This window comes from Cydia fagiglandana, chromosome 9, assembly GCF_963556715.1.
Source record: "Cydia fagiglandana chromosome 9, ilCydFagi1.1, whole genome shotgun sequence".
Classification (NCBI taxonomy): Eukaryota; Metazoa; Arthropoda; class Insecta; order Lepidoptera; family Tortricidae; genus Cydia; species Cydia fagiglandana.
Genome location: NC_085940.1, coordinates 2,604,627 through 2,676,715, shown reverse-complemented (window position 1 = coordinate 2,676,715; position 72,089 = coordinate 2,604,627). Strand labels below are relative to the sequence as shown.

The 72,089-nt window shown below is 41.9% G+C and overlaps 1 protein-coding gene across 1 annotated transcript; it reads left to right on the top strand.

Annotated features, from left to right (window-relative positions):
• Window positions 1-20,578: 20,578 nt before the first annotated feature.
• LOC134667209 (transcription initiation factor TFIID subunit 1) lies at window positions 20,579-68,162 on the top strand. The gene is made up of 36 exons (XM_063524536.1): window positions 20,579-20,917; window positions 21,276-21,343; window positions 24,117-24,352; window positions 25,834-25,960; window positions 26,530-26,711; window positions 28,606-28,777; window positions 29,270-29,446; window positions 31,228-31,352; window positions 32,033-32,101; window positions 34,056-34,231; window positions 35,114-35,273; window positions 35,955-36,189; window positions 37,291-37,476; window positions 38,326-38,498; window positions 39,526-39,646; window positions 40,570-40,727; window positions 41,693-41,888; window positions 42,498-42,761; window positions 44,559-44,692; window positions 44,978-45,146; window positions 45,922-46,033; window positions 46,870-47,069; window positions 50,663-50,747; window positions 50,940-51,076; window positions 52,033-52,218; window positions 53,648-53,884; window positions 55,038-55,182; window positions 56,272-56,402; window positions 57,053-57,215; window positions 57,529-57,671; window positions 58,689-58,857; window positions 60,926-60,982; window positions 61,673-61,759; window positions 63,256-63,386; window positions 66,879-66,980; window positions 67,879-68,162. The coding sequence occupies exons 1-36, from the start codon at window positions 20,698-20,700 to the stop codon at window positions 67,951-67,953; spliced, it is 5,508 nt and encodes a 1,835-aa protein (XP_063380606.1). The 5' UTR covers window positions 20,579-20,697; the 3' UTR covers window positions 67,954-68,162.
• The last annotated feature ends 3,927 nt before the right edge of the window (window positions 68,163-72,089 follow it).

Here is a 72,089-nt window from a genome sequence, read left to right as displayed (position 1 = left end):
GGAACGCGTACGTCGGGCTACGCCCGACACTTTTAGTATGAGGGCGCCGAAGGCGCCCGGCTTTGGAACGCGTATGTCGGGCTACGCCCGACTCTTTTAGTATGAGGGCGCCGAAGGCGCCCGGCTCAGGAACGCGTATGTCGGGCTACGCCCGATTCTTTTAGTGTGAGGGCGCCGAAGGCGCCCGGCTTTGGAACGCGTACGTCGGGCTACGCCCGACACTTTTAGTATGAGGGCGCCGAAGGCGCCCGGCTTTGGAACGCGTACGTCGGGCTACGCCCGACACGTTTAGTATGAGGGCGCCGAAGGCGCCCGGCTTTGCAACGCGTACGTCGGGCTCCGTCCGACTCTGTTAGTATGAGGGCGCCGAAGGCGCCCGGCTTTGGAACGCGTATGTCGGACTACGCCCGACTCTTTTAGTATGAGGGCGCCGAAGGCGCCCGGCTTTGGAACGCGTACGTCGGGCTACGCCCGACACTTTTAGTATGAGGGCGCCGAAGGCGCCCGGCTTTGGAACGCGTACGTCGGGCTCCGCCCGACTCTTTTAGTATGAGGGCGCCGAAGGCGCCCGGCTTTGGCACGCGTATGTCGGGCTACGCCCGACTCTTTTGGTATGAGGGCGCCGAAGGCGCCCGGCTTTGGAACGCGTACGTCGGGCTCCGCCCGACTCTTTTAGTATGAAGGCGCCGAAGGCGCCCGGCTCCGGAACGCGTACGTATCTTGTAAAAAAATTGACTGTTTCATACATTTTGGCTGATCAGGACTTCTATACCTATTCACGTTATTGGAACGCGTACGTCTGGCTATGCCCGACATTTTTAGTATGAGGGCGCCGAAGGCGCCCGGCTTTGGAACGCGTACGTCGGGCTCCGCCCGACTCTTTTAGTATGAGGGCGCCGAAGGCGCCCGGCTTTGGAACGCGTATGTCGGGCTACGCCCGACTCTTTTGGTATGAGGGCGCCGAAGGCGCCCGGCTTTGGAACGCGTACGTCGGGCTCCGCCCGACTCTTTTAGTATGAAGGCGCCGAAGGCGCCCGGCTCCGGAACGCGTACGTATCTTGTAAAAAAATTGACTGTTTCATACATTTTGGCTGATCAGGACTTCTATACCTATTCACGTTATTGGAACGCGTACGTCGGGCTACGCCCGACACTTTTAGTATAAGGGCGCCGAAGGCGCCCGGCTTTGCAACGCGTATGTCGGGCTACGCCCGACTCTTTTAGTATGAGGGCGCCGAAGGCGCCCGGCTTTGGAACGCGTACGTCGGGCTCCGTCCGACTCTTTTAGTATGAGGGCGCCGAAGGCGCCCGGCTTTGGAACGCGTATGTCGGGCTACGCCCGATACTTTTGGTATGAGGGCGCCGAAGGCGCCCGGCTTTGGAACGCGTACGTCGGGCTCCGCCCGACTCTTTTAGTATGTAGGCGCCGAAGGCGCCCGGCTCCGGAACGCGTACGTATCTTGTAAAAAAATTGACTGTTTCATACATTTTGGCTGATCAGGACTTCTATACCTATTCACGTTATAAAATGTTGCAGGACATTAAAAAAACACCATGTATAGCGGCCAAACAAATTTCTTTTGCAAAAACCTTCTTGTATCGCCGTAGTCGCGTAACACGCGGATAGAATCCAGAGCGCTTGTAGATTCATAGTTCGAATCACCTAACCGATAAACTAGTGGCTCTGTGAGCTGTAGACCTCGCGAGCAGAGCTTAAAACTGAGTAAATTAAATAAAAAATAAAATAAAAACAACAATTGATATGAAATTTAAGTGTAAAAAAATACAAAAAGTTATATCCCAGCATATAATTACTGGGGATCGAACCCAGACCTTCCATGCAAACAAAAAAGCGAACGTTTGCAAAATACACCATGATAGTTCTTACATGAGGTGACGAAATTTAGCTACTCATTCTCAAGTAAAAACTAAATATCTTAATACCTCCAAAACCAGCCAAATAAAATTTCTGAATTTTTGGCCATATAATCTGTAAACATGTCTTAAAAAGAATACACTCTTATGATACCAATACGACTATTTGTTTAAGCGCGAGCTATCACAACTCTTCCATTTTGAAAAATTTCCAAAAACCGTTTCGACAAATTTTTTTTATTGAGTCATAGAATTCGGTTACAAAATTTCACGAGAATCGGTCAAGAATTGCGACCTGTAGAGGAGAACATCCGGACATACAAAACTTAATATCTTAATACCTCCAAAACCAGCGAAATAAATTTTCTGAATTTTTTGACATTTAATCTGTAAACATGTTTCAAAAAGAATACTTTCTTATGATACCGATACTACTATTTGTATAAGCGAGAGCCATCACAACTTTTCCATTTTGAAAAATTTTCAAAAAATGGCTCGACAAAAAATTTTTATCGGTTTATAGAATTCGGTTACAAAATTTCACGAGAATCGGTTAAGAATTGCGACCTGTAGAGGAGAACATCCGGACATACAAAAGCAAAACGCCCGAGTCAAAACGTAGACCTTCGCTTCGCTTCGGTCAATTAATGTTTTATCTGGCGCATGCAAGCAAAGCCGGGTTCAAAAGCTAACAATATTTATATATTTGAAATGTGCTATTTGAGCTCTTTCCAATGATGTATAACACATCATCATTACTTAATTTTAGTTTTTTGGTTCGTGGCTTTATGACCTCTAGAGGGCGCAGTGTTCATTTTTTTGTGACGCCATATAGCCTATAACCAGCGGACGATTAAGACGATTCGAATGACACATCGTTTGTTAAATTATAATAAGTACTTTAGAAGTTATGAGGGAACAGATGAACATACATACATACATACCCACATACATACCGGTCAAAATCATAACCCTCCTTTTGCGTTGCCGTAGTCGGGTAATTACAAATTATCCATTGTTGATCAAGACGTGTGCTCAAGCGTGTCAAAACAATAATACGTCTACATCAATTAAACAGCTCATCCAACTGCGCCGAGAGCAATTTAACCCGCTACACGTCGATAATGGCGTAATCCGATTAGTGGAATTAGTTTCAAGTTTGCCGGCCTGGCCCTGGATTCTTGGCGCTTAGCGCGAATTCGCATGTAATATAAACTAGATGAAATAAGTTTCATAAGGAAGTAATTAAATATACACGGTGGCCAAAAAATAAGTGCATTCCCGTTGCCAGGGAGGTTTTGAGTCTATAGGAGACTATAGGACTAACCCCAAAATCGCGAAAAATTTATTACTCTCCCACAGGAAATGGACCAGCCAAAATGTATGAAACAGCCTATTTCACGATTTCGGGGTTGGTCCCATAGTGTAAGTTGCTCAGTGATCTCAAAACCTATGGCAACGGGAATGCACTTATTTTTTGGCCACTCTGTATGTAACTGTAAGTAATTAAAAAAACCGGGCAAATGCGAGTCGGACTCGCGCACGAAGGGTTCCGTACCTTTGTAGCAAAAAAAAAACCGGAAAAAAATGCAAAAAGAAAACGGTCACCCATCCAAGTACTGACCACGCCCGACGTTGCTTAACTTTGGTCAAAAATCACGTTTGCTGTATGGGAGCCCCACTTAAATCTTTATTTTATTCTGTTTTTACTATTTGTTGTTATAGCGGAATTTCAACTGTCTAGCTATCACGGTTCGTGAGATACAGCCTGGTGACAGACAGACGGACGGACGGACGGACAGCGAAGTCTTAGTAATAGGGTCCCGTTTTACCCTTTGGGTACGGAACCCTAATTATCTATATTTAGTGATAAAACAGTTTTTGAACTGAACATGAACTGAACACGGTAGGGACAGATTATTTTTGGGGCAAGATTTTTCTGAAATTTCCACACTAGTGTTCGTTTTACCCCGGTGTTCTCTTAATGGATGCGACCATCTTGTACAGTCACCTGCAATAACATGTTACTCTTCGAAGGCCGCAAAAATATGTGACACTCTCTTATAGCTCTACAAATAAGTTCGTGTCAGATATTTTTGCGGCCTTCGAAGTGTAACATATTATTGCAGGTGACTGTACACAAATCGCCTAGCCCCACGGCCCCTAAGTAAGCTCAACAAGGCTTGTGTTAAATGGGTACTGAAACGACGATACTTAAATATATAGGGTGACATAGGAAACATTTTCATAACTCAGGAACAAATCGTCGGGTGACAAGCAAAACTCCCTAAGTACTATCAAAAAATTAAAGTTACAATGGAGCATTCCATGAAATTGTCTACCGTTGTCCGTTCAAACGCGAAATTTCTGAAGATTTAAAGGTATAAGAGGTTCCTTTTCTATGACAAATGGTCAAAAATATGCACAGAAAAATAATTGCCAGCTTTAAATGCCGAGAAAAAAGTCGCAACACAGGAAATAAAATGCGTTTGTACGCGACAGCCCGTGGAATGCTCCAATGCACTTTATTACACTTGTAACACGGTTTATTGTCCAATATTCAATGATGTTAGTTAGTGACTTTTGCTTGTCACCCGACGAAATACTTATGATGAACACATCCCATGGATTTGAACCCGGGACCTGCTTCGTAGTCAGGATCACTACCGACTTGGCTGATACCGTTAAAACAATTCCCAAAGGGAGTGAAATAAAAGTCAAAGGCTCTACACGTGTTTGGATTCTTCACCTCAACGCTTCGAAAAACTTAACCAAAACATGTTACAAACCAAACCCATGCAGATCACGTCAGCGCGCACCATAGACTAGGAATCCTCTAGACGGAGTTTAGAGCAATTATTTCATGAAACCGATGCTGCCAAAAATACGGGGGTTCGTGGAACGAGGTGAGCGAGGTCCCGTGCCGTGATTGATCCGTTCAAAGACACGGACGTCACACAAAGACACTTTCGACTCGAAAATGGAGTAAAACTACCGTATTTGTGGCAGAGGGGCTACAGCTACTATGCTCAGTCTGGATGTCTTGTCTGTGGCGCGCACTTAGCTGGGGATTTCAAAAGAAATGCAAATCGTAATACTCGGAAGGGTTCCGGAACTTCTTTCGGAGCCAGCAGCGCGGTTAATGTGACTTGGAACTGATAATATGACGTTTGTAAGATTTTATAAGAATTTTCTCTAAGTTTGAATTATGTAAGCATCAGCAATTCACTATACAAACACTTGATACACCCTAGAAATGAAACAAAATTTATAATAGTAGTTTATGTGACTGCCACATAATGATAGGCATTAAAATACGAGCGTGCGTTTATAAAACGAGCTGAAAGCGAGTTTCATAACAACATCACACGAACACTTGAGGTCGTTTCTCAAAAAGTTGGCACCGCCACCTGTAAATAGGTTTATGTTAGAACTTTTTTTTCGTTATGTACTATTTTTATATATAAAAAATTAATACATATTTAGAGACTTTTTACACAGAGGCCTAATACTTTGAAAAAGATTTAATAAATATTGATTACAAAAAAAAATATTGTAACTACGTTTATCCGTTAACCTGCCGTGTCCCAACGCGAGGTACTGATGTTCCGAGCTATGAAAACTACACAAAATATTAACTTAATTTAACGGCATTACCGTATTTTATTAACATATATCCTTAACTTTTAAAGTATTACTATCGCATAACAATATTATACTTATATTTTAAGTTATTCGGCTTCAAAGTTTGTCCAAGGCAATTCTTAACAGTCACCTGGCGCGTCACGTTCACGACGATTGTATAACCCCCACCGCACCTTTCCCGTCTCACTCCGCACGAGCTGAAGCCGTCACTCATCAACCTGGTAGGACGAAGACGTGGTTATTGTGCTTCGCAAATAAAACACAAACGACAAAGTATCGGAAATTGGAGTTTGTAATGGGTAAGTACTCTTTATCCTGGAGTCGATATCTTGCTAATTATGTAACCTATCGCATTACTATCAAGATATGTAACGTAAACAATAGTTTAGTTTTATATGCCTAAGTATGGAGTTCATCAAGCTAATACATTTTGTGTATTCGCGATATAACTGCCATTTTCCCCATCACCTGCATATCGTCCACCTGGCTAAAACTGCCAGGTGGATGAGATTTTGCGGCAGGTTAATGTCACTGATACCACAACTAATACTCGTAACTATATAATCATATAGCGGTTATATCGCTTTTGTGTGTTAATTTAGGAATAAAAACTATCCTGTCTGTTAAAGCTGCATATTATTGAAGTTTTTGTACTTTTGTCTTAAGTCTCGTTAACCTGTCCAAAAAAGTCAGGTGAATGATGCAATGGCAGGTGAACGAAGAGTCATTCACCTGCCATATGACAGGTGATCGATAATTATTTAAAATCCACGTTACATATACTCAAACTAGATTTGTGACGTCCCACGGTAAAAGGTACCTTATGAGGGTTTTTAGTTTTAGACATATATTAAAATGTTTTGTAAAAAGTATAAGTATATGCAGATTAGTCGCGTTCTTGTCAAAACCCAGTTCTGATGATGGGATCTATGAAGAATCGAGGGAACTCCTCAAATCTTAAAGGCATACATATAGTGATTTTTGTGTTTTTATTTACAAATCAAGCATATACATTCACAAAAGTGACATTGGATGAAGTGGAACTGCTGATGAAGATCAGAACGAAACTCTTCAACGACGCATAGTTCACGTTTGGCGATTTGTCCTCTTCGTTATTGTAGTAAACGTACTTTAGATATAACGCGCGGCTGCGCCCGCGCCTAATTAGTCATTAAATAGCTACCACACTGTCCATACGTGTGTTTGACTCAGTCCTCCCGATTTACCGTTATAACAGTGGCGACGACAGTGCGAATTAGTAAAACGCGTGTTTTTTATAATGGCCAAGTTAGCAGTTGGTTCATTAACAGCCTTTAACCACGAAGTTCAAGAGTGGTTACTTTATAAAGATAGACTGGAACAATGGTTCCTAGCGAACGATATCGCGGAGGACGACAAAAAGAATAAGCGGCGGGCAATTCTCTTGAGTAACTTGGCCGAATCGACCTATAGACTTGTGCGCGATTTAGCTTTACCCTCCATAGTTGGCGATTTACCGTACGATAAAGTGATCGAGCTTTTGGATAACCATTTCAAGCCTAAGAAATGTGGATTTGCAGAGAGATTTAGGTTCCACAGTGCTACACAACGGCCGGGCGAGAAATTAACAGAGTGGGCTGCTCGTGTGCGTAGTTTAGCGGCATACTGCGGGTTTACTGCGAGCACTTTGGACGATTCTTTACGGGACCGGTTCGTCTTAGGAATGGCACCAGGGCCAGAGAGGGATAAGTTGTTCACGCGGAAGATGGACGAGCTGACGCTGAGCACAGCGTTAGACATAGCCGAGAACATTCGGTGTGCTCGTACCGGCTCGCAGCAGACTGCTTCACAGGCTTCACAAGCGGATACCTCGGGCCAGGAACCCTTACGGGTGTGTAAGGTACAAGCGACACCGGCACCTAAGCGCGGGATGGCAGCAGAGGCGCAGCAGCAAGCGCCCGGCGTGCGTCCATTAGCGGCATCAGGAGCGGCTAGCTGTTCGGCCTGTGGTTACACGAATCATAAAATTGAAACGTGTAAATTTACGCGTTATAAGTGTAAACAGTGCGGTAAGAAGGGACACCTGAAAAGGATGTGCCCCTCAAAAAACGTCGGTGGACAACATTTTATCGAGTGTTGCGCGGACGGCGATGATTGCGACTATTATGATGATGACGGTAAGCATAAACTTATTTGCAATATCCGAACATATCGAGGCGAACCAATGCGGGAATCTGTTTTAGTCAATGAGATAAAGATGGATTTTGAAATTGACACCGGCTCGGCTGTAACGGTCATTTCTGACAGGGTCTATAAGCGGCATTTTTCACAACTTGCCTTAAAACCGAGCGCCACCGTTTTGACTGTTTACAATGGAAGCCCGCTTACAATCCTAGGGGTCCTAACTTTGCCGATAACATACCGATCACAATGCCATAACATTGATGTTTTTGTAGTGCGAAACGGCGGGGCCCCCTTACTTGGTAGGGATTTTATTCGCCGATTCAATTTACAAGTCGCCCCGATCAATAAATGTGAAGATATTTTAGAGGAACTTACGTCACCTTATCCTAACTTATTTTCAGATAATCTAGGCTGTTGTAAACATATTACAATTAAATTAACTGTAAAACCTGACTCACAACCCATTTTTCGCAAAGCTAGACCGATACCGTTTGCCCTCCGCGAGCGGGTAGGTAAAGAAATCGATCGTCTAGTCGGGTTAGGTATTCTGGTGCCAGTTAAATCATCAGATTATGCCAGTCCGATAGTTCCAGTTTTAAAACATGACAATTCCATAAGACTTTGTGCAGATTATTCGGCCACTTTGAACAAGCATTTAATAGTAGAAAAATATCCACTTCCAAGAGTAGATGAATTATTTACTAAGTTGCACGGCGCGAAATATTTTTCAAAACTGGATCTCTCGCAAGCATATAATCAATTTCGTTTAAGTGAGTCTTCACAGATGTTAACTTGTATAAATACGCATAAAGGCTTGTTTAAATATACACGTTTAGTTTTTGGATTGTCCAGTGCGCCGGCGACGTTCCAAAGGTCAATGGAGACACTCCTGTCCGGTCTTGACGGGGTATTATTATTTTTAGATGACATTTTAGTCGTTAGTAAAAGTAAGGAGGAAAACTTAAAATTATTGCATAAGGTGTTCCGTAGGCTAGAGGAAGCAGGGTTAGTTCTACAAAAAGAAAAATGCACCTTATTTCAAGAAACCGTTTCCTACCTAGGGTTCGTCATAGACCGACATGGAATCCACAAATCCCCTGAAAAGGTTAAGTCGATATTAGAAGCTAAAGTTCCAACTAACTGTTCAGAGCTACAATCATTCTTAGGGATGGTTAACTATTATAGGGTGTTTATAAAGAACGCGTCTTCAATTCTAAGCCCATTGCATAATTTGTTAAAAAAAAATGTTACGTGGGAATGGACAGAGGAACATGACAATGCGGTTATTGCTATTAAAAAAGCGTTGACATCAGAAAATACCTTAGCTCATTTCAACCCTGACGCGAAATTAATTTTGACAGTTGATGCGTCACCAACGGGCCTCGGGGCGATCTTATCCCAAGTTGAAGAAAAAATAGAAAAACCCGTGGCATTTACATCGCGTTCCCTTACTTCGGCGGAAAAGAAATACAGCCAATTGCAAAAAGAAGCCACAAGTATAGTTTTTGCTGTACGGAAGTTCCACCAATATTTATTCGGTCGTGCGGAACCCTTCATCCTTAGAACGGACCACAAACCATTACTGTCCATTTTTAACCCGGATAAAGGGGTCCCTGAAATCACTGCGAACCGGTTACAACGTTACGCGATATTTCTGTCCGCTTACAATTTTAAAATTGAATATGTTTCTAGCGCTCATAACTCCGCAGATTATTTGAGTCGAGCGATTATTGAAACCCGCCGCGAGGACAATAGCACGATAGATAAGGCGGCATATATACATTTCGTGTGTGAAGGTCAGCAGTACTTCACTATAAAGGATATAAGCCAGGAATCTCGCAATGATGCTACTCTTTCATTAGTAATGGGGTATGTACAAAGTGGCTGGCCACATAAGGTCAGTCACCCTGTAATAAAACCTTATTATAGTTGTAGACACGAGTTATCGGTCGAGCAAGATTGCTTAATGAGGGGCCATAAAATTATTATTCCCGTTAGCTTGCATAAGCAAATTTTAAGTGAATTGCATAAGGGTCATTTCGGTGTAAATAAAATGAAGTCAGAAGCGCGGGAAAGGCTGTGGTGGCCCGGTCTGTCAGCTGATATTGAGCGCTGTGTAGCATCATGCGGCGTGTGCAGCACACTCCGCGCCGCCCCACCACGCGTCCCCCTGGTGCCCTGGCCTTATCCAACAGCTGCATGGCAACGAGTTCACGTGGATTTTTTAGGCCCGCTCAATAATATGGTGTTTTTAGTAATTGTAGACGCGTACTCGAAGTGGGTCGAATGTTTTAATGTTACTTCTGGTTATGGTTCGCGGGTGGTTATTGATAAGCTTTGCGAAGTGATGGCGCGGTTTGGACTATTTAATACAATTGTCTCAGATAACGGCACATCTTTCGTCTCATCGGAATTTAAAGAATTTTGCTCGCGTAATAAAATCGAACTAATTACTGCGCCGGCTTATAACCCGGCCAGCAATGGCCAAGCAGAAAGCTACGTAAAAATAATAAAAAAATCTATTAAATCCATAATTCTCTCAGGGACTAGCCCAAGAAATATAAATATTAAATTACAAGAATTTTTATTGCGTTACCGGAATTCTATTCACAGCACGACTAACAGATCTCCCGCTGAGGTTTTATTCGGACGTAAACTCAGATGTAGCCTGGATTTGCTAAAACCTGCCGTCTTATCGCCTACCGACCCAACACTCGATAAAGTAGTCAAAGACAAACAGTGCTTGCAGCGTGAATACTACTCTGGTAACCGTAATGTAGATTTTAAGATAGATGAGTCAGTGTTAGTGCAAAGTGTAATAAATAAAAAGACGTTCTGGGTACGCGGTGTTATTGTGAGGAAGATAGGCCAGACATTATTCTTAGTAAGAATTTCGAACTCTGATAAATTAGAAAAAAAACATGCCAATCAACTCCTCAAATATAGGGGGAGGGAGTGTACAGCGGATGATCTGGAGGAGCAGCCGACCAATCTACGCGCTCGAGAGCCGGATGAGGACGCAGATGACGCAATACCGGTCATCATTTTCGACGAGCATGTACCACCGGAGCACGCAGCTCAGCGCAGTGGCACGCTCAGTTCAGTCGAGCCAGGATCTGCGGCTGCGGTGCCTGGCCAGAGCATACCTGCGCCGGGGCCGCCACCACCGGCCGAGGCCACCGACGGCACTGATGCGTGCCTGTGGTCGGACTGCGACGAGAGCCCTGCCACGGCGGCACCACCCGGCGCAACGGATGGTTCCGTGGCCGGCCCAGCGGCGGTCGATGCCCCGGTTGAGGGCGAACCTCCCCGTGAAGGATATTTGAAGCGGAACAAAAACATTGTAGATTTTAGAAAGTATTTTTAGGTTAAGGTGGAGGGAATGTAGTAAACGTACTTTAGATATAACGCGCGGCTGCGCCCGCGCCTAATTAGTCATTAAATAGCTACCACACTGTCCATACGTGTGTTTGACTCAGTCCTCCCGATTTACCGTTATAACAGTTATGTTTGTTAAGCAAGATAAGTTTATAAGCTGCATTTTTGTCAATCGCGAGTTCTGATGATGGGATCCATGAGGAATCGAGGGAACTCCTCAAATCTTAAAGGCATGCGTATAGTGACTTTTGGATTTTCATCAGAAAATCAAGCATTTTTATTAAAAACTGTCGCATTTGATGAAGTGGAACTGCTGATGATGATTAGAACAGAACTCTTCAACGATGCATAGTACACGTTTGGCGATTTAGATTTTGACTTGGATTGGGACTGGGGCTGGGACCCGGACCCAGACTCGGGCCCGGAATCGGACCCGGACTGTGACTCGGACCTGGACCTAGACTCAAACCCGGAGTCGGACCTGGACCTGGATCCCGGCTCTTATCTGAACCTGAACCCGGACCTAACCTGACCTGACCTTGCACCAAACCTGAGTTCCACTAGGTACTGCGAGGGTTCAACATCAGCTCTATCTTGGGTACTGCGCTCCCAAGTGCTCATCAAGACGTGTCGAATGACCAAAACAGCATGTGTCTATGTTGCATCAAACCTGAGTTCCAGTAGGTACTGCGAGGGTTCAGCATCAGCTCTATCTTGGGTACTGCTTTCCCAAGTGCTCATCAAGACGTGTCGAATGACCAAAACAGCGTGTGTCTATGTTGCACCAAACCTGAGTTCCACTATGTACTGCGAGGGTTCAGCATCAGCTCTATCTTAGTAACCACTTTTCCAAGTTTTCATCAAGACGTGTTGGATGACCAAAACAGCGTGTGTCTATGTTGCACCAAACCTGAGTTCCACTAGGTGCTGCGAGGGTTCAGCATCAGCTCTATCTTGGGTACTGCTCTCCCAAGTCCTCATCAAGACGTGTCGAATGACCAAAACAGCGTGTGTCTATGTTGCACCAAACCTGAGTTCCACTAGGTACTGCGAGGGTTCAACATCAGCTCTATCTTGGGTACTGCTCTCCCAAGTCCTCATCAAGACGTGTCGAATGACCAAAACAGCGTGTGTCTATGTTGCACCAAACCTGAGTTCCACTAGGTACTGCGAGGGTTCAGCATCAGCTCTATCTTGGGTACTGCCCTCCCAAGTCCTTATCAAGACGTGTCGACTGACCAAAACAGCGTGTGTCTATGTTGCATCAAACCTGAGTTCCAGTAGGTACTGCGAGGGCTCAGCATCAGCTCTATCTTGGGTACTGCACTTCCAAGTGCTCATCAAGACGTGTTGGATGACCAAAACAGCGTGTGTCTATGTTGCACCAAACCTGAGTTCCACTAGGTACTGCCAGGGTGAATAGACAGCAAGATTGAATGTTTACTTATTCACAGAAACTTGTTGTTAAATTGGGAATCGAATCGAAGGTGAGATGGGTCAGAATCCAAAATTTTAATCATCGTGGTGGACAATAAGTTCCCTTTTTATTGAAGATGACACATTTTTCGATTATTTTTAGAAGGCATTGAAATGATGTGGTGGACAGGTGGATGACACTCATTACAGGTGAATGATGACAAGAAACCAGGTTAACGGCAACGGACACAGGTTAATGACGCCTCTCGATAACCTGTCAATATTTTCATTGGAATTTGTACTTATTTCTCGATAACCTGCTTCTACTATCGATAACCTGGAGACAAAATATCTTTCACCTGCCCTTGATATCATTCACCTGAATTTCAAACGCCTATATCTTCTAAACTAATTGAAGGAATTGCTTCCCTTCCACATTTTCTAATTGTTTAAGTTGCCTTTTAACGATCCCAATAAAAAAAAATGCGAAAATGCAAAATTTTTGAAAAACATAAATTTTAACCTGGCGGTGCCAACTTTTTGAGAAACGACCTTGATACACCCTAGAAATGAAACAAAATGTATAGTAGTAGTTTATGTGACTGCCACATAGTGATAGGCTGTACATTACGAGCGTGGGTTTATGAAACGAGCTGAAAGCGAGTTTCGTAACAACATCACACGAGCGTTTTAATGCCATAAAAGTTACATACACTATATCTACAGTCTATCATGTGTTCAGAAACCGCACTTAACGGAGGATTTCAAAAGGAATGCAAATTAAGTTCTTTCGGAGCCAGCAGCGCGAGTAATGAGACTTGGAACTGATAGTATGACGTTTTGTGAGATTTTATTAGAATTTTCTTTGAGTAATTTAAGATTGAAGATTGTGCATTTCAGAAATTCAGTTGCCTATTACTTTAAAATTATCTCGATCTAGGAAATCTAGAAAACTTATAGTTAAATTTTACAGTCATTTAAACAAATTTCCATGTTATCGTTAAGATACAAATTATTTATTTATATTAGTCTCTTATTTTGACTACCCGTTTAACTTATTGGTGCTCCTGACTGTATGTAAAACGAAGTTGATCTTAACATGCTTTTATGCTGCCTAAAATGCTGGATTTTCGCGTCCACTGGCCTGTTATTCTGAACCCTACCCGAGTCGAACTCGATTATACAAACCAATTTATTTGTAGGTACTTGCCCTCTATGTACAACAGTCACCAAAAACCATAGAAGTAGCATCCTATAGAAGTGGTGTGCGCGTGCCTCCGTGAGGGACAAAACATACGCAATGCGACAATATTATAATAATAATAATACAGCCTTTTATTCCATACTAAGAACATTACATTTTTCTTAATGATATTTGCTTATAAAATGTCCCTTAGTTCGGCGTGTCGGTTGACAAAGGCCTCCTCCAGCGATCTCCACTGTTGTCTGTCTTGTGTAACTCTTCTCCAATAGGGTCCTGCTGTAAGTTTTATTTCGTCTTCCCATCGTGCGACAATATTAAAAACACGTTTTAACATTCCTGACAATATACCAAAAACAATCTACGTAATTCGGTCGGGTTATTTGTTGCCCACCATAGCCCATACTAACAAAAAGGTGGGGAACAAACAAAAAGTGAGACTGTGACAAGGACAAGCAATAGTACCGCTTTCTCTGCTACTCCTACTGAAAGTTCTATAAGTGTATCTCGTTCGGTCATTTGGCCACTCCCCCGTGTCTTCTCTATGTTATTGTACCTCTATGCCAAAAACGGAGTAAGTAATAAAATACACAAATCCAAACTTTTTTTTGATGACCCAGGGGGAATCCTTTATGGATCCCACTGGCCCGGGAGAAGCTCAGTGGGTACTAAACCCCCTGGGGTGTTTGGACATTTTGGGGAATGTGGTCCATGGAAGTCAGCTTCATGTACTTTAGCGGCAGCAATTTTTTATAGAAATCTAAGATGTGATCGAAATGTACGAGTACAAACTTTTTGAGAAATGCTCAGGTAACCCCTACAGGAGACCATGCATTTCGCTTACACTTATTGGTGCGGGTGAGATGCCTGATGAGTTGACTCAAGGTTAGGTTGTCTTAATATTATATGAAAATCTTATCAAACGTTGGCCTTTAGGGTAGTCGCCTTATCTTTATACTCACTAGCAAAATTGGAACTACACGAACACTTCTTAGATGCTACTTTGCTCGTAGTTTTAGTATAATCATTACTTATTACTTAAGTACGTCATAATAGAATCTTGCTAGCATGCAGGTTCTCGCCTCTTTAATGTTCAAGTTTGTTCATAATTAATGGAATGTGCAGCGAAAAGAGGATTTACGAGAACACTAATTTAGTTAGAGCAGAGTGAAGCTTAATTTTGAATTAGTTCATCATCATCATCGGCTGGGCACAGGCTCATAAGTAAGCTTGGGCTAGAATAACCAAGCTGACCAAATGCAGATTGGGGACTTATGTATACAGGGTGAATCATGAGACGTGAGCAGGACTAATCCTACACACTCAGTAACTGATAATTGATCGATCACCGTAGTATTTAGGTGAAACAACCACACTTTTTCCTATTTTTTAACTTTTCGGTGAGGGCAAATTTAATTCTCTACAATCATGGTCACCCTACAAAACCTAATTAATAAACATAAAACCTCTTTTACCGTAATGACATTTTTTGATTACGAAGAAAATAAACTCAAACTTGGTGAGATACGAGTTTTCAAAGGTAACCAGACCGTGATGACAGTGATGACATTCAATTTGACACAGAATATCGGTAGTTTGGTATTCTAATTTTAGGGTATGTCGTAAATAAATTAATAACTTTTTTTGCAACATGACTACAAAATTAACGTTAACCTCACTAATACTGTTACGAAACAGTTGCTGATAATTTACGAAATGCGCAGTGTTAGTCCTGCTCACGTCTCCTGAATCACCCTGTATTAACATTTAGAGAATTTTATTAACAATTGTATGCATTTCCTAGCGATGTGTTCTTTTACATTAAGGTCTCATCGATTATTTGATTAATTGACCGAGTGTCAGCGAAGGTCTCCGTTTCAGCTTGGGCAATAATACTTTCATATGGTTGTTCTCCTCTGCAAGTCGCATTTTCTCAACCGATTCTTCAATTTTGTGAGCAGAATTGAATAAATATATTTTTTCGACGTTTTCCACTATTCAAAACCAACCTAACGAACAGAAAGAAAAACGCAGTTTATTGCCAATAGCATTTCATGCCACAAACGAAACATTTCAAACAATGCAGATAGAGCTTGTCTCTGGTGTACGCGTACTATTATTCCATTTTCAGAAACTAAGGCTTTCATTAAAGGCCACTTTATACGCAACGGTGACGTTATGTCGACCTTATTCAAAACTTAGCAAACCTTTGTCTAATGTTGTCCCTTTCTAACAAACACAAATGTCAACATGACGGATAAGGCCAAAAGAGTATCAAGGGCTTATCAAGCCCCCTCCAGATCCAGATTCTGTGCGTGAATCGCGCCGCGACTTCGCGGAGCGAACATTATGGCTCCTCTACACGATGGGCCAGCGCCGGCCACTCTAAGGGACACAGCCATGCGGTAGAATGAGATAGCAATATCACTTGCTCCCTCTAACGCATAAAGGCGTCCCTTGGAGTGGCCGGCTCTGGCCCATCGTGTAGAGGAGACATTACTCGCACAATTTCATAAACTCACTTATGTTTCATTATGTAGCAGTCACATAAACTACTATTAGCAAATTGATTTTTTCACTTGTTTCTCAGTGAAAGAAAAACAAAAGAATACAGGCAAATTGCAAGCTCTGAATGTGCCTTCAGGGTTACCGCTCCTCACAAAAAGGCGCCAGGATGAGTTTTCAAATATCTCCCGATCGATGGAATAGCGATTAGGGATATACAATGGACATTGGAGAGAAACAGTGTACAATGGAACATCTAAAAACGAAGGGTTTGAAATATCTTTCAATTCATTGGCATTTAAACTCTCGTGCCGTGAAACCATCCATTTTCGCTCTAGAGCAAAGAATAGGTATTACTACATTCTATTTTTACTAATTATATACCTAGGTATGTAGTAGCGCCTGGAGGGTAAATTTGCCCTTTAACACTAAAATGGTCAAATGACCAGTTGTGACCACTCTATTAAGAAAGCACAGGATTGTTATAATAAAAATATGAGTTTTACGTAAATTTGGAAATTATTATTAAATATAAGTAGGTATATTTAGGTATTACCTACTTAGAAATAATAAGTAGATCATACTCTCTACTTATTATTTCTGAGTGTAGATAGGTACATGATCTCGCGCTGATATAATATATGATGTAATTGGTATCTAATGTGTAATCCAATTTTGCATTGCATTAGGTAAATCTTCTAGTTGCGGTCTTTATTTATTTACGAGAGCACCCATAGGTACATATTACTTATTTATATAGGTTTATGTAGGTTTTTATGTTTAATTTCAGTGCGCCTTTCAGCCGTTGCCATGAGAGCCGCCGGTGGCCGACGAGCTATTGTAGTGGCTTCCTACGCTTGTAGATGTTTAGGCACTGGCCGCGTAGCCAAGATACCAATCGCTTACGCTCCGTAGCGATCGAAACGCAACTGTCACTGTCACACTAATATTGAAGAGTGATAGAGAGACATAATGCTTTTCGTTGTCGAAGCGATAGCGATTGTAACCTTGGCTAGGCCGGCTGGTCCCACAGCGAGCTAGTAAGCTATGAGCTATCGGCTATAAACACGAACAATAGATAAGCACTCCCGTGTAAATAAAAGAGACACGGCGATATTTATAGTTACTCGCCCAGCGGTGAGCTATAAATATCGCCGTGTTCGTGTCGCCGTGCCCACGCGCCTTTCGATAAATTTCCAAAGTCAGAATTGTTTTTATTTAAAAACAAATTATGAATAGCAGATCAGAATGTAACAATTAAACATACAAATTACTTTTAATGAAAGTAAACCCAAGAATAAGTAAAACTAACTGACTTAACAAGTAGAACTAAATTAAATAAAACAACCCTACTTTGGTAAAGCTTCGCAAGCAATTCTAATTCCCTAGGTCTGCCTAAAACTGAGACAACGATGTTTAGAGTTAGAGCGCCTATTCCCAATATTCCCATCTGTCCCTGCCGGGCATAGATGGGAATAGACGCTACATACAAATTATTCCCATTTGTGCCCGCCTCTTGTATGGTCGTGGTCACGTGGGGCGGGCACAGATGGGAATTCACCAAGACCATCCTATATACATATAGGCTGTGCCTGTAGGACATGCAAAGAATTAGACACCTTCTATATTATTACGTACTTTTATGTACTCGAAAAACAACACTTTTTTGGTAATCAGCAGGTACCTAGGTAGTGGCTATACCTACTCGAAATTCTGTGGATCGTTAGAAGACCACTTAATTAGCTTGCTACAGAAATTAAAAGCTGCCGAGGGCCTACCGCGAACACTGAAGTTCGCAAATTGTGGGCATCTTTCTCTGTCACTCTAATTACGACTTAATTGGAGTAAATGAGAGAGATCCCTCCATTTGCGAACTTCGGTGTTCGCGGTAGGCCCACTGATCGTTGCCATATCGTTCCAAATGTCGTACGGTACAAAACGGACTCCTTAAACAGCACACAATTAAGCGGCCGGCTAACTACTGAGAACCATTCCCTTTACCACAACGGAACTTGTGAGTTTAGACAGGATTATACGTGTGCGGGTACTTAAACTACCTATATGAAGTAGGTATATAACATAATATCCACTCCAAGGGACGCATGTACGCGTTAGAGGGAGCAAGTGATATTGCTATCTCATTCTACCGCATGACTGTGTCCCTTGGAATGGCCGGCGCTGGCCCATCGTGTAGATGAGCCATTAGAAATATATATATAATTTAGCCTATATACGTCCCACTGCTGGGCACAGGCCTCCTCTCAAGCACGAGAGGCCCATTAGAAATATGTACTTCAATATTTGCCGACATGGTAATACGGCGGTAATACGGTCATGGTTTATGTAATTGTATGATTTGAATAAAACGATGAATTGTAAATTTTAGATTTAAGCTAGTTATTAATTTCGTTTAGTTGTACCACTGTATATATATTGTACCTATGTAAATAAATTATTATAATATAAAAAAAAAACATAATATCTAGTGCTTCATACTTAAGAGAAAGGAGTTACGGCCCTTACGGATCTTCGATCCCTTGTCCAACGAGTTTCACTTATTAAATAAATAAATATTATAGAACAATTTTACACAGATCGACCTAGTCCCACAGTAAGCTCAATAAGGCTTGTGTTGTGGGTACTAGACGACCATATATATAATATACACATATGTATAAATACTTATAAACGTAGAAAACATCCATAACTCAGGAACAAATATTTGTGATGAACACACAAATAAATGCCCTTACCAGGATTCGAATCCTGGACCTCCTTTTTTTTTAGGGGTATTAAGTTTGCCGTATTTATTATCTTTCGTATCTTATTTATGTATCAGGTTAAAGTTTCCGCACTTATAAATAAATAACAGTAATAAATGTAATTAATTCTGAAATATAAAATAAATATATAGTTACCCAATTCGTTTTTCGACTAAAGAATGTCAGCTCTAATACCTAAAGAGAATAACGTGACCATACCCTCCATCGTCAGCTCTTTAAAAAGTTACAAACTTCGCGCCAGTTCGCGCTTCCGCCGTTCTATACGTCGGGCTGCCAAATATCCTCCATAGTCAGCTCTTTAAAAAGTTACAAACTTCGCGCCAGTTCGCGCTTCCGCCGTTTTATAAGTTGGGCTGCCAAATATCCTCCATAGTAAGCTCTTTACAAAGTTACAAACTTCGCGCCAGTTCGCGCTTCCGCCGTTCTATACGTTGGGCTGCCAAATACCCTCCATAGTCAGCTCCTTACAAAGTTACAAACTTCGCGCCAGTTCGCGCTTCCGCCGTTCTATACGTTGGGTTGCCAAATATCCTTCATAGTCAGCTCTTTACAAAGCTACAAACTTCGCGCCAGTTCGTGCTTCCGCCGTTCTATACATTGGGCTGCCAAATACCCTCCATAGTCAGCTCCTTACAAAGTTACAAACTTCGTGCCAGTTCGCGCTTCCGCTGTTCTATACGTTGGGTTGCCAAATATCCTTCATAGTCAGCTCTTTACAAAGTTACAAACTTCGCGCCAGTTCGCGCTTCCGCCGTTTTATACGTTGGGTTGCCAAATATCCTTCATAGTCAGCTCTTTAAAAAATTACAAACTTCGCGCCAGTTCGCCCTTCCGCCGTTTTATACGTTGGGCTGCCAAATATCCTCCATAGTCAGCTCTTTAAAAAATTACAAACTTCGCGACAGTTCGCGCTTCCGCCGTTTTATACGTTGGGCTGCCAAATATCCTCCATAGTAAGCTCTTTACCAAGTTACAAACTTCGCGCCAGTTCGCGTTTCCGCCGTTCTATACGTTGGGCTGCCAAATACCCTCCATAGTCAGCTCCTTACAAAGTTACAAACTTCGTGCCAGTTCGCGCTTCCGCCGTTCTATACGTTGGGTTGCCAAATATCCTTCATAGTCAGCTCTTTACAAAGTTACAAACTTCGCGCCAGTTCGCGCTTCCGCCGTTCTATACGTTGGGCTGCCAAATATCCTCCATAGTCAGCTCTTTACAAAGTTACAAACTTCGCGCCAGTTCGCGCTTCCGCCGTTCTATACGTTGGGCTGCCAAATATCCTCCATAGTCAGCTCTTTACAAAGTTACAAACTTCGCGCCAGTTCGCGCTTCCGCCGTTCTATACGTTGGGCTGCCAATACCCTCCATAGTTAGCTCTTTACAAAGATGTTACAAAGTTACAAACTTCGCGCCAATTCGGGCTTCCGCCATTTTATACGTTGGGTTGCCAAGTTAAAATAATTGTAATAATAGATTCGTAACGTGTTTATAATCATGCCTCAAACAGCATACGTCAGAACTGACGGATGATGACATGACCATTCATTTCATTCGTTCAATTTCGCTCGTCAAACGTCAAATCGCTATTCACTTTACTGATTTCAGTGGACGCAGTGAAGAGAACACTCATAAAATCATATTTATTTTGTTATGCCCTGTTATTTCCCACTATTTTCGTGTTTCATCTACAAAAGATGTGTATAAGTGTACTATAAATCGTTGTTCACGTAACCATGTGCGACAGCGACGATCCCGCCGACCAAGACCGCGGTGGCGTCGACTTGACCGGGTTCCTGTTTGGCAACATAGATGAATCCGGTCAGCTGGAAGACGATGGGTTGCTTGATGGGGACTCCAAACGCATGTTGTCGTCACTCAGTCGGCTGGGGCTTGGCTCTATGCTGTCTGAGGTGCTGGAGAATGAAGAGAAAGTGAAAGAGGAAGAGGAAAAAGGTTTGTGAATTATTTTGGAATGTTTCAATGAGAAACTAGAAACAGTCTCATATTAAGCTAGGTTTTTACTTGGACAGTCAGAGATGGGGTGGTGCTATTCTTTTCTGATGCCGGCACCATACGGCACTATGCTCATTACATGATATACATATAGGGGTGGTATTCCATCAGTCCAATATCTTGGTCCAATGTCATTGCCTCCCACTCTCTCATTAAGCAAAATGTGGGACAAAATACACATTGGACAAAGAAATTGGACACCCTTATATCATTGCACAGTCATTACTGAATTTAAAAAATGTGACTCATACTTCATTACTGATTGCAATTTTAATATTTGAATTTTTCTTGATTTCAGATTACACAATTAAAAGCCCTTCTGCCGTAGACTTTTTTGACATTGATGATGTTGCCGAGGATGCTCAAGTAAGACAAAATAACCAAAGCCATGCTTACGAAGCTGCAACATACTCATTACTAATACTTTCATCTGTTGTGAAACTCAATTCTAACTTATTTAGTTTGCCTAGCCTTCCATTAGCAGTACATTTGGAAACATGATGTACGGGTCATTCTAAGTTAAGAGGTATTAACGGTGTCCATGATACATATATTACATATTCATACTTTTCTTAAACTATTTAAATAAACTATGGTAATTTCCCTTAAAAAATTGCATTTCCTCTATAGACACTCAATTTCAATTAATTAATTAATTCAGTTCTGTCACAATTGCCCCTCAAACATGCAAAAGTCCCCTCCCCTGGCCTGTCCCTTTGCAGGTTTTACAATAAATCAGTAATTTTATCCAGATGTAATTCAAATTAATCCGTTAAATTTGGTATACTTCATAAATTAAAATAAATATTTATTGTAATGTTCTTAATAAAATCCTTTAAATTTTTCTTTTTCATAAAAAATATTTATGTTAAAGTTTGTCCCCCAAATTCTATGTCTCCTACCCTGGCTATTATGTAAATGTAAAAATATTGGGTTTATAATGTTAATAATTGAGATTTTAATCTCAATAACAATGCATTTGATTCAACACTAACAACCAACCCTGCGACAGTCATCTTTTGGTTCCATTTGTCAGTCATTTTGATCATTGACCCCTTTACTTGACAATGTTGTTTTATGAAAGTGGTATCTCCCCTGGTCAGTTTTATTTCAAAATTATTGATATAAATACTTAATTGTATTTGTATATTTACTATAGTTTATGCATAGATTGTATAAATACTTATTTTAATTATATAAATACTTTCACAATTATATGTGTTTTGACATGAAAAAGTCACTCCCCTGGCGTCTTTCCCCTGGCGCATAATTTCCCAAAATGTACAGTGGAGGTATGAATTCTTGTTTAAATGAATCATTACACTTTAATTTGCTGGAATTTGTAAGACGGCTGGTCAAAATTTCGATTTTGTTTATGTTTTTAAAGAGATCAGGGGAGAGACCCTTCTCTCTTCATTACATAGAAAAAGTACGGTCTCTCCCCTGGTGTCTTCTAAAATGGTAAAAAATTAAAAAAATGACTGATAAGCTTACAAATATACATAAAAGAGTTGTTTCAATAAAAATATTGTATAATTAGATCAAAATTTTAACATTTATGTTGTGCCACTTTTTCATACAAGCGATTACCTCTTAACTAAGAATGACCCGTACACAAACCTAATGGCCTATAAATTGTATAAGTATTACAGCAAGCAAAGCAATTAGATTTAAAGTTTTAGAGAGAGATTAAAAGTTTGACATACAAAAGTACTACTCACTATTTTTTTGTAAGTACCATAGACCTAGTATTACATAGATGAGCTATATGCGTGCCTCAGTGAGGGACAAAACATACGGACAAAAAATGCTTGATTGATTGACTGATTGATACGCAAAGCAACAATATTTAAAACACATTATAACATTCCTGACAACATACCAAAAACAATCTATGTAATTCAGCCGGGTTATTTGTTGCCCACCATAAACCATACTAAATTTTTGGTGGGGAACAAACTAAAAGTGAGACTGTGGCAAGGACAAGCAATAATACTGCTTTCTCTGCTACTCCTACTGAAATTTCCTTAAGTGCATCTCGTTCGGTCGTTTGGCCCCTCCCCCCGTGTCATCTCTATATTATTGTACCCCTATGTTTTGTACCTATAACAATTTTTAGCAATGAAAACTTGTAGTAGACATAGAGGAGTGCTATACCAATAGGCACACAGACCGCGCAATATTTTTTATATTTACAACAATGTTTTTTAATAAACATTGTACCCAGGCTTGGCATAAAGGGCTTTTTTTTATTTAAGCCTTTATTTTTCCTTAGAAGTTTTCTGTTAATATTGTTGTTTATTATACTATATTAAGGACCCCTTTTGGGTATAGGTCTCCTCCATATCTTTCCACCTTTCTCGGTCTTTTGCCTTGCCAATAGACAAATAATGGCTTTATTTATTACTATTATATGTCTGAGCCAAGTCTCATGTAATTTAAGCTTGTTTTAAAACGAGAGTGTTACAACCACAGGGACCGAATACCCGTAAAATATACCGGTTCTGTATATTCATACAAATTAACTACTATTTAATTTCGGTATCACGGTTGTTTATGTATATTATTGCATTTAATTTAGCTAATCAGATCAATCACTATCCTTACCTAAATACTATTGTGAATGCTATCAGATATTTTTGTATTTAGTTTTGTTTTTTAGTTATACCGGTAAGGCCCCTGGTTACAACAATAGGGTACTGGCATTTGGTGGTGGGTTTGTGTGATTTGTTAAATCCTAAGACTGGAACGGAAGTACATAATATCACAACCTCTCCCAACCACAGGCTGAAGACATTGGTTCAACTCCGGCTGCAACTACCAGGGGCTGGTCATTTTCTTTAGTGTAAGACATCTATGTCAGTTTACAGATTTTCCCCCTTATTCATAAACGTTTTTTATCGGCTTGTCAACTTTAGTAGACGTTTATGAATGGGGATTTGTTGTTAAATGTGACTGTCCTTGGGCATCATTTTCACTACTTTACCATCACCACATCGCACCTTCTATATCACCGCATGTTATCTAGATATCTACCACTATCCATTTCATCCTCATCTGCCACTAACAAACAGCTAATCGCTACACTAAATATCCTACAACTACAATTGTTCTAACATTGTGTTTGTGTTAACATTAGGAAGACACTAGTACTAATCGGGAAGCACCAGACACACACACACAGACAGAAGTTAAAGATGAGATGGATATTGACACGGCTGTGTCAGTAGATGTTAAGAGTGATTGTCCACAGAGCGAAGAGAATTGGAAGGACAAAGAGATTTTTCAGCAGGAGGAGCAGAGGGCGGGCGATGATGGATATGAGGGGGACATGGAGGGGGATGGGGGGCTTATGCCTCCGCCTTCGACTATTCCGTAAGTTTTTTTGTACCTCCATGCTACATAGACTTCATTAGTCAAGGTGGTGATAATTTATATTCTCTCGAATGTTTTATACTACTTTATTATTTAAATTTTAAATTATTTTATTATGATAGGTATGTACAGTTGACGTCAAAGATATGTTTACACTTTTTGCCTTATTACAAAGGAGTAAGGTACAAAAGTGTTAACATATTTTTGACGTCGATTGTACAGTCACCACACGGGAGTGTTATGCCACTTAGGGTTCTTGCTAAATTGGAAATCCTGTAGCGTGAATATTGAACAACAAATTTAGTTAGAACCCTAAATGGCGCAACAATCGCGGCGCGTGATTTAAAATAGACTATCACTACTATCTTGTTGTAAGTTAAATGAGGTTGTGATATAGTTTTGATATGTAAACACCATTGAAACATAATCATACAGTGGAGAGCAAAGGCTATAGGCACATTCTACAGAATCAAAAGATTAATTCACATAATATAAGATGTGAAATAAAATAAATTGGAAATTTAATATTCACATGTTTGTTTCAACATACATTATGAATATACATTGTTTTTAGGGTTCCGTACCCAAAGGGTAAAACGGGACCCTATTACTAAGACTTCGCTGTCCGTCCGTCCGTCCGTCTGTCACCAGGCTGTATCTCACGAACCGTGATAGCTAGACAGTTGAAATTTTCACAGATGATGTATTTCTGTTGCCGCTATAACAACAAATACTAAAAACAGAATAAAATAAAGATTTAAATGGGGCTCCCATACAACAAACGTGATTTTTGACCAAAGTTAAGCAACGTCGGGAGTGGTCAGTACTTGGATGAGTGACCGTTTTTTTGCCGTTTTTTGCATTATGGTACGGAACCCTTCGTGCGCGAGTCCGACTCGCACTTGCCCGGTTTTCTTCTACTTTCTCCTTCCCTCATTGCTAAGGTTCGCAAGTCGCAACCATGTAGATACATGTAGTTTGCCCCCAATTTGTACGGTTAAGCCATGTGGACTGCACGATCTAGATTGCCGCCAGCCCACCTCTTCACTTCTTTTTTTTTATATATTTATTTTACGTACCTATCCTCAGTGTTGGCCGAACGTTATATAATTGCAATTGACCAATAACCAGCACAAATTGAACCGTAAACGGTAACGGACGGAGCCCAGGCTCCCATGAGCCGTGATAGCGCGAGGATGAAGTTTACGTACCTATACCTACATGTTAATTAAGTATACCAGCGGTCGGCAACCTGCGGCCCGCGGGCCGCATGCGGCTCGTGAACCTGTCACTTGCGGCCCGAGTGCCGCATTGGCTATTTTGTATGTAATAGTGACAAACGACAATGTCTCATAAAGTCAAAGATATTAACAAAGTACGGCACGCGTCACCTCCGTTAACTACTATGTGGCCCTTGGCTGCTAAAAGGTTGCCGACCGCTGAAGTATACAATGATAATAATATTTTGAGATTTTTCTTAGGGACAGAACGTTACGGACCCAGACATCAGAAAATAAGAAACTGGAGACACCGCTGGCTGCAATGTTACCCTCGAAATATGCCAACACTGATGTCACTGAACTCTTCCCTGACTTTAGACCTGATAAAGTAAGTTACCATTTTGATAAAGGGGCTGTTCATAAATTACGTCATCAATTTTTGACGATTTTTGACCCCCCCCCCACCCTAAAATCATCCAAAAATCATGCTTCAAATGACCCCGTTTCCTCCTACGTCATGCTACCATCATCCGATGTCCAGACCCCCCCCCCCCCCAATTTAAAATGACGTAATTTATGAATAGCCCCAAAGTAACAAAATATGAAGAACATTAAGTATGAAGTGTATGAAGTCCCACAACAAGGTGAATTAACGTTCAACATCTCCGAATTGGTGAATGAAAACAGCGCTTTAAAATATTTTAATGCAGTTTCTTTGTTTGGAATATGACAGCGCGAGCGAGACAGCGGATTTGCATCCAATTTGAAGATCTAGGGGCCCACAGATTGCCAGTTCACCGGGCGATAACAGCCTGTCAGTTGAACGCAAAAGGTGACAATTCCAAACAACTGACAGACTGATATAGTCCGGCGAAACTGGTGATCTGTGGGCCCCTTTAAAAGCCGCATGCTTGACAGCTGAAATGAATCTGTTACTAATCCTCAAAAACTTTCCAGGTTCTTCTATTCTCGAGACTCTTTGGCCCAGGCAAATTATCAAGTCTACCTCAAATATGGCGCTACGTGAAGAAACGAAGGCGGCGCCGTCGTAGCGGCAGCACAAGTAGCGACACTCCCGCACAACCGCCTGAAAACTATGAACCTCAGTATGCGAGCGACGATGAGGATAAACTGCTTAGGTAATGTAGACCTTATCTACTTTCAATAAGGTTTAAAGTCTAGCAGCAATTATTCCTCAAAAATGGCGCTTAGTGAAGAAACGAAGACGGCGCCGTGGTAGCGGCAGCACTAGTAGCGATACACCCGCGCAACCGCCAGAAAACTATGAATCTCAGTATGCGAGCGACGATGAGGATAAACTGCTTAGGTAATGTAGACCTTATGTACTTTCAGTAAGGTTTAAAGTAAGTAGCAATTATTCCTCAAATATGGCGCTAAGTGAAGAAACGAAGGCGGCGCCGTCGTAGCGGCAGCACTAGTAGCGATACACCCGCGCAACCGCCAGAAAACTATGAACCTCAATACGCGAGCGATGATGAGGATAAACTGCTTAGGTAATGTAGACCTTATGTACTTTCAGTAAGGTTTAAAGTCAAGTAGCAATTATTCCTCAAAAATGGCGCTAAGTGAAGAAACGAAGGCGCCGCCGTCGTAGCGGCAGCACTAGTAGCGATACACCCGCGCAACCGCCAGAAAACTATGAATCTCAGTATGCGAGCGACGATGAGGATAAACTGCTTAGGTAATGTAGACCTTATCTACTTTCAATAAGGTTTAAAGTCTAGCAGCAATTATTCCTCAAAAATGGCGCTTAGTGAAGAAACGAAGACGGCGCCGTGGTAGCGGCAGCACTAGTAGCGATACACCCGCGCAACCGCCAGAAAACTATGAATCTCAGTATGCGAGCGACGATGAGGATAAACTGCTTAGGTAATGTAGACCTTATCTACTTTCAATAAGGTTTAAAGTCTAGCAGCAATTATTCCTCAAAAATGGCGCTTAGTGAAGAAACGAAGACGGCGCCGTGGTAGCGGCAGCACTAGTAGCGATACACCCGCGCAACCGCCAGAAAACTATGAATCTCAGTATGCGAGCGACGATGAGGATAAACTGCTTAGGTAATGTAGACCTTATGTACTTTCAGTAAGGTTTAAAGTAAGTAGCAATTATTCCTCAAATATGGCGCTAAGTGAAGAAACGAAGGCGGCGCCGTCGTAGCGGCAGCACTAGTAGCGATACACCCGCGCAACCGCCAGAAAACTATGAACCTCAATACGCGAGCGATGATGAGGATAAACTGCTTAGGTAATGTAGACCTTATGTACTTTCAGTAAGGTTTAAAGTCAAGTAGCAATTATTCCTCAAATATGGCGCTACGTGAAGAAACGAAGGCGGCGCCGTCGTAGCGGCAGCACTAGTAGCGATACACCCGCACAACCGCCAGAAAACTAATGAACCTCAGTATGCGAGCGACGATGAGGATAAACTGCTTAGGTAATGTAGACCTTATGTACTTTCAATAAGGTTTAAAGTCTAGCAGCAATTATTCCTCAAAAATGGCGCTTAGTGAAGAAACGAAGACGGCGTCGTCGTAGCGGCAGCACTAGTAGCGATACACCCGTGCAACCGCCAGAAAACTATGAACCTCAATACGCGAGCGATGATGAGGATAAACTCCTTAGGTAATATAGACCTTATCTCGATGCTGTAGGGTTTAAATTCAACTGCCAAGTCTGCGCGCAAGAAAACAAAACCATCTGCGTGAGAACAACGCAATACGCTAGCGACAATGAAAAGCTACGTAGATATACAGGCGATAGTAGACTTTATATCAGTGCAATTAGGTTTAAACTCAATAAACAGGATAAGCGAAGGCGCTTCATCGTGAACTTTTGTCGAAATGCATGGAGGTTGATATTGGGCTGTAGCCGCGCGCGTCTACCACTTTCACTATCGTTTGTCTTTATCTGTCATTTTGACTTATGTATTTGTAAGAAAGAGATAAAACAACTTAACAAAATCAGGCCCGTAAAGTTTTATGAATAAGGGGGTATATGTGTCATTTTCTTACAGACCAATGGAAGAGAACCAGCAAACAAACAACGATAGCAACAACGCTCAATCTGGCGACAAGTCTCAACGCCCGACGCCCGCGCATTGGCGTTTCGGGCCGGCCCAGGTGTGGTACGACATGCTGAACGTGCCTGAGACGGGAGATGGCTTCGATTACGGGTTTAAAGTCAAGGTATGTCTGTCTCACTCACTGGCGATCTTGTAGCATTGTCAGTTTCACTCGTCAATGAGTTGGTACGACGTAATGTACAGTCAACTGTAAAAATATGGGTGTAGACAACTTACTCAAAAATATGTCCCATAGTTCTTAATTCACTGACATAAGAGTTATGGGACATATTTTTGAGATGATTTGTACACCCATATTTTTACAGTTGACTGTACCTGAGACTAGAGAAGGCTTGGATAAGTTAAGGTAAGGCTACCTATAACTTGGGTTGCCCTTGTATACTTCCCATACGGAAGGAAGCATAAATATTGACAAAAGAACTATAGTTGCTGAAAGCTGTAAAAATTGCCGATAGATGGTATTATTAATTTAGAGTCATTACCAAAACCTCATGAAATACCTATACACATCTATCTACATATACAACACCTAAGCAACAACAACATACACAACAACAACCATATAAAATTGACCTAAAACTTTCCCTACTTCCAGGCCCAATCACCAGACCGCGAGACCGAACCAAAGGAGAGGTCAGAGGAAGAGACCAAAACCGAACAGGAGGCCGCTGACAGTCCCGACAGTGGTTTCCCCGAGGACTCATTTCTTATGGTGTCGCAGTTGCAGTGGGAGGATGACGTCATTTGGGATGGTAGCGAGATCAAACATAAGGTGCGTACGGTCTTGTCTCTCATTGGTTACCACCAACCATGGCATGGGTCGCCATGTAAGGTTGGGTTTTAATGGAGAATGCTCACGTTGAAGAAGAAAAGAGGCCGGAAGAGACTAAATCCGAACAGGAGACGCGATAGTCCCGATAGTGGGTTTCCTGAGGATTCCTTCCTTATGGTATCGCAGTTGCAATGGGAGGATGACGTCATTTGGGATGGTAGCGAGATCAAACATAAGGTATGTTCTTATTAGTATCGTATTGGTGGCAGGGTCGCCATGTAAGGTTAGGTGTTAATGATAAATGCTCGCGTTAAAGTCAAAATAAAGGACGAAAAAGACCAAAATTTAACAGAAAGTTGAAAAGAGTCTTCACCGTGGGTTTCCTGAGGACTCGTTCCTTATGGTGTCGCAGTTGCAGTGGGAGGATGACGTCATTTGGGATGGTAGCGAGATCAAACATAAGGTGCGTACGGTCTTGTCTCTCATTGGTGGCAGGGTCGCCATGTAAGGTTGGGTTTTAATGGAGAATGCTCACGTTGAAGAAGAAAAGAGGCCGGAAGAGACTAAATCCGAACAGGAGACGCGATAGTCCCGATAGTGGGTTTCCTGAGGATTCCTTCCTTATGGTATCGCAGTTGCAATGGGAGGATGACGTCATTTGGGATGGTAGCGAGATCAAACATAAGGTATGTTCTTATTAGTATCGTATTGGTGGCAGGGTCGCCATGTAAGGTTAGGTGTTAATGATAAATGCTCGCGTTAAAGTCAAAATAAAGGACGAAAAAGACCAAAATTTAACAGAAAGTTGAAAAGAGTCTTCACCGTGGGTTTCCTGAGGACTCGTTCCTTATGGTGTCGCAGTTGCAGTGGGAGGATGACGTCATTTGGGATGGTAGCGAGATCAAACATAAGGTGCGTACGGTCTTGTCTCTCATTGGTGGCAGGGTCGCCATGTAAGGTTGGGTTTTAATGGAAAATGCTCACATTGAAGTAGAAAAGAGGCCGGAAGAGACTAAATCCGAACAGGAGGCCGCCGATAGTCCCGATAGTGGGTTTCCTGAGGATTCCTTCCTTATGGTATCGCAGTTGCAATGGGAGGATGACGTCATTTGGGATGGTAGCGAGATCAAACATAAGGTATGTTCTTATTAGTATCGTATTGGTGGCAGGGTCGCCATGTAAGGCTAGGTGTTAATGATAAATGCTCGTGTTAAAGTCAAAATAAAAAGACCAAAAGTGAACAGAAATTTGAAAAGAGTCTTCACCGTGGGTTTCTTGAGGACTCGTTCCTTGTGGTATCACTGTCACAGTTGTAGTGGGAAGATGATGTCATTTGGGATGGTAGCGAGATTAAACATAAGGTGCGTACGGTCTTGTCTCTCATTGGTGGCAGGGTCGCCATGTAAGGTTGTGTTTTAACGGAGAATGCTCGATTTGAAGTAGAGGCCGGAAGAGACCAAAGCCGAACAGGAGGCCGCCCTCAGTCCCGACAGTGGGTTAGAACTGTTAGAAGTAGTCCTCAGTCCCGAAGTAGAACGGTAGTCATGAATGTCCACTTGTGTCTTGTCCTTTTCGAAAGTGTTCTTCGAGTCTGTTTTTAAAGAGTTTGCTGAGGGGGCACTCATCACTGATTCTGGCAAACTGTCACTCTGTCCACTCTAGGCGGTTAGATGGAGGTGTCGCCTAGGGTTGCTACTATACTCTGCGTCCGTGTATAAGTCTCAGAGGCTGCTGCGTGGTACATTATAATAATCAGTTGACGCCATGTTTTGTTTGTACAGGTTCTAGCCCGTTTGAACAGTAAGAGCAACGCAGCCGGCTGGGTGCCGACGTCGGTGAGCCGCACGGCGCAGCAGTTCTCGCACCCGCGGCCGCAGCCCGCGCCGCTCCCCACCAAACCCGCCACGTATGTTTACATTTACTTTTCTAGACGATCGCATTTGAATACTTTTTGGTAGACATGCAACTTAGCCCCAGTTGCACCAACCACATTTGCCAGGCTGATCAACATCACTCAACAGAAAACTATGAAAATTCCAAACAAACTTGTCTTTAAAAGACTACTCCGCAAGCATCTTCTGTCAGAAGAATTTAAATAATGTTCTCCATCTTTTATGTACCTAAGTAATATTTATTAGTTTATCTGTGTATATCATATAAATATTAGTATTTTATCATAATTTTGTAGGTTTATCTTATTATGTTTATATATAATATTTGACTTCTCGGTTACATTTCTCTTTATAAATTATGTATCTTCTGCACCAACATTTGTCTCTGTTTGACCCAATGGTTGACTGGTAGAGAATGGCTTTTGGCATTAAGTCCGCCATTTGTACATTTTTCTTGTGTTTGTGCAATAAAGTTTAAATAAATAAATAAAATAAATAAAATTCCCATACAATTAAATTTCAATCAATCAATAATAATTTATTTCGAACGAAGGATCCATATGTGTTAGTAACATAATTAATACTTAAAATCTAGCGAACACTTTAACGGTGACAGGCAGGAGGTATTTATTTCGATAATTACGTCTAACCTAATGTAAGCCGAAGTGATATCTATTATATATTCTTTTTTCAGTTCATCAACATCTACTACGAATCCTCAAACGTCTGCGTCAACCGAGGGCGAAGACAACACTTGGTACAGGTGCGTAAATTATATGTACAGTGTTTTTATGGCAAGATTAATAAGAGAGTATTTGACAAGTGAGTAGGTTTTTTAAAATTCCGAAAGTCTGACATCTTATCTTTATATTCATAAGCGAACTTGTTAATTATTTGCACTAGATATAAGTTTAAAAATGTAATGTATTAACTGTAACTAGGTATATAAATTTAATGTACCACTACATATTTAATCGCTCTTAACATAATGCGTAAACGTGGAGTCACGGGACAGGCTTAGCCTAGTGTGATCCACAAAATTGATATATTATGTATTTGCCTGATTTAAAAAATTAAATTTTGCTTTACAAGTCAAATGAGTCTTTATAGTTATTTTCAATTTATTATAATTTTACATTTGTGATTATTAAATGCCGTTATAAAGAAATAAAAAAATAGAAATGATATGAATTACTGGTTTACGTTTTTTTTAATAAGTTTCTGCTACTTTATTTCAGTCTACATCTTTATTTTATATGATTTCAATTATTTGCTTAGAGATAAATGACACTGAGCGAATTTGACGCAAGCGAGCCGCGTGTCAAGCTAATTATGTAATAACTTGTACCATATACTTGACGACCAGTCTGGCCTAAAGGGTAGTGACCTTTTTTTTTTTTTTTTGACGGAGTGGGAATGCATTTACGCACAGTGTGTGGGACTCGCCGCTCCTTATCCCTCTCTTAGCGAGAGGGAGGGAGAATTTGGCCCTACCCACTAAACCCACTCCGGCGTTTCACCCTCTTTGCCGTTCGTGAGGGCGCACTGGGATCGAGGTCATTCCACCACAGCGCCCTCCGGCAGCCCCGGCTTGTCGCCAGGGCACCCTCACAATGCAGGGGGGGACCAGAAACGCTTGATCCCCACCCCTACGACGTGTGTGGGGCCGATGCGATGCGGGTTCGGTACCCACTGGCCCCACTAGGGCTCGAGGCGAGCATACGCTCCTCGCCTTCGACCCTGCCGCCTGCGTCGGAGAGGAAGCGCGTCAGCCGCCGCTTCTCGCTCCCTCTCCGACTCCTCCTTCTGCGACATTACTTCTTCGCAGAAGGAGGCCACCGCTTCCCATTTCCTCTCGCTACCCAGCATCGCCGCTATTATGCTGTGTAGCGAGAGATCCGCCACCCTCGTCGCTGCCCTGAGGGAAGCTCTTTCCACGGCCCAGCGATTACACTCTTCCAGAGTGTGCTGAGCCGTATCATCCGCCGCGCCACATTCGTGGCACTGAGGCCCCGGCTCCCTCTGTATTTTGTGCAGGTAGTGTCCGAAACAGCCGTGTCCGGACACCACCTGCGTCACCCTAAAGGTCAGGGCCCCCCTGCCCCGATCCACCCACTCGTCCATTACCGGGAGAATAGCCCCTATGGTTCGGGTTCCATAGTGGCTATCCTCCAAGGCCTCCCGCCACCTCTCTCGTAGGCGCTCCGCGGCTCCCCGCATCACCCTTTCAACCTCCTCCGCGCCTGGGAGCTCCCCACGCCCCCTGGCTTCCGCCCTCAGCCGGTACCTGTCCGCCAGCACCCCCGCTTCCAGCTCCCAAGGCGGGGTGCCGGCAAGGAGGCATGCTGCTGCGTGAGAGGTGGTGCGGTAGGCCCTCACCATCCTCTGGGCCACCACCCTAAAGGGGGGGGGGGGGTAGTGACCCTGCCTATGAAATAGAAATAGAAATGTTTATTTGCCAGAATACGTTATGAAGCCGATGGTCCCGGGTTCGAATCCTGGCAAGGGCATTTATTTGTATGATACAGATATTTGTTCCCGAATCGTGGTTGTTTTCTATATACATATGTAAGTATTTATATATTATATATATCGTTGTCTGAGTACCCACAACACAAGCCTTCTTGAGCTTACCGTGGGGCTTAGGGCAATTTGTGTAAAAATGTCCTATAATATTATTTTTTAAAATTAAATATACCAAACAATCTTTATTACAGTATATTCCCCGTCGAGAATGAAGAACTAGTGTATGGTACCTGGGAAGACGAAGTTATCTGGGACGCCGAAAACATGTCTAAAATACCGAAACCGAAAATTCTTACGTTGGACCCTAACGATGAGAACATTATACTGGGAATACCGGACGATGTAGACCCGTCCAAGATTACTAGAGGTAACTTTGATACCAGGGATGTTGCGGATGCAGATTTTTAGACATCCGCGGATGGGGATGCGGATATTTAAAGGCTCACATCGGCGGATGTGGATATGTCAAAATTAGGTTAGCAAGAATATAGGTGCGTTATATTTAATAAACAGTAACTCGACCGACCTTTCTGTATCTAGACGATTTCGTTATAGGTAATGCCGAAATTACCTGGCACTTACGCCATGGCTAAGACATTCCTGTACCGACTTGTTCGACATCCACATCCTCATGAGCTCCGCATCGATATTATGCGGATGCGGATTTTCAAAATAATGCGGAAGTTCCGCGGTTGCGGTTGCGGATGCGGATATTCGCAACATCCCTGTTTGAGACATTATAAATGCGGAGTAACTCTATCTTTTACCTTTTCACGTTCAAACCGCCGAATTAATTTAGTTGAAATTCAACCTTCTGACAAGGTTTTTGGGAGGAAGGACATAATGCAATTCATAATTTCATGCAGGTTTTTTGGAACAAATTCCAAGGCCCTCTTTCTTACTTACTCGTAATGCATGTTATAAGATGTAATGTTTTGAAAAGATGTGTCCTGCCGAGTTTGTTGCCGGTCCCATATTGGGATACCTTCCTCTAACTGAGGGGGGATTTAAATCTTCTCGAGGCAGAGGTGTAGGGTTGGAGCCGGTGAAGTTCATAAGCGCATTGTACATGCGCATGCCTACTTGAATAATAAACTATCTTTATCTTGGTTCAATAGCGAATTTTTCTTTACAGAACTGTACATATTTCTGATAAAATATTTTTTATAATATGTCAAAGACATTTAAGCGGACACTTTTCTAAAACTATCCAGTTCTATTGCGACTGTTAACCCTGTTCTATTGGCAGAACGCGGTCCACAACCCAAAGTGAAGATCCCGCACCCCCACGTGAAGAAGTCTAAGATCCTACTAGGCAAGGCGGGTGTCATTAACGTGTTGCAAGAAGATGCACCACCGCCACCGCCCAAATCCCCCGATCGGGATCCCTTCAACATCTCCAATGATGTGTAAGTTATTTTATTTATTTAGAAATTTAATTCAGGTAACAAGGCCCATATTACAAATACCTTACAGACTAACATATATATGTATCTTATAAACTTAAAGGCCTGTGCACACCAGCTTGCGTGTGCGTGACGTGCACGTGCGCGTGCGGTAAAATGTTGGAGCCGTACACGCACACGTCACGCAAGCGGTGTGTCGTCTCTCATAAAGATCTGTATACTACAACGCTGCACGCACAAGTGCACGTCACGCACACGCAGCCGGTGTGAACAGGCCTTAAAACTAAACACTATTTAGTCGACAAAATGGCGTGGCTCCGTTGCATCGGCTGCTCTTGTGTCGGATTCGGAAGTTTGCCCCGGAACCTCCGAACCACGACACCTTTCGGCCAGAAGTCGGCGCACTCGATATATCGTCACTACTTTGAACACGCACTCTAACGCATTGAAAATAGAGGCGTGTTCAGATATTTGTGAGCACCTTGGCCGCTCCGATATTTCTGATGGCGACTGTACATCGCTCATGTTAAACACGTCTAAATATGCTTTTAACTTAATATGACAAAAGGTGTATTCAGTTAATTCCAAATACTCTAGAATGTTGGGTGATTCCGACAATAAACTGTAGTATTATGGAATTTCTAGAACAATTTGAATTGCCTCACATATATTATTTTGTTCCAGCTTCTACCAGCCTAAATCCCAAAACCCCCGCCTCAAAGTCGGTGGCGGCCAACTCATCCAACACAGTACTCCCGTCGTGGAACTGCGAGCGCCCTTCATACAGACGCATATGGGTCCAGCGCGGCTCCGGGCCTTCCACCGACCCGCGCTCAGGAAACTGTCGTACGGACAGCTGGCCAACCACGGCCCGCATCCCGTGCAGCCCCTGATTAAACATATCAGGAAGAAGGCTAAGGTATACTTTACAGGCACATATATACAGTCAACAGCAGAAGTTACTAAGCGGGCGAGGTGTTCAAAATGACACAGTTCATTCAACACAGTACTCCCGACGTGGAACTGCGAGCGCCCTTCATACAGACGCATATGGGCCCAGCGCGGCTCCGGGCGTTCCACCGACCCGCGCTCAGGAAACTGTCTTACGGACAGCTGGCCAACCCCGGCCCGCATCCCGTGCAACCCCTGATCAAACATATAAGGAAGAAGGCTAAGGTATACCTTACTTACAGGCATATATATACAGTAAGCAGCAGAATCTGCTAAGCGGTCCAGGTGTTCAAAATGACACAGTTCATTCAACACAGTACTCCCGTCGTGGAACTGCGAGCGCCCTTCATACAGACGCATATGGGTCCAGCGCGGCTGCGGGCCTTCCACCGGCCGGCGCTCAGGAAACTGTCGTACGGACAGCTGGCCAACCCCGGCCCGCATCCCGTGCAGCCCCTGATCAAACATATTAGGATGAAGGCTAAGGTATACCTTACAGGCACAGATACATATCTGTCTATCTTCCCCTTTGACCGCTAGCTAAACTGTGGAATGAACTGTCGCCTGCGGTATTTCCAGACTTAATTCTATGAATATCTTAATTATTTTGATTAAATGCTCTTCCAGGGTTTTTTCCACCTGTTCCGATTGAATTGAACTAGATTCATATTCAATTGTTTTCCATTAACTTTCCACAATTTTTCACACGAAATCTACTATCCCTTACTTACTTACTTAGCTAGCGCGATGACCCAATATGAGTTTTGGCCTCCAACACTCTTGTGTTCACGCCACTGCTCGGTCCAGAGCGGTATCCCGCCAGCTTTCGCCGACGCCGAGCTCACGGAGATCTGCCTCCACTCTATCTACTATTTAGTCCTCCTTTTTTGCCACAGATCTTTGACTCTTAAGAGGCCCACAGATTACCAGTTCGCCGGACGATATTAGCTTGTCAGTTGTTCGGAGCTGTCGAATTTTGCTTTTAACTGACAGGCCGATATCGTCCGGCGGACTGATAATCAGTGGGCCCCTTTAAACCGTTTGCTTTAACATGGTATCGTTGTTACAGCAACGCGAAGCGGAACGCTTAGCCTCAGGAGGCGGAGACGTGTTCTTCATGAGGACACCCGAAGACCTGAGCGGTCGCGACGGAGAGATGGTGCTGGTCGAGTTTTGTGAGGAACACCCACCGCTGATCAGCCAAGTGGGGATGTGCACCAAGATCAAGAACTATTACAAACGCAGCGCCACCAAGGTATGAACAGACAGCAACACTCTTGACTGTCCAACAGTGGACCTTATGCCTTTTTATTTACAAGCTTTTTAGGGTTCCGTACCCAAAGGGTAAAACGGGACCCTATTACTAAGACTTCACTGTCCGTCCGTCCGTCCGTCCGTCTGTCACCAGGCTGTATCTCACGAACCGTGATAGCTAGACAGTTGAAATTTTCACAGATGATGTATTTCTGTTGCCGCTATAACAACAAATACTAAAAACAGAATAAAATAAAGATTTAAATGGGGCTCCCATACAACAAACGTGATTTTTGACCAAAGTTAAGCAACGTCGGGAGTGGTCAGTACTTGGATGGGTGACCGTATTTTTTTTTTGCTTTAATTTTGTTTTTTTTGCAATATGGTACGGAACCCTTCGTGCGCGAGTCCGACTCGCACTTGCCCGGTTTATTTATTTAGTTTCACCTGTCCCGTTGTCTTTCTGTAATCAAATCTTGCAAGTTAAATTTGATCCACTTCCCGGTTTCCGATTGAGCTGAAATTTTGCATGCATGATGTATAAATCGGATGACAATGTAATATTATGGTACCTACCATCGAGCTGATCTGACGATGGAGACAGGAGGTACCCATAGGAACTGTGACGAAACAACGCAACGTAATTGTGTTAGGGGTTTTTAGAATTGTTTCGGTGAGTATTAGTTGTCTGTCGTATGAAAAGTACAGTCAACGATAACAGCTGTCAACGATAACAGCAGCGATGATATTGACGTCAATATCATCATTAATTTGGTTATGCATGACTTATCTGTATGAGAAGGTATCTATATAAATAAATCTCAAGGCTAACCAATAATCTTAACTTCAGGACAGCGGCCCGAAACCCTTGAAATACGGTGAAGTGGCGTACGCGCACACATCGCCCTTCCTCGGTATACTACCCCCCGGCGCCACCCAGCCCGTCGTTGAAAACAACATGTATAGAGCGCCTATATACGAACACAACGTACCACCTTCAGACTTCCTCGTCATACGAACAAGGTATATAAATTCATTAGTTTATTTTCGCCTTTATTGTCAAGGCGTTAGAGTGTGTGTTCAGATATTTATGAGCACCTCGGCCGCTCCGATATATGTGATGGCCAGTGATCGGACAAATCATCGCAAAACCATCAATAGTAGTTTCAAGGGATCAAAATGATATATTTCCGTCAAGGGCGTACATTGAATCCTGAATGAAGTGATGGATTATACAATAGAATCCTGAACGTAGTTAGTTTTATTTTATAAAATTGTTAATGTTATTATTTTTGCTTCTATGTAAATTCAATGTTGACGCTTGTGGCCACATTTGCTGAATAAATGGTGATATTTGTAGTGTCCACAGGACAAATTGTCCGATCTCTGCTGATGGCGTAGCACGGTCGCGTTTTTATCCCTTGTCACCATATTTGTCACTTTCTAACAAGTATGTAAGTGCGAAAGGGACGCGCATAGTGATAGTCGATAAAAATGGAACCGTGCTGCGCCCGCTGATGGCGATTGTAACATACTGTATTATAGACAAGCTAACCCAGGCATTTTTTTTCTTTCCCTCAAACTTCCAAATCGAAAACTTCACCTGATATTAGCTCCCTGATAGTACCCGGTAACCCGGTGCACCCAACCCGTCGCAAAGAGCGCCTATATATGAACACAACATACCACCTTTGAACTTCCTAATCATACCCAAGAGGTTTGGGTTTCATTCGTTACCTTTCGTAGGCTCATAGTACCCTGGTAGTTTGCTTAGGCCCACTTGCACCATTCCACTAACCCGGGATTAACCGGTTAAACCTGGAGTTGCCATGGTTAACAGTACAATTTGTCACTAGGTTAACGGTTTAACCGCTTAACCCCGGGTTAGTGGGATGGTGCAAGTGGGGCTTACTGACATTAATTAGTTTATATTTAAACCCCAATGCGAAAGAGGAATTTCATTGTGAGGGTTTTTTCTCCAGCATCATAAATTTAAGACAGATATATATTATTTATTTATGGTTTATAATTAAGGTGCTATTTTTTGCAGACAAGCCTACTACATACGTGAAATCGACGCATTATACGTGGCAGGACAGGAATGTCCACTTTACGAGGTGCCTGGACCCAACTCGAAAAGGGCCAACAACTTTGTTAGAGATTTCCTACAGGTATGTATTATTCATACGTGATTTTTATAGACTATGTGTTTTCTTGATTGTCAGATTAAAAGTAATTATTTATTAACATTTTTGTAACATAATGAAAACACTAAAAACTTATAAATAAAAAAAAAACCTAAGTCGTAGTCGCTCGTTTAATGTGTTTTCTTAGACCTTAAATATTTATAGGTAAAATATGCTGCTGAAACATTACGAAACTCTGTTATTTGAAATTAATCTAAATGTACGGTTCCATAATAATTTAACGAATATACTAACATATATCCCGGTTTTCGCTGCGCATCGTCACCGCGAATGGTTATCAGCACCTAAATTTCATTAAAATGCGAGGCCTACGCTCCGAGAAATGTTGCGCGTAGTGACAGAAATACATGACTTGAACCGTAAAATTATTACAGTATTACACCCACGAGAGCTTAAATCACTACACCTTATAAAACAAAGTCCTCCGCCGCGTCTGTCTGTTTGTGTTATGTATGTTTGTGATAAACTCGAAAAATACTGAACGGATTTTCACGCGGTTTTCACCTATCAATATGTATAGTAATTCTTGAGGAAGGTATAGGTGTATATTTTGTTAAGGTTTTGTGTAACCCGTGCGAAGCCAGGGCGGGTCGCTAGTTTGATTATAATCAAACTAGCGACCACCTATTTCTTGTTGTTATTCTGTCCCATAACCCAGGAGACAATAGTTACATAGTTTCTTAGAAGAGCTGCTGTACCATATACTAGAAACGTGCTTAGTATATGTCCCATTGTGGATAGGCCTTACAACTACCAAAAAAATCAAGTTTGGTTCATTTAAATACGAAATAACTAGTATTTTAAGAGTGACCCAGGAGACCGTAACCATGGCAACTGGTGACAAGAAAAATATTTCTTTATGATTTTTATGAAACATTGGTTTTCAGGTTTACATCTATCGCCTATTCTGGAAATCCCGTGACAATCCACGCCGTATCAAAATGGATGATATCAAGAGAGCTTTCCCATCTCACTCTGAAAGCTCAATAAGAAAACGTCTGAAGCTTTGCGCTGATTTCAAGCGTACTGGATTAGATTCGAATTGGTGAGTACTGCCATTTTAGTCTGTAACCACTATAAAAAATATTTATATCGACTGATGAATTTGTAACTACATACTATTTGGCACAACCGAGGGTAATTTTTTAGAAAACCTACTATTTTAGACCGCGGCACGCATACAAAAGGTTAATACAAAACTAGTGTATTATAATTTGACGACTGGTCTGGCCTAGTGGGTAGTGACCCTGCCTGTGAAGCCGATGGTCCTGGGTTCGAATCCCGGTAAGGGCATTTTATTTGTGTGATGACACAGATATTTGTTCCTGAGTCATGGATGTTTTCTATGTATTTAATTATTTGTATATTATATATATCGTTGTCTGACTACCCACAACACAAGCCTTCTAGAGCTTACCGTGGGACTTAGTCAATTTGAATAATAATATAAATATTTGTTTTTGGTAATGTTATGCAAGTGTTTTTATATTGTACTTTTATACTCGCATCGTAAGGGGTCATCCATTAATTACATCACACGTTTAGGGGGAGGGAGGGGGTCAAGAAAATGTGACATATTGTGACATGGGGGAGGGGGGAGACACAAACTTTGTGACGTCACTTTAACTTCATCAGTAACCGAAAATTTATTTAAATTATTTTATTCGCTGTACATTTAAATAACAAGTTTTTAAAACGATAATCGTTTTTATTCGTTTAATTTTCTTTCCTAAGCAGTTTTGGGTTATAAAATTACTAATATTTATATCGTCAAAAATATTTTGATAAAATATTAATAATACTTAGGTACTTACTTAATTCGATTTGGCGATTTCGTAGAAAAAATGTGACGTCACCCTAGGGGGGAGGGGTTTGCCAAATGTGACCAGGTGTAACAAGGAGGGGGGGAGGGGTCAAAAAACCTAGAAATTCGTGTGACGTAATTAATGGATGACCCCTAAGACCCTAACAAGACCCATGATAAACAAAGAATATAATTAATACACCCAGGTGGGTAATAAAACCCGAATTTCGTCTGCCGTCCGAAGAGGAGATCCGCGCAATGGTGTCCCCCGAGCAATGCTGCGCTTACTTCAGCATGGCGTCGGCCGAACAGCGGCTGAAAGACGCGGGCTACGGAGAGAAGTTCATCTTCACCCCGCAGGAGGATGATGATGAGGAGCTGCAGTTGAAGATGGACGATGAGGTAATATTAACGCCTCGGCCATAAAATGCACACACATAACATTAACGCGTCGACCACAGATTGATTAACGCATCGGCCACAAAATGCCCAATCATAACATTAACGCCTTGGCCACAAAATGTATAATCATAACATTAACGCGTCGGCCACAAAATGCACAGTCATTACATTAACGCTTCGGCCACAAAATGCACACTCATAACATTAACGCTTCGGCCACAAAATGCACACTCATAGTCATAACATTAACCCGTCGGTCACAAAATGCACACTTATAACATTAACTCGTCGGTCACAAAATTCACACTTATAACAATAACCCGTCGGCTACAAAACATTAAAGCCTCGGCCACAAAATGCACACTCTTAAAGAATTCGCTAAATTTGTATGTATGAAAAGTTTCATAGGAAAGCGCTGGGGCGCGCCGGCTGACGTTGATCAGTCTGTCAAATGTGGTTGGTGCAACTGGCCCTAAGTCTTTTAACAATAATGCTTCGGCCACAGAATGCTTAGGTACTTACAACATCAACGCATCGGCCACAAAATGCACACTTATTTAACACATATTTCAGTTTATTATTTCCCTAATCCATAAATTTTTCCCACAGGTGAAAGTGGCCCCCTGGAACACGACGCGCGCCTACATCCAGGCCATGCGCGGCAAGTGCCTGCTGCAGCTCACCGGCCCCGCCGACCCCACCGGCTGCGGCGAGGGCTTCTCCTACGTGCGCGTGCCCAATAAGCCCACTCAGCAGCCCACTGACGAGGCCCAGCCGAAGAGGACTGTTACTGGCACTGATGCGGATTTGAGGAGGCTTAGCTTGAATAATGCTAAGGCGTTGTTGAGGAAATTTGGCGTGCCTGAGGAAGAGGTTTGTATAAAGATTGGGTATATAGTGCTTTTAATGTTTACTTAGCGGACAAAGTGCGATGGTCTATGTGCGCGTGCCTAATAAGCCCACTCAGCAGCATACTGACGAGGCCCAGCCGAAGAGAACTGTTACTGGAACGGACGCGGCTTTGAGGAGGCTTAGCTTGAATAATGCTAAGGCGCTGTTGAGGAAGTTTGGCGTGCCTGAGGAGGAGTTTTGTATAAAGTTTGGGTATATAGTGCTTTTAATGTTAACTTAGCGGACCAAGTGCGACGTCCTATGTGCGTGTGCCTAATAAGCCCACCCAGCAGCCTACTGACGAGGCCCAGCCGAAGAGGACTGTCACTGGCACTGATGCGGATTTGAGGAGGCTTAGCTTGAACAATGCTAAGGCGTTGTTGAGGAAGTTTGGCGTACCTGAGGAGGAGGTTTGTACAATGTTTGGGTATATAGTGCTTTTAATGTTAACTTAGCGGACCAAATGCTATGGCCTATGTGTGCGTGCCTAATAAGCCCACTCAGCAGCATATTGACGAGGCCGAGCCGAAGAGAACTGTTACTGGAACGGACGCGGATTTGAGGAGGCTTAGCTTGAATTGAATAATGCTAAGGCGCTGTTGAGGAAATTTGGAGTTCCTGAGGAGGAGGTTTGTTGAAACAACTTATTAGGGTATATAGTGCTATAAATGTCAACTGATCGGACCACATGCGATGATCTATGTGCGCGTGCCTAATAAGCCCACTCAGCAGCCTACTGACGAGGCCCAGCCGAAGAGGACTGTCACTGGCACTGATGCGGATTTGAGGAGGCTTAGCTTGAATAATGCTAAGGCGCTGTTGAGGAAGTTTGGCGTGCCTGAGGAGGAGGTTTGTGTAAATATTGGGTATATAGTGCTTTTAATGTTTACTTAGCGGACCAAGTGCGATGGTCTATGTGCGCGTGCCTAATAAGCCCACTCAGCAGCATACTGACGAGGCCCAGCCGAAGAGGACTGTCACTGGCACTGATGCGGATTTGAGGAGGCTTAGCTTGAATAATGCTAAGGCGCTGTTGAGGAAGTTTGGCGTGCCTGAGGAGGAGGTTTGTATAAAGTTTGGGTATATAGTGCTATAAATGTCAACTGATCGGACCTAGTGCAATGGCCTACGTGCGTGTGCCCAATAAGCCGACTCAGCAGCCTACTGACGAGGCCCAGCCGAAGAGAACTGTCAGTGGCACTGATGCGGATTTGAGGAGGCTTAGCTTGAATAATGCTAAGGCGCTGTTGAGGAAGTTTGGCGTGCCTGAGGAGGAGGTTTGTACAATGTTAGGGTATATAGTGCTATAAATGTCAACTGATCGGACCAAGTGCGATGGCTTACTTGCGCGTGCCCAATAAGCCCACTCAGCAGCCTACTGATGAAGCTCAGCCTAAGAGGACTGTCACTGGCACTGATGCGGATTTAAGAAGGCTTAGCTTGAATAATGCTAAGGCGCTGTTGAGGAAATTTGGAGTTCCTGAGGAGGAGGTTTGTTGAAACAACTTATTAGGGATTAGGGAATATAGTGCTATAATTGTCGTCTTATCGGACCGAGCCGAAAATAATTGTGACTAAGACTAATAATTGTGATTGTGATTGTGAGAAGATGGTTTAGCGTAAACTATGGAAAAAAATCTTCTGAGGACGTACTACGCTATGAAAGGTATCATGGCCACAATATTTTTTAATGGCAATTTGAACTGATTTGCCTGTTGTTTGTTTAAATTAATTTGTAAAGCCGTTTTGGTTATAACAAAGTTTTCTGTTTTTCGATAGATCAAGAAACTGTCTCGATGGGAAGTCATAGATGTCGTCAGAACGCTATCGACCGAGAAGGCGAAGGCGGGCGAAGAAGGCATGACCAAGTTTTCCCGAGGCAACCGCTTCTCAATCGCCGAACATCAAGAAAGGTAAGACCTTATACCGTTACGTTTATGACGCCATCAAATCTAAAAAGCCGTAGACAACATCCCATAAATGGGTATAAAACCAGTATATTATTATTTAACTCTGTTTGCTGATCTGATATCGCGTGGGCGCGAAATGTGGGGTTCGAAAATAGTCACGACTACAAAATATTAACGAGTTCCAAGGTTTTAAATTTGGAGTAAATTGTGATTGTCAATGCGGACTTGATATCAAGTCTAGAAGGCTCAACGGGTACAATTAAACTGGAATATTATCATTTATTACAGATACAAAGAGGAATGCCAGCGTATATTCGAGCTTCAAAACCGGGTGCTGGCGAGCGCGGAGGTGCTTAGTACGGACGAGGCCGAGAGTTCTGTCAGTGAAGAGTCTGACATGGAAGAGATGGGCAAGAATCTCGAAAACATGCTGGCTAATAAGAAAACTACGGAACAGGTTGGTCCCTTCTTACATTACTTTTTAAACAAAGAAGCATGTAGTCGGATGGTAATAAAAACCGTGTGTTGGCGAGCGCCGAGGTGCTTAGTACGGACGAGGCCGAGAGTTCTGTCAGTGAAGAGTCAGACATGGAAGAGATGGGCAAGAATCTCGAAAACATGCTGGCTAATAAGAAAACTACGGAACAGGTTGGTCCCTTCTTACATTGCTTTTTAAACAAAAAAGAAGCATGTAGTCGGATGGTAATAAAAACCGTGTGTTGGCGAGCGCCGAGGTGTTTAGTACGGACGAGGCCGAAAGTTCTGTCAGTGAAGAGTCAAATATGGAAGAGATGGGCAAGAATCTCGAAAACATGCTGGCTAATAAGAAAACTACGGAGCAGGTTGGTCAGTTTTTTATTTCACATCGATAGGAAAAAATCGTAAGGCCTGTGAACGCTTGCAACACTAGAGAATTCAGGAGCCGTATTCTATAAGAAATATTACTGTTCACTACTATTTATATTTAATTACTCCCGTGTGAGATAATATTCTTCCGTGCTGACCTGCTATCATGTTTGAGAAGAATTGCGCATGATATTTTTGATTATGGCCATAATATTATCAATCTGCAAAAAAGTACACTAACGCGTAGCTCAATTGCTTCGTAAAACTAGACCAATAAACTGAATATAAGGCCTTCATAGGGTTCAAAACCATGACCTCTGGTTTGGTGCCCCCACGCCTTACCGCCAGGCCAAGCGCTCACTAAAAACTTAATATTTATCTTGCAGTTATCTATGGAAAGAGAGGAGGCCGAAAGAGCTGAACTGAGGAAGATGATTCTCGGCCAAGACAAGAAACCGCAGATCAACCAGCAGGATCAGCAGCAGACTTCCAGTCAAGGTATAGTTTTTATAAGATCATCGTGAAGAAAATCGACTATCAGATACGACAGTGTATTAGTAGCTCTTTCGTCGCTTCTAACCAATGGTGGATTTGCAGTCTTTGCCGCCCTAGACCCAAGTCCCTGTAGCCGCCCCTTTCTCAGCACCCATCATATTGACTATATTTTGAAATATTTTATGTTAGGTATCATCAGCGAATTTTTTGTCACAATTTGCTGCCCTAGGCCCGGGCCTGGGCCTTGGGGCAGGCGTGGCTCACTCCGCGATTTCGTCGCTTTGCTACAGGTAGCTAAAAGTACACCCGTTCGACCCCAATTTTGGGGTTTGCCATAAGCCGCGCGTGGCGCTGTCGCCACCTAGCGGCCATATCTGTGCTGATCGTGACAGACGCGTTTTGTTAGAGAGTGAGTCTTCTGTACCTAGTACTATTATTTATTCTGTGCTTAGGGCAAATTCGCCACTGCTTCTAACTCAAAATCACCAGAGTGCATCTCCCAGACTACCACCTGACAGAAATAACGTACAAAAATCATAAATTGCACTGAGAAACATGGTCATCATTGGTTCAATTCGACACTTAATCGTAGCATATATTTAAAAAAACACATGATAAAATAAAAGAGCAATAACAAGATATTTTGAAAATAAGAAAACTGTAAAAAACGTTTAGATATATTCCCATGACACCATTAACTTTGTAATTACATTTTTGTATTTTTTTAGCGATAAGACCACCTGTTGTTTACCTCTGATGTATTTCTGTATTATTTTGTATTGTTTTCTTTTATTAAGGTGTGCAATAAAAAGTATTTGTATTATATGTATATTTCCCAGGTCGAGTCCTCCGCATAGTCCGCACATTCCGCAACGCGTCAGGCCAGCGCTACACCCGCGTCGAGTTTGTACGGAAGGCCGCCGTTATAGAGGCCTACACCAAAATCCGGTCGACTAAAGACGACGCTTTCATCCGACAGTTCGCTACTATGGACGAAACTCAGAAGGAAGAGATGAAGAGAGAAAAAAGGAGGATTCAGGTAGGAAACTATATATTCCTTAAATAGTTCTCTCAGAGACGAGGAGGCTTTTGACTATATCTGTAAGAACAACGCCAATGCTACACCTAATTAGTGAGTTTTGGTATTTTTTTTAATGTATAAGTGTGTGACCAGGCCGCGTAGCCAAGATGCCAATCGCTTACGCTCCGTAGCGATCGAAACGCAACTGTCACTGTCGCGCTAATATGGAAGAGTGATAGAGAGACAATGCTTTTCGATGTCGAAGCGATAGCGATTGTAACCTTGGCTAGGCCGGCTGACGATATAATCCGAGCAACTACCCTTAACATACACGTGTTACTTGCACAGTGCACAAAAAACTGTAAATATACTTTTTCATTTGGCGTCATTAAATTAATTGTTGAGCCATTTAGGTTTTACTGCCCGATTCCAACTTTAAGATACGTCAAATATTACGTCTAAATACGATATAGATTAAATATGTCAGTGTCAAAAGTGACATTTTTGTTTGAAGAAACGTCATATTTGACACTGACATCGTCACTTTGAAAAAATCTCGTACACTGCTACTCAAAGTTGAAAGGCAGTAACTCTGTATGCATCCCATAACTAACTAACTGTCAAAGTATTAGATTCCATCATTGAGTCAATTACACCATACTTAGCTGAGATTTTCAACAGATGCATTGATGCTGGAATTTTTCCAGATATTATGAAACATAGCAAAATTATCCCTCTGTTTAAATCAGGAACGAGAACAGATCCCACGAACTTTAGACCGATTTCAATACTACCGGCATTAAGCAAAGTGTTCGAGAAACTTATTCTGAATCAACTATTGTCACATTTCAACAGAAACAAACTGCTTGATAGCAATCAATTTGGTTTCACCAAAGGTCGATCGACTACTGACGCCGGTGCGGTACTTCTAAAACACATCTTTGATGCTTGGGAAAAAGCTCAAGATGCTGTTGGAATTTTCTGTGATCTGTCAAAGGCATTTGATTGCGTTGATCACGAAAATTTAAAGAGAAAATTAAGCCGCTATGGTATAAAAGCTAGTGCCCTAGACCTGGTCTCATCGTACCTTTCGTATAGAACTCAGCGAGTAGTTATTAATGGAACTCAATCGGCGGGGTCCCCGGTAGCCCTCGGAGTGCCTCAAGGTTCAATTCTTGGTCCCTTCCTGTTTTTGGTATACATTAATGACTTACCAAAAGTTGTGCAAGATAGACATGATATAGTGTTATTTGCAGATGACACTTCCCTTATATTTAAAGTGGACAGAAAGGAAAATAGCTTCGAGAGCATTAATGACGCGCTATCTACCATTGTAAACTGGTTTACGGCAAACAATTTGCTTTTGAACGCCAAGAAAACCAAATGCATCAAGTTTACGCTACCTAACGTCAAGCAGGTAAATAACAGCAAGATTAAAATAAAAGGTGATACGCTGGAATTTGAGGACCGAACTGTTTTCCTGGGAGTCACTCTAGACTCCAAACTGCAATGGCATGCACATATAGGCACTCTAGCCGGAAAACTTAGTTCAGCAGCCTATGCAGTGAGGAGAATCAAACAGCTGACAAACGTAGAGACGGCCAGGCTGGTATACTTTAGTTACTTCCATAGTGTTATGTCTTATGGAATTCTGTTGTGGGGAAAAGCGGCAGATATTCAGACAATATTTGTGCTGCAAAAACGAGCTGTACGTTCCATCTATGGACTGGGCGCTCGAGTATCCCTAAGAGAGAAATTCAAAGAAGTTAACGTTCTTACCGTTGCATCTCAATACATACTAGAGAATATTATGTATGTTCGGAAAAACATCCACGAATTCAAGGTTAACAGTGATATCCATAACTATAACACTAGAAACAAACATAAACTTGCTGTGCCCGCCCACCGCCTCCGTAAGGTTAGTACGTCTTTCGTCGGGAACTGTACACGTTTTTATAACAAAGTCCCCACTGATGTAGCGAATTTACCACTTCACAAATTTAAGTCGCACATTAAGCACTCCTTGTTACGTAAGGCGTACTACACTGTAAATGATTTTATAAACGATAGAGATGCTTTTAAGCCGGTAGCTTGATTTCATTAGTATAATAAGAATTAAATAAATATTGTTTTTTTTTTTTTACATTGTGAATTAAATATGCTAGTGTCCAGTAGAATTGACACATGAGACAATGATGTTCTCGCTTGATTATATTGTTTAATTTAATTTTAGTTTTGGACACTTGGAGACCTTATACATCTCTAAGTACATATTTATTTATTTGATTATTATTTTTGATTGTACATACTTACCTATATTTTTAATGTTTCTGACACTTAGAGACCTTTACATCTCTAAGTCAACTTAGGCTAGTAATTATGTGAAGCTATATTACTGTCTTTTTATGTAACATATGAGCACAAAATGCCGTGTCTTACAGCTACATGTTATTACTATTTTAATATTAATATAGGCCGGTAGCTTGAACATGTCATGCTCGCTTAAAAGTCTTTGCTTACGGTGGCGTTGTTGATCGGGTCACCACTTTCCCGAATGAAGGTTGAGGGAGGCGATGGCTGAGATACGCGTCATACTCGTGAACGGGTGCTGTTTGTGGAGACTGGTCTGTTAAGCTAACACGAGCTATTATACTTAGTAACTTTTATTAATTAATTACAGTGAGACGCCTCATTCTGTTCTCGTATGTTGTTTCTTTTCTTTTAATGAATGTATTAATTATACAGGATATTGACTCTTGGAGACCCTATACATCTCTAAGGATAACTTGATAAACTATATAATCTTATAGTTCTGACACCTAGAGACATTTACACCTCTAAATATTATAGATTTTTTTTGTGTGTGTTTTTTTATCTGTATTTTGTATGTAATTCGACATTAAGAGACCATATACATCTCTTAGTAATTGTAATACGTTAGATTGAATTGTTAGTTTTATTTTATAAAATTGTTGATGTTATTATTTTTGCTTTTATGTAAATTCAATGTTGACGTGTAAAAGTGCCCTTGTGGCCTATTTGCTGAATAAATGTTGATGTTGATGTTGATGTTGACTACGTAGATACGACATTTTTGAAGTGAAAACTTCTTTAGCGGCGCTGAGCACTTTTTGAGGTGGGGAAAAAATGATAAACTCGAGACAGCATAACGCGTAACGGGCTGACGTCTTGTGCGACGGACAATGTTATTCACCAAAGAACTTTAGTCATAACGTATCATAATCAGATCAATTATTTAAAACTGGGCTTTTATATTGGTGTCGTCTTGGGTCGTCCCATTCGTTTTTCGTCAAGTTCTTAAATTAGTCCTATTCTGCTTTCGTCACGCATTCTACATTGAAAGCCACCGACGATTGTGACGAATGTAGAATTTGACGAAAAACGAATGGGACGACCCAAGACGATACCTTTATATTGAGCAATAAAGCTCAATGTGCTAACCTTGTGCGGGCTGAAATACGAGGATCTCACAGTTACATTCTACTTTATTCTATCTACTTTATTTATGGATCATCATTATAAGTATGTGACCGTGTAACATATATAACATGTATTATTGCAATGACTACTAATAAAACATATTATTTCAGGAACAACTGAGACGTATCAAACGAAATCAGGAGAGAGAAAGACTGGCGGGCAATGTCACTACGCCAGGCGTATTCAATACTGACAGTGAGTAAATCAAAATCAAGATTTATTTATTTGTACACATAGGTTGAAATTATTGGACAATAAAACGTGTTACAAGTGTAATAAAGTGCATTGTTACTTTCATTTTTTGATAGTACTTAGTGACTTTTGCTTGTCACCCGACGATATGTCCTTGCCAAATTTTTATATAATCTTTGTTTTGTGTCGTAACAGGCATGAGTATGTCATCATCAAACGACTTGGGATCAGCGTCTCCTGGACTCATACCTTTGGGCCAGATCAAACAGGAACCGGACCTGCACACCCCATCACGACGGCGCGCTAAGCTGAAACCGGACTTGAAGCTTAAGGTAATGATTATACAATCCACAACCCACGTGATTGGTCAAAATTATTAACACTTGCACCATTCCACTAACTCGGGGTTAACCGGTTAAACCTGGAGTTGCCATGGATACAAATACAATTTGAAACTAAGTTAACTGTTTAACCGCTTAACCCCGGGTTAGTGGGATGGTGCAAGTGGGCCTAAACTGAAAATCGTAATTCAAGACCCAAAAAAGTAAAACAATGTTGCCACTGCAATAATTTGTTAGTAAAATAACAAATTCCTTTTTTACAAATAAACACGCTAAGATAATTTATTTATTGGTAATTTCACTCCTTTAAAAAAGTACTTTTATTTACTTATTTTTACATAAATACAAGACGCGCTAGTAAAAAGTGGCAACATTGTCTTACTTATTTGGTCTTGAACTACGATTTCCAATTTAAATGTTGTACTTGCTTTGACGGCCGGTGGTAGATAGTCTATTCGGAAATGTATTCAATTCGTGAAATGTATTGGGTGGAATGTATATATATGTATATTTATGAATGTATCTTTCTCTTTCCGCACCGAATCTAGATGACACTGCATCATAGGTTTAAGGTGACTGGATTGTCAAACGTAAGCGCTAGTTATAGCATAATACATGCGGCTGGTTATTATTTGCATCATTCCATTAACCCGGGGTTAACCGCTTAAACCTGGAGTTACCATATGCTTACCAGTACAATTTGACACTGGGTTAACGTTTTGGATGCCAATGACCTATATATCCGCACCGCAGGTTCAACGCCTAAGACTGTGATTAATCAGTCACAGACCACAGAGCAACATAGACCTACGTGCATATGCATAAAGTTCAAAATCAGTTTTGACACTTCGGTCCGCGTGACAGCTTTTTAACCACTGGTTTAATGGAATGGTGCAAGTGACCCTTAGTATTTCTTTCTAAATATGTTTAACCATTTTTTATTTCAGTGCGGTGCGTGCGGCCAAGTGGGGCACATGCGTACGAACAAAGCGTGCCCTCTGTACACCGGGTCCATGGGAGGGGGACCCTCCTCCCCCCCGGAAACGGACGTCGAGCCCATTCCGGAACCGGATGAAGAAGACACCGGATACGTGGACGGGGTCAAACTCACCCTGCCTACTAAGGTTATGAAGGTAAGCACAGATACTGTGCAAAAGTGTCCATAACGCTCGTAGCTTCGGCGTTACCACATTGGACAGCTTTTGTCAGCAACGACTTTAAAAAGCCTCAGCAGTATTCGAACAATGAGATACGTCAAATACTAGATATTGAAACGATATGGGTATGTCAAAATTACCGTTTCTTCCATAGACCTAGGATTCGCTTGCGCTTGACAGACAGCTTAAGTGTGCGAAAGGGAAGCCATCACGTATATGAACATCCCATAAGTGCGAAAGAGTCAGACTACCAATGAGAAAACGTAACCACTTTTGAGTTTGACGACGGCCGCGGACGGCCAAGAGCGTATCACGGTAATTTTCAAATTGAAAAATATACACGGATTAGGACGAAAAGTATTAAATAAAGTAATTCAGTGAAGATGGTGTCTTGTAGTGTGCCGGATTGCAGTGTCACAGGGCCAAATAATCCAAGCAAATACTCATTTCAGAGGATTTATGATATTCCGAGCGAAATTTTCATCGCGATATTTTGTCAAATTAACAGCGTAAAAAGTGTAAGAAGCCGGTTTATACAGTTCATTATAAGTTTTTCTTCCGTTCCGTGCTAATATTTTATCATATTGGTCAATAATTTAGAATATTTTGTGTAAAAACATAAACTGTTAGTTTACGCTAGGGCTTGACAAAATGTTCATATGACAGTATCGATAACTTGTCGGTATATTAATAGCTATTTAATTATTTCTTCACAAGACATCATTAAGATATTATCTTTTATAACCGACTTCAAATAATAACGATTGTTATACTTTTTTGAAGGTGTTCATGTTTAGCGTGTCATGATAACTTCACTTTCCAACACAGTAAGAGTTACATTAAGATAAGTCTGCAACGATTTTTATGGCAAACGCAGTGCAAGTGTTATTTATACGTCATAATGTCATAGAATTTTAGTGTTTAAAATAACACATTTGAAAAAGAAGTCGATAAAGCAATCAAACATCGACAGATTATTAATATGTTGTAACATGACATCACTATTTTTGATCTCACATAGACAATTTACGCACACACTTGCATTTCATTTTTGGTCACACTTTTGAAGATTGAGAGTTGTTCTTTGTCATATAATTCTTTGGTTTCTTCAAACAAAAACGTCACTTTTGACACTGACATATCCAATCCATATCGTTTCAATATCTAGTATTTGATACGTCAGATCTCATTGTACGTTTGTACAACGTTTTACAGCACATGTGGCTCTTTAAGTTTTCGACATAGGCACGTATTGTGCTAATTACTGACTTAGGGCGGTAAAGTAGCACCATATGTACTGTAAAAGTGCTTGTAGGATTTGATTTTTGGATCTTACGAGGGTTTATTAGAATCACTGAACCTGTGTCTATTTATCGGTTGATTAATGTTTTATGTTTGTCCTCAGCAAACCGCCGACGAGCTGAAACGTCGCGGCAGCGGGCGCCGCAGCGAGGGCCGGCCGGGCGGCCGCAAGCAGCGCCGCGGCACGCTCAGCGACTCCTGCGACTACTTCGTGAAGAGACCAGCAGAACGGAGACGGACTGACCCACTGGTCACTTTATCGTCGCTTCTGGAGGATGTGCTGAGTCACATGCGGCATCTACCTGATGTCCAACCCTTCTTGTTACCCGTCAATCCTAAGGTTAGTTAAAATTTTAAAGACCACTGGATATCCCTCAATTTACTACAGAATATTCAAACTTTATTGGGTAACACAATATCGAGTCTTGCGACTACTTCGTCAAACGACCGGCCCAGCGACGAAGAACTGACCCATTGGTCACTCTGTCATCGCTTCTGGAGGATGTGCTGAGTCACATGCGGCATCTACCTGATGTACAGCCGTTCTTGTTACCTGTTAATCCTAAGGTAAGTTCATGGTATAATAATATACTCCGCCTGGTACTCTCTTCCCGTCTTTTCTAGGTCACCTGACTGACACAAGCCTACGTCATCATGCGACAGCGCTATATGATAATATGCGATAGCGCTATGTATAACGGCCATGTTATTGTGACGTAGGCTTGTGTCACTCTGGGAAGAGAAGACCATGTGTTATTAGACTATGGGTAAGTTTAAGGTAGTCTAGGACCTATGCTGTAAACTAGGTAATCTTGAACACTTTATACCATTGACATAGATATCTAGGGACTGGCTTTACGGGCAATAATAGTGAGGCATGACAGGGGCCAGTACAGCGGTGACACCGCTACAATGTGATTGGTTGATGAGTTTGCATCACGCGCGCGATTGGTTGACGAGTTCGCATCACGCGCGCTATTGGTCGCAACTAGTTGCGATAAACTGCACGATTGGCTGGAATTCGTGAGTAACACCGCTGAACTAGTACCATTTTTAGGGTTCCGTACCCAAAGGGTAAAACGGGACCCTATTACTAAGACTTCTCTGTCCGTCCGTCCGTCCGTCTGTCCGTCTGTCTGTCACCAGGCTGTATCTCACGAACCGTGATAGCTAGACAGTTGAAATTTTCACAGATGATGTATTTTTGTTGCCGCTATAACAACAAATACTAAAAACAAAATAAAACAAACGTGATTTTTGACCAAAGTTAAGCAACGTCGGGCGTGGTCAGTACTTGGATGGGTGACCGTTTTGTTTTTGCTTTTTTTTCCTTTTTTTTTGCATTATGGTACGGAACCCTTCGTGTGCCAGTCCGACTCGCACTTGCCCGATTTATTAGTGCCCCATTAGCCCGTCCTCAGATATTATACGTCAATGCTTTATACAAGTTTCATTGAATAAGTACACAAGTATTAATGTTTTTTTTTTTCTAGTTGGTAGCAGACTATTACCACATCGTATCTCGCCCGATGGACCTGCAGACGATCCGTGACAATCTTCGGCAGAAGCACTACCACAGCCGAGAGGATTTCCTCGCCGATGTCAACCAGATCGTCGAGAATTCGACCTTGTACAATGGTAACACGACTCATTTTACGTGTCCTGTCTGCATACTACTACGAGTACCGTGACAGCCTTGTAGCCTAAACACTAATTTCAAAACCCCGCTGTGATTATATGATATGTTATATCATAATATACCGGTATACAGTATCTCGAACCGACTAAAAATTCCAATAAATAAAAACTCGCAATTTTATTGTACTAGTCGATACAGTTAATGTTAATGATAACATTTCTCCAAGAAACATTAGGTCTAACACTCGTCTGTCGTACAAAATATCCATAAAATCTAATATTTAGTACTCAAGATTTTTTTAGACAAGCAAAATTGAAGAAAAAAAGAAAAGTTCTTTGAATGCAGTTTTGTTGAATGTCTCCTTTAAGTAAAATGAGCCACCTTAAGGATTTAAGGTAGTTTCCTTCCAGGGCCCGACTTATCTTTCCACCCTGTATAAAGACAACTACATTATCATCATCATAATGTTAGCCATGTTGCCCACTGCTGAGCATAGGCCTCTCTTCGTGTACGCCTTTCCTGAGCTAATCTCAAACAGAAGTGTCCCGGGATCATCCGAATGTCCCCCACCCAACAGGCTAACGGACGTCAGGCACTCCTTTCATCCAAAAGCGGCCACCAGTCTAACACTGTCGGCCACCTGCCATCATTCTGCCCGCCGTCACGTCCCGCTCAATTCCATTTTAGCTATAGACCGACCGCTTAAATGAGCCCTCGCCTGCGCGGTACGGGGGCCACCCCGCCCCTTAGCCCCCCTCCCCCCCTAGTCCTCAGGACTCATTTAAGTGGTCGGTCTATATGTCGGCGGCCGATCGTAAGATCAGGCAGATCGTAATGTTCCTGTGTAATGTTTTGACGATAGTCACATTAAACCAATATATAGAAAGGATAGGTTCGTTAGGTTGCTTCAGATGCCCGAAAGGCAAACTGCCCAGAAATAGGAGCCCCGCGTAGCGGGGCTCCGTCGACTCAGGGAACGAGTCAAAGATTTTTAAGTTTCAAGATATGTCTAGGAATTTCACGATATGCCTGATCTTACGATCGGCCGCCGACATATACACTACTACAACTATATTTATTTATTGTAGGTGCGACAAGTAGTCTGACAGTGGCGGCGCAACGGATGCTGCAAAGATGCGTAGAGAAACTGGCTGAGAAAGAGGAGCAGCTGATGAAATTGGAAAAACAAATCAATCCGCTGCTGGACGATAATGATCAGGTAATATTAAACAATTAAATGTCTCATTTCAAACATAGACAGAGAGAATCATACTATCTTTATCTTACACTAGTACTAGCACCCAAAAGAAAAGGATGAGTATAGTATTTTTTGTCCTTATTTACTGACAAAGACGTTTGTCAGATTATATTTGTCTTGGCGATTCTGAAACTGTAAAATCAACGCCTGTTAATGACTACTCCGTTTGGTTATATCCTCTAAGGTTATAATAGTTATTTGTTTTACAAGGGGGCAAAGTTGTTGTTTAACCGTTCGTGCTAATATTGATACCCGAGCAAGCGAAAGATTCTAAAATTGAACCACGAGCGTAGCGAGTGGTTCGAAAAATGGAATCTTGAGCGTTGCGAGGGTTTCAAAGCACGAGGGTTAAACAAAATTTGCCCCCGAGTGAAACACTAAATTTTTTACCACACCAACCCAAAGCAAATACCTAATAAATGTAAAATATCAAACAAAATCAAATCCAAATGAATGTTATTAAATATTTATCATCCAAAAACATTATTTAAAAGTCAATTCTACCAGCATAAGAAAACAACTCAAAATTTGCATTTGATTACTTTGCCTCACATGTGAAAATAATGCAACTTTGCTATCAGTTTTCTAATAATAATGTTGTGTTGTTGTAGGTGGCATTGTCGTTCATTCTCGAAAACTTGTTGACCACGAAACTGAAGGTGATGCCAGAGGCCTGGCCGTTCCTCAAACCAGTCAACAAGAAGCAAGTTAAGGACTACTATAACGTCATTAAGAAACCCATCGATATGGAGACTATGGGCAAGAAGATACAAGGTTAGTAGTCGAATTTAAACTGTTGTGAGACATATTACTAACATGCGATATAAGACATCTTTAAATTTTCGACATCTAATTGTCGCACTAGTGCGGTAAAGTAGCACCACATGCACTGTAATAATGATTGACGATACAAGTGCGGAAAAGAGGAAATTCGAAACGAGTTGCGAATTACCTATTCGAACGTATATCGTACAACGTTTTACAGTACATATAGCCCTTTAAACTTTTGACATCGCACGAAAAGTGCTATTTTACGCACTAGTGCGAGAAAATAGGACCATATGCACTGTAAAGTGTGTTTCCACAGCTCACAAGTACCACAGCCGTGCGGAGTTCCTGCGCGACATCCAACTTATTGTAGATAACTGCAAGGCCTACAACGGACTCAACTCGCAGTTCACGAGGCAGGCCGAGGCCATTCTCAAGGTCACCCAGGAGGCGCTTGAACAGGTCGGTATATCTATAGGTACTGTTGTTATTACCACTAACTTACCCAAAGGGTGTCTTGGCCTCCAACACAACTGCTCGCCACTGATCCCGGTCCTGAGCCGTTTCTCGCCAGTTCTCAACCAGAGCTCGCGCAGATCAGCGTCCACCACATCCGCCCATCGATACCTAGGTCGACCGACCGGGCGGCGTCCTATCGGTTTTCCTCAAACGCTCTTTTCACCGCCCGATCACCTCCCATTCGCTCAAGATGGCCGAGCCACCGAAGCCTTTGTGCCTTTGTCACACCAATGATGTTTGGCAACGCAGAGACCCGATGACAGTTGGAGAATCCGAAAAAATGCCGAAGTAGATCGGTTGTTATTGAAATGAAATAAAATATATCTTCTCTCTTCTGTCCATCCTGTTACCCCCTGCTGGGGTGTAGGGCTCGAATCTTTTTCTTCCCCTGACTCCGGTCCTGGGCAGCTTGGGTAGCCTCCCACCCCATCCCCAATTGAATACACCCAGCTCTTGCTCCACAGAACAGCGCCAAGTAGTATAATTTTTTATTTGTAATAAACGGGTTTACGTAAAAGATATTATTCTATAGACAGTATCTCCACTTTCAGCCTATTACAGGCATACAAATCAAACATATTTACAACACTTATATCTATATTTACATTATTGCTCCATTGTTTCTATTATATAAAGAATAATCAATCAATCGATTCCCTGTCACCTTTAAAATCAGTTTGTTGGTCAAAGAGTTTCTTTGGCCATCTTCCGACTGCATCATTAAAAACTGCGGAAGTATGTAATATCATAATATCAACTCAATCAAACGCGGGGCAGTTGTTAAAATCGAATTTAAATCAAAAGAAACACTATACAGATATATGGAATGAAGCAAAGTAAACATGTCTAAAAAACGTAGGTATTTTCTGTGCTTAGTATAATTTCCGTTGATGTATTTTTTTCAAAAGTTTATTTAAAATTTCTTAGTATGAAAATAGAAACGCTCAATTTTCTCAACAGTTTGGTGAAAACGTGAGTCAACTGGAGGCGAACATAGCTCGAGTACAGCAGAAGATGTTAGAAGAAGCCGAACAGTCCGACGAGCCTGAGGAACCGCCTCCCCCAAGCGACGAAAAACGCGGCCGCGGACGCCCGAGGAAGTACAAACCACCCAGGACATCCGCCGACGGTAACCATATGTCTTTATCTAACCCGAATAGAACGAGTGTGACAAAAGATGTTAGAAGAAGCTGAGGAACCGCCTCCATCCAGCGACGAGAAACGCGGCCGCGGACGCCCGAGGAAGTACAAACCACCCAGGACATCCGCCGACGGTAACTATATGTCTTTATCTAACCCGAATAGAACGAGTGTAACAAAAGATGTTATAAGAACCTGAGGAACCGCCTCCATCCAGCGACGAGAAACGCGGCCGCGGACGCCCGAGGAAGTACAAACCACCCAGGACATCCGCCGACGGTAATCATATGTCTTTATCTAACCCGAATAGAACGAGTGTGACAAAAGATGTTAGAAGAAGCTGAGGAACCGCCTCCATCCAGCGACGAGAAACGCGGCCGCGGACGCCCGAGGAAGTACAAACCACCCAGGACATCCGCCGACGGTAACTATGTATCTATCTAACCCGAATAGAACGAGTGTGACAAAAGATGTTAGAAGAAGCTGAGGAACCGCCTCCATCCAGCGACGAGAAAGGCGGCCGCGGACGCCCGAGGAAGTACAAACCACCCAGGACATCCGCCGACGGTAACTATGTATCTATCTAACCCGAATAGAACGAGTGTGACAAAAGATGTTAGAAGAAGCTGAGGAACCGCCTCCCCCAAGCGACGAGAAACGCGGCCGCGGACGCCCCAGGAAGTACAAACCACCCAGGACATCCGCCGACGGTAACTATATGTCTTTATCTCACCCGAATAGAACGAGTGTGACAAAAGATGTTAGAAGAAGCTGAGGAACCGCCTCCCCCCAGCGACGAGACACGCGGCCGCGGACGCCCGAGAAAGTACAAACCACCCAGGACATCCGCCGACAGTAACTATATGTCTTTATCTAACAAGAATAGAACGAGTGTGACAAAAGATGTTAGAAGAAGCTGAGGAACCGCCTCCCCCAGCGATGAGAAACGCGGCCGCGGACGCCCGAGGAAGTACAAGCCACCCAGGATATCCGCCGACGGTAACTATATGTCTTTATCTAACCCGAATAGAACGAGTGTGACAAAAGAAGTACAAACCACCCAGGACATCCGCCGACGGTAACTATATGTCTTTATCTAACCCGAATAGAACGAGTGTGACAAAAGATGTTAGAAGAAGCTGAGGAACCGCCTCCCCCCAGCGACGAGAAAGGCGGCCGCGGACGCCCGAGGAAGTACAAACCACCCAGGACATCCGCCGACGGTAACTATGTATCTATCTAACCCGAATAGAACGAGTGTGACAAAAGATGTTAGAAGAAGCTGAGGAACCGCCTCCCCCAAGCGACGAGAAACGCGGCCGCGGACGCCCCAGGAAGTACAAACCACCCAGGACATCCGCCGACGGTAACTATATGTCTTTATCTCACCCGAATAGAACGAGTGTGACAAAAGATGTTAGAAGAAGCTGAGGAATCGCCTCCCCCCAGCGACGAGACACGCGGCCGCGGACGCCCGAGAAAGTACAAACCACCCAGGACATCCGCCGACAGTAACTATATGTCTTTATCTAACAAGAATAGAACGAGTGTGACAAAAGATGTTAGAAGAAGCTGAGGAACCGCCTCCCCCAGCGATGAGAAACGCGGCCGCGGACGCCCGAGGAAGTACAAGCCACCCAGGATATCCGCCGACGGTAACTATTTGTCTTTATCTAACCCGAATAGAACGAGTGTGACAAAAGATGTTAGAAGAAGCTGAGGAACCGCCTCCCCCCAGCGACGAGAAACGCGGCCGCGGATGCCCGAGGAAGTACATACCACCCAGGACATCCGCCGACGGTAACTATATGTCTTTATCTAACACGAATAGAACGAGTGTAACAAAAGATGTTAGAAGAAGCTAAGGAACCGCCTCCCCACAGCGACGAGAAACGCGGCCGCGGACGCCCGAGGAATTACAGACCACCCAGGATATCAGTTGATGTTATAATATTGCTATTTTTACTCTAAATAATACAGTCTTAGCGGTTTTTAGAAGTCTCTGACAGTATATTGTCTCTAATGGAAAAGTCATACTAATTTTGTTTTTTTCGTAGGTGCGACGCCAAGGAAGCGGGGTCGACCAAGGAAAGACCAGAATAGCTTGGAAGAAGGTAAACAGCTTAAGTTTAAAAAAAATTTGTATTTACATATTGCTATGTCTATATAATAAAATATTTTTATAGTTTTACCCCCATAGGTATTTATAAAAGTACACAAGCCTCAATGGGTTAATTTTTGTTTTACCCATTTCTAAAATCGTACTACCTCATACTAATAATATTAAAATGCCGTATTTGAATAATAATTATAATAAACATTAGGGAGATACGCCGTTTCGATCATTTTATTTCACCCACACTTGTTTCTGTGAAATTCTGCTATTAAATCTATCTGTAATTTACATTACGTATACATATTAGCCTAGACCCGGGTATGTCCTTAAACTACGTCCAGGACCCGGGTATGTCCTTAAACCACGTCCAAGACCACCGGTGGACGGGCAGCAGCGTTCCTCAAATTCGGTGTACTCAACTGCGATCGCCAACCCGCCTGCCAAGCGATTATGGCATTCACCCACCAAAAAAGGGGGAGGCCTATATTCAGCAGTGGACGTCTTATGGCTGAGATGATGATGATGATACATATGAGCTCCTTGAAGGACTGCGTACTGCGTTTAATTTGATATACATCAGGTTGAAACTACCCATCACACAGGTAAACAGGTAGGCAGGTAATAAGTAACAATGTCGTTTCTACAATGGTTTTATTCTATTGCTTTATTTTAGTGTGTCTTGACGCAGATCTGCAATACTCGGACAGCGGCAGCTCGGGGCTCGAGGAGGTGGAGACGAACGACGATACCATGGTTCAGCTCTCTGTGCGCCCAGGTGACATTTACTTATACTGATTTTTCTTATCGTATTATGGTATTCTCAATAAGGAATATTACGAAAAACTCTGCGTAGAGGCAGGGGTGCGAAACTCCTGACTTCGGTCAAACTCGGCTCCGTTCGGCTCAGTATTGCTCCGAGCCATTATTAGGGTTGGCACCACTTGACTTCCTTTTGCGTCCACAGATAAGATAATCACCTGATTTTTGACAACCCTAAAGAACTGAAAGTGCCATACATTAGAAAGGTAAGCATGATTCGACCCTGAACCGCTGTCAAACTTCGTTTTTGTAGGAAGTTTCCTTTCTGTACGGTAGTACTATTAATTATTCTGTGGTAGAGGGCGTCACTAGGCCAATCACATGGTCTACCGTGAAACACGACAATCGAAAGTTCGGTTTCTGCCTCTATCACTCTTGCTCGATCCATAGAGGCAGATAAAGAAATTTCGGTTTTCGCTTTTCGCAGTAGACCACCTGTAAACAAACCGCCTTAATGCATCAATGTCATAGTGAAAACTTGTCAAAAAACTGTTTAAGGCCTAGTATGTACAAGTTACTCTATGGTTTACTAAACAAATTAGTGCTGCACTCTGGCGGCAGAACATTGCAGTAATACGATTTGAAAAACTTGAGGTTTTTGTATTTCAAAGCGTAGGACAAAAACCTCCAAATCTTTCATTTGTTTTGTATGAAATTGCATATACGCACACGCAGTACGAGTAAATACTATATCCAGCTAAAGGGGCTATTACTTAATAGATTACGTCATTTCAAATTAGGGGGGGGGGTCTGGACATCGGATGATGGTAGCATGACGTAGGAGGAAACGGGGTCTTTCGAAGCATGTTTTTAGGGGGGGGGGTCAAAAATCGATGGCGTAATTTATGGACAGCCCCTAACCTTATATTAGAACTTAAGATTAGGGAATAAATATGTCCCCCTCATCCTAGTTACTAAAATCTTAAATATTAAAGATTATAACTAGGTTAAGAACGTGTAATGTTATTTTTTATCTGAAATAAACAGGTTTAATTTTAAACAGATTTAATTTTAATTTTTTTTTTTTTACCTATTAAGTTAGACAAATAAAAACAATAAGTCATATATAGTGTGAGTAGTTAATTGTGCATACAGTCGCATGCGAAAAATAAGCTTTTCTTTTTAAAATGTGGCGAAAATTTCGTTTTAAAACTCACATTAATAGAGTCTATTTTAAGACCATTTGTTATCAAGCATAGCATAGCACTAAGCACTTAAAGTGTCATTCTACGGAACTTTCTAACTATGTAAACAAAAAGTCACTAGTAAATTCATAATTCTGAGACAATTTCAATATGGCGGTTTGTTTACATAGTTCGCAAATTCCATAGAATGACACTTTTGAAGCTGATGTGATAATCTCTAATTGCGTTTGACAGAATAAATACTCAAAGACAATTTGCTCAATTACTTTATGTAGCTTTAACATTTTTATTTTTGTGATTACCACAGAAGACGACTCAATTGTAGAGCCGTTCGACACATCGGAGTTCCTAATAAAGCGAGAGCCCGTCGAGCCGCAGCAAGACTTCGTCGACCTCGACCAGCATTCCTCGCAGTACACCTTCCCTACTGTCATTAAGGTATGTTGACAGACGACAACCGTTCGGTACAGACTTCCTAATAAAGCGAGTCCGTCGAGCCGCAGCAAGACTTCGTCGACCTCGACCAGCATTCCTCGCAGTACACCTTCCCTACTGTCATTAAGGTATGTTGACAGACGACAACCGTTCGGTACAGACTTCCTAATAAAGCGAGTCCGTCGAGCCGCAGCAAGACTTCGTCGACCTCGACCAGCATTCCTCGCAGTACACCTTCCCTACTGTCATTAAGTTATGTTGACAGACGATAGCCGTTCGGTACAGAGTTCCTAATAAAGCGAGCCCGTCGAGCCGCAGCAAGACTTCGTCGACCTCGACCAGCATTCTGCCTTCGCTACTGTCATCAACGTATGTTGTGATAGCAAACAGAGCATAGACACGATATAAAACAAAAATCGTGTCTGTTGTTGTTGGTTCTGTTTAGTGTCTGTACTCACCCCAGGTCCAGAATGCATTAGTTTGCTGGTAATAGTTAGTACAATCAGCAAATGATTGTAAGTCTAATTGTTATGCTAAGCTAATGCTTAGCATCCCTGCATGCATTTTTATATGCAGGAATGCTAACCTAATAGAGTCAGACCAATAATAGTCTGCAGCGGATTTGATAGCCCACGCAGTGCAAGTGTTAATTTTAAAAGTTAAATTTCTAAAAAATTAACACGTATAAATGAAATTTGCACTGCGTGGGCTATCAAATCCGCTGCAGACTATTTTTGGTCCGACCCTAGTTTGCTAACTGTACGGGAGAGGGTTTAAATGAAACATTGTAAACGTGAGTGTCTAGATGAAAGAGCGTACAAACCAATCGTATGATATAAAGAACAATCGATTAATGCCGAGCTACACCGGCTTGCGTGCGCGTGACCGTGCGCGTGTGCGTGCGCTAAAATGTTGGAGCCGCACACGTACACGTCACGCAAGCGGTGTGCCGTCTCTCATAAGGATCTGTATACTACAACGCCGCACGCACACGCAGCCGGTGTGCGCAGGCCTTTAATGTTACAATCCCACGTGACATCAAAAGAGATATACGCGGGTACAAAAATAAACAAAGCAAATATGTGAAAAATAAAATAAAGCCAATATTATACGCTAAAAGGGTAGATTATACTATGTCATAATTATTACAACAAGTCGTTCATCAGTTTACAATAGTGTCAGTGACATCTAGCGGCAAATTATGATAACTTTTCGACACGAACCGTTGGCCTAGGATACCGCTTTGTCCATAACCCTATTATGTATTCTTATTTCGTTACCTTATTATGTCGTCCACAATGCAATGTCAGCATTCAATTCCTAAATAAAAAAAAAATACAATATTATTCCACAGCGCAGGCTTCGTCATAGTTGCTACACACAAAAACAATATCCACAACATTCTTCGTTAAAAAAAAAACAAAATCAAACAAAAAAAGCTAATATTCTAACAATTAAATTCCTAAATCGTCACCTTCCTAACTCGTCGATACCACTTTGACTTACATTCCTATTTTGACCACAACGCCAGTTCGTCAACATTATTTTACTATCCATTATCGAGTCTTCAATATTTTTACCCCCGGAGTTAAATACAATGTTTTTCATCACACTTGCGAAAAAAAACCGGGCAAGTGCGAGTCGGACTCGCACACGAAGGGTTCCGTACCATAATGCAAAAAAAAAAAACAAAAAAAAGCAAAAAGAAAACGGTCACCCATCCAAGTACTGACCCCTCCCGACGTTGCTTAACTTTGGTCAAAAATCACGTTTGTTGTATGGGAGCCCCATTTAAATCTTATTTTATTCTGTTTTTAGTATTTGCTGTTATAGCGGCAACAGAAATACATCATCTGTGAAAATTTCAACTGTCTAGCTATCACGGTTCGTGAGATACAGCCTGGTGACAGACGGACGGACGGACGGACGGACGGACGGACGGACAGCGAAGTCTTAGTAATAGGGTCCCGTTTTACCCTTTGGGTACGGAACCCTAAAAATTTCAAGCGAAATAATTCGTTTGAAAATTGTGTCAAAATATTTTAAACAGCCCTTAAATTAAACAAATTATAAAAGTCAATATTTTTAAAGTAAAACTTATACCTTGACATAACTCCCGCGAGAATAACATAGGCCTTTGTCCTGCAGCACACCTGCATGAAATAAGATCTTTTTCACCACGCCAGCTGGTAAAGCCTTTACCTCTTGATTTTTCAGTTTAGATTGGCATCTTGGCTAGGCACCAGGAGTAGCATTTCGTATTCTTTCCCTGCCAAAAGTTAAATAAAGTAAATATTTGGCGATTCATAAAATATTTGTTGATAACACCGTAGTCGTTTTACTTGGAAAAATATTTGTAGTGCGTATCTTTTTGTTGGCGTAATATTTGGCACATATTGAGACAAGCAAAGTGCTACTTAAGATGTGTTGATTCAGTCACTTCGACATTATAAGCTATATAGCTTATATAATTACGACGTTATATTATTAAGCTATATAATTTATTTAATTATTTTTAATTATAAATATTATAGGACATTCTTACACAGATTGACTAAGTCCCACAGTAAGCTCAAGAAGGCTTGTGTTGTGGGTACTCAGACAACGATATATATAATATCTTCTTCTCTTCTTCTTCTTCTCAGCATATCTGCGTCCACTGCTGAACATATGCCTCTTTCATGGATTTCCATGTTGTTCTGTATGCGGAGGTTCTATGCCAGGTCGGCCCTGCCGTCTTTCTATATAATATACAAATACTTAAATACATAGAAAACACCCATGACTCAGGAACAAATATCTGTATCATACAAATAAATGCCCTTACTGGGATTCGGACCCAGGACCATTGGCTTCGCAGGCAGGGTCACTACCCATTAGGCCAGACCGGCCGTCAAAATTATTATGTTATTGATATAGTTACGTTACGATATAGATAAATATAGTTGGTCAAACCAAATCATCTGCATCCGCAGCATCCCTAGCATCCCTAATGCATAATACAGGGTGAAAAAATAAGTCGGGCCCTGGAGGGAAACTACCTTAAATCCTTAAGTTGGCTCCTTTTACTAAAAAGAGACATTCCTTTATTTTTAAAAAGGAATAAAACTGAATTCAATGATTTTTCTTTTTTTTTTTAATTTTGCTTGTCAATAAATATTCTTGAGTACTAAATATTCGATTGTATGGATATTTTGTACGACAGACGGTGTAAGACTTAATGTTTTTTATCATTAACATTAACTGTATCGACTAGTAGAAAAAAATAGCGAGTGTTTTTTTTTGGAAGTTTTACTCGGTTCGATTCCCGGTCGAGTCAAGTGAATTTTTAAAAATCTTATAATGCAGTTAGTTTCTTTAAAAAAATAAAGGAATGTCTCCTTTAAGTAAAATGAGCTAACTTAAGGATTTAAGGTAGTTTCCCTCCAGGGCCCCACATATCTTTCCACACTGTATACAAATCTGTTGCAATCTAATGTCGTCTGGTGTGTTCAGGAGGAGCCAATCGAGCCCGACATGCACATGGAGCCGCCCCTCATGGAGGGTTCCTCTATAGAGCCGCCGCAGTTCAAAGAGGAGCCGCCTGAGAACTGGCAGGTTAGTATCGGTGTACACTCGTAACTGGCGGGTTGGTATCGGTGTACAGTATCAATCGAGCCCGACATGCACATGGGGCCGCCCCTCATGGAGGGTTCCTCTATAGAGCCGCCTGAGAACTGGCAGGTTAGTATCGGTGTACACTCGTAACTGGCAGGTTGGTATCGGTATACAGTATCAATTGAGCCCGACATGCACATGGGGCCGCCCCTCATGGAGGGTTCCTCTATAGAGCCGCCGCAGTTCAAAGAGGAGCCGCCTGAGAACTGGCAGGTTAGTATCGGTGTACACTCGTAACTGGCACGTTGGTATCGGTGTACAGGTTAGTATTAAAGTTAATTACGTCATATTAACGGTGCGATTCGGGAAATGATTAGATTAACTAGATACGATATAGTAAAGATATGTGACGTCCCACGAGTAAAGGTACTTTATGGCGGTTGGCGCTTACACTATTATTAACACCACTCCAATATTATTGCGGCGCTATGCGACGTAAGCGCTAGCCGCCATAAGATACCTTTTGCCGTGGAACGTCACATATATTTACTATATCGTATCTAGTTAATCTCTAATTCATTTCCCGAATCGAGCCGTATGTAGGTCAGGGGAGGGGCCCTGAAAAAAATCACGAATGATCACTGTTGATGGGGAGTATGGACGCTAACCACGAAAAATTGCGTGCATTGACCCACCCCACCACTTAATATATCCATCGCATGCGCATAATTAGATTGCCGTTCCGCTCCCACAGCGACACTGACCGTCGGGACATGGGCGGCGCAATATAATTACGCGCGTGTAATAGAGATAGGAACAGACAGGTCAATACTGTACGAAATTCTTCGCACTTAGGGTCCGTACTTTACATGAAAGCTAAATTCCTTTTTTTTTTCAGCCTGATCCCGCTATACAGGATGATCTCCAAGTTACAGACAGCGAAGAGGAAGCCGAAGACGGACTATGGTTTTAAATTTAAATATAACTTTGTTCATACTGGAATCTAAAATACAACTATTATGGACAGATGATTGTGTACATAAGTTTGCTATTGAACACAGATATATATTATAGTAATAAGAACACACAAGAAACAATGTTTGACATGATTGTAATCTAAGTTTTTATTGTTACTGTGACACGCAAATATGAGATACACAATAAATAATATTTGAAATAAAATCTGCTTTTAATTTTCAAGTCACAAGGTGTGAAAATACGGGGTCATAAGGTTTAATATTTATTTTTGGACATATGATGCTACTTTACCAGAATAGTGCGATAATAAGCACATTAAGTAACTGTATCGAAAATTTAAAGGGCCGTATGTACTAAATATAAAACATTAAACGATACAATAGGTACCTAATTCGCAATGAGCGGCGAAAAATTAAAACACGGCCGAAGTGATGAGCCGTGGCAAAAATTCCGGAACCTACCTACCTACCTAATGAAATCTATTATGGCAAAAAGTGCTACAATAAAATGTAGAAAAATAAGGGGTAAATTTTTCTCGATTTAATACTCTCAAGGTTTCGTTGGATAGGTCTTGTAAAATATTATTATTTTAAGTCCTTACAGCCCTCTGAACAAAAAAATCAATAAAGTGGAAGGAAATAACCCCTTTATTCATAAAACTTTATGGGCCTTATTTAGTTAAATTATGTTTTATCCCTTTCTTACAAACGGTATGTGTTTACTTAAGTCAAAATAACAGATAAAGACAAACGATTATAAGCTACTTCAAGTTTGTAACGCGTTTATGAATAAGGGGGTAAATATCTAAAACCCCCCTAACTTTTAAACCGTTTAAAAAAATCTAGAAAATTCATAAAATAAATGGCTACGCTCGCGCTTCGCAACTATAATAATGAAATCTGAAACTAACGAATATGCATATTGCATCGTCCGCGGCCAAATCTGTCTGATGCACCCCTAATCAGTCTAAAAGCCGACACGTACGATGGGGATTCATATAGACGATATTTGAAATTGCAATCGCGGTGCACAGTAGGAAAGAATTTATCAGTCAGGCATTTTGTATATAGTAGACACCAAAAATATTAAATAATGTCCGACTTGCACCCTACACGGTCAAAAATACCTACACGGTATACCAAATTGGGTATGGCAAAAAAAGATACCATAAGGGCACACGGGGCCCGCGCCCAGGGCCCACATCCTCAGGAGGCCTCGAAGGACAGACAGTAACTGTATATTTTATTACCCATAATAAATAGGAGATCATAGTAGAAAAATGTTAGTTTAATTCGCTTTCTTTACTTGCCAAAAGGGCCCCACATTCTTATTTGCCCAAGGGCCTTATGTGCTGCATAGTTTAAGACAGCCCTGTGTAAATGATAACGTGACGACCTCCTAGCCTAGTCGGTAGTGACCCTGCCTATGAAGCAGGAGGTCCCGGGTTCGAATCCTGGTAAGGGCATTTATTTGGGTATTTATCACAAATATTTGTTCCTGAGTTATGTATGTTTTCTATGTATATAAGTATTTATATATTATATATATCGTCATCTATAGTACCCACAACACACAAGCCTTATTTAGCTTACCGTGGGACTAGATTGATTTGTGTTAAATTGTCCTATAATATTTATTTATAACGTTTACATAAAAAAAATCCGGAAATATTAAAACCAGATGACTAGTGAGTCGAAAGTTTGTCTAATCGTCTGATTCCGTCGATATTGGTTAAAAAGTTTTAAAACCCTGTGGTTTGCGATATAGGTCTTAATCTGGATTAAGACCTATATCTGGCTGCGTGGGCAGGCGTAGCTCACACCACATTTTACCTTAACTTGCATAACGAACTAATATCTACGGATAAACCTTATTACTTTTTCTGAGATTTAGATCCGTTCCATCCTCTTAGAGGCCCACGAATTAACAGTCCGCCGGACAGTATCGGCCTGTCATAGTTGTTCGTAACTGTCAAAATTTTGTTCTAACTGACAGGCCGATACCGTCCGGCGGACTGTTAATCAGTGGGCTCCTTTAGTCTTTGGATTGTAGGCCAAGTAGGAACAGCTTTAAAGGTCGCTCAGATTTACCACGATTTATTTTTAAGTAAATAAATTAGTTATTCTGTGGTAAATACACACGTGAACGACAAAACACACACTGCCGTATTCAAACTTCAAGATATTCACAAGAGACGACACGTACTACTAGATCCATTCTAGATACGTTATGGTTTAGATATCAACTAGTTCTCTTTTGCAGCGCAATTCGGGCAACCAATGTCACTTTTACGTTAGTTAGAGTAAGATATCTATTAGATGTGAATTTGATCTCTAAGTCATATCCTATGGAAATCGTTCAAGAGTATCTCCAGAATCGCGCAAATGTCAAAGACAGGTTAGATTTTAAACATATCGTTATCGTATCTTGGTGATGTCTAAAAGATATCTAATAGATGTCTATTTCAAAATCCGAATCGGGCCCATAATGACCTCCATTTTCTTGAATTCATTATGAAGAGTAGATAGGCTAAATAAAACTACATCCTTAAAGAAAATACATAACGAGGTACCTACTATTAAAAGTTACGTGCCCACATAGATCAAATGGTAGCAATTTTTAAAGGGACCTTTGCACCCTCTCGTTATACTTTCCCTTTCGAACCCTATCGTCATGGTTACGGCACGCATGGTGGAGAATGTCTTCGCACGAACAGTTTATTAATGTTGGGGAGATTAGCCCAAACCGGGTATGAGGGTAAAGTCGGACGTGGCACTATTTCGTGTTTGGTATATTGAATTATTTGTAAGTTGTCACATCGTTTGTGTTGCTTACTCGTAACGTACTACTTACATGGAGATATGAAATAATTTCCAATAGGTTACGGCAGCGGTCGGCAACCAGCGGCCCGCGGCCCGCATGCGGCCCGCCAATCTCTCGCTTGCGGCCCGCGAGCCTCTGGCTATTTTGTATGTAATACTGACAAACGACAATGTCTGCTAAATTCACAAATATTACCAAAGTGCGGCCCGCGTCATCTTCGTTAACTACTATGTGGCCCTTGGCTGCTAAAAGGTTACCGACCGCTGGGTTACGGTGTCGGACGATATCAGCCTGTCAGTTGTTCGGAGCTGTGTAATTAACAAACGTGTTTTTTTGCCGTTTTTTGCGTAATGTCCGACTCGCACTTGGCCGGGTTTTCCAAATTGTCAAGTGGAAATTGCCCCACTGGTTGCGCAGTTGCCACTGTGAGCATAAGTTGGTCCGATCGAATCGAATTGGCGCCTAGAGTGCATGGAATATGAATGAAGGTAACAGTTTAAGTACACACCGCACCCAGTATCAATTTGGGGCTTGGGTGGTATTCACTGATTTGAACTTCCATGGTTTTTACATATTTACGAAAACCGGGCAAGTGCGAGTCGGACTCGCGCACGAAGGGTTCCGTACCATAATGCAAAAAAAGGCAAATAAAATAAAAACGGTCACCCATCCAAGTACTGACCCCGCCCGACGTTGCTTAACTTCGGTCAAAAATCACGTTTGTTGTATGGGAGCCCCACTTAAATCTTTATTTTATTCTGGTTTTAGTATTTGTTGTTATAGCGGCAGCAGAAATACATCATCTGTGAAAATTTCAACTGTCTAGCTATCACGGTTCGTGAGATACAGCCTGGTGACAGACGGACAGACGGACAGCAGTCTTAGTAATAGGGTCCCGTTTTACGCTTTGGGTAAGGAACCCTAAAAAAGGGGCTTAGGGGTGAGTCATTCTTCGTACGGTCTAACGGAGTGAATGTCGTCCTCGAAACGTCGGAGGCAATTTTAAAACTTACCTTATTATAATAGGTAGGTACGCCGTTAAGTCCCGTGTTTGTAAATAATTGACTGCTATTGTAAGAGCGTATCACATCACATCTCACATGTTAAGAGAAAGTAGATATAAAACATATTTTAGAGTTCCGTAACTTTGAAAACGTGACCTTTATACCTTTAGTAAGTATAATGTAACCAAGTATTGAACAAGATGTCTTTTTTAGCTACATTATAAATAAAAACCGGGCAAGTGCGAGTCGGACTCGCGCACGAAGGGTTCCGTACCATAATGCAAAAAAAAAAAACAAAAAAAAG

Excerpts from the sequence above, each read along its gene's own strand:
- LOC134667209 (XM_063524536.1), top strand. The coding sequence starts at position 20,698 with ATGTGCGACAGCGACGATCCCGCCGACCAAGACCGCGGTGGCGTCGAC. Across the intron at positions 20,918-21,275 it reads GAAAGAGGAAGAGGAAAAAG|ATTACACAATTAAAAGCCCT; the intron begins GTTTGTGAATTA and ends TCTTGATTTCAG. Across the intron at positions 32,102-34,055 it reads GAAGACAACACTTGGTACAG|TATATTCCCCGTCGAGAATG; the intron begins GTGCGTAAATTA and ends TCTTTATTACAG.